Source organism: Drosophila albomicans, chromosome 2R, assembly GCF_009650485.2.
Source record: "Drosophila albomicans strain 15112-1751.03 chromosome 2R, ASM965048v2, whole genome shotgun sequence".
Classification (NCBI taxonomy): Eukaryota; Metazoa; Arthropoda; class Insecta; order Diptera; family Drosophilidae; genus Drosophila; species Drosophila albomicans.
In genome coordinates this window covers 30,381,133-30,453,221 of record NC_047631.2, presented here as the reverse complement: position 1 = coordinate 30,453,221, position 72,089 = coordinate 30,381,133, and the positions used below count along the sequence as shown (strand labels likewise).

Genomic DNA, 72,089 nt, shown 5'->3' with positions numbered 1-72,089 from the left:
TGCAGATTGATGGGACTCTGCTTCTTGCCACTGTCACAGAGACCGCCCCACTTTGGAAATGCTGCAAAAACACAACGAAAAATAAAATTTAGAGTACAACAGAAAAGCAAGTAAGAAATATAGAGGTAAGTGTGCTCGACTGTAAGATACCCGCTAGTTATTTTTAATAAGAGTAAAACAGTGCGGTATTAAATTTAAAATATACCGTTATATACCTCAAAAATACTAAAAATATATCAAATTCGGTATATTTATATAGAATTACATTCAAAATATACTAAATACAGCCATTGGTATATTGACATAGTGCTGATATGCTAATATACCGCAAAATACTAAAATATTCCAACGGCTATATTTGGTATATTGATATGGTACTGCATTTGATATATAGATATAGTATTACATTAAAAATATACCATAGAGTGCAAAATATAGCAGATTGTCAGCCAAAGCAATAAAGACCCATAAAAAGTAGGCGTTTTTCCCCATACAAAAGTATTTCTTATCAATATTTATCTGATCGCAACCAAATTTACAGGAATCATACAAAAATATAAATACATAAATATGTACCAAAAATCATAGCTCTAGCTTTAAAACTACACTTGTTATTTGATTTTTATCTATTTGCGGAGGTGAAAGTGGGCGTGGCAAAAATTTGAACAAACTTGATCTGCCTTCAAACATAACAAGTACTGTCGAAAATAAATTATATTTCTATCTCTTATAGTCTCTGAGATTTAGGTGTTCATACAGATGGACGGACAGACAGACAGACAAACAGACTGACCTGGCTTTATCGCCTCTGCTGTTAACTCTGATCAAGAATATATATACTTTTAAATGTAGCAGATGCCTATTCTGCCTGTTACATACATTTCCGGCACAAAGTTATAATACCCCACTCCCCTACGAGTAGCGGGTATAACTAAAGTGAACAGATGAACAAGAAAGTAAAGGAATGCCTAGCAAAATGCTGGATATTCGTTTGAGTCTAATTTGCATACACCGCAATTTGGCGCAATTGAAATAAACGGGCCGAATGGGAATGGGACGAGTCCGAACTCGTACTCGGAATGAGAATAAGAGCACTACTTGACAATGATCATCGCACTGACCCAGTCACGATCAACAGTGTTATTCCTCTGCTACACTTATTCACATTCGCATTCGCTTTCGGCGTTGATTAACTAATTTTAGCAAATAGACTTTAACGAGTTGTTATAGTAATAGTTTCTTTTTTGATTGGCTCTACTTACGTTCATCCTGATTGTTTTCCAGATCTGGGTAACCCCATTCGTTGGCTGCACTCAGAGCCAATGTGCTACAGGCTGCAAAATAAAAAGAGAATAAAATGTAAACATTAAGTATACGCAGAGCATAACACAAGTTTAATGGCTGCCCATGTGTTGTTTTGTTTTTTTCGTTTTGTGTGTATTTATTAAATTACATGTCGTGTCAAGTTGAGCGACACAACCATGTTAAATGCTGGCGTTGTTCTTGGCCGTGAAAAAAGGCCACAAAAGCAGCGTAAACAGAGCAGAGCAGAGAAAAAGCAGCGCAGAGTACTTTGACTGCAGTCGTAATAATGTTGAAATTATCGTTGAATCGCTTTGGCAGCGTCGTCAACAACAGCACCTTGCACTTGACCAGCTAAAAATAAGCATTAAAATTTATGAAGAGTTGGCCAAGCACCAGCTAGCAACCAACCAAAAAAAAACACAACACACACATGTTTGTCTAGCCAACAAAATCTGCCGAATCTAACTCGATTTGTATTGCAATTTCTAAAACGTACTACATAAAAAACATATTTTGATAGCTTTCAGTTAAACTCTGCTAAAAGCCTTCTGACAGCCAAACATCAAAATATCATCTACAATTTATGTGTGAAAGCAATTCCATTGTTTTTTCTTCATTCTTTTTAAATTTTCACGTCACTTTTTACGAGCGATTTGAATGAAAATGATTTTGTAGTTCCATTAAATAATTGACCCATCAGCATAACTCTCATGCCATGTTTATATAGTCATTAATGGGTTAATAAAAGCCTCGTAAAAGTTTGCCGCAAAATGCAGAATGAAAATCAGAAATTCTATTATTCATTTTTTAGCACTTTCGCTAAGTCTTTGACTTATTTATGTTTTGTCGTTTGACTCTCCCGCGATATGCGAAATGACGACAGCAGCTGCGTGAAATACTTGTATTATACAGATTTATGAGTTCGATATGTGTACTATATCTTTGTACGGAAGGGAACGTGATGATCAGCTGATTTTGAAAAGAATTTTCAAATATAATTTCTATTATTGTACAGTTCTTTAATGAGTTTTCTATGTGCCCCGAAAAATACTTAAATTCATTTTCTTTTTTATACTTAAATACATTTTAATTTTTATACTTAAATACATTTTCTTTTTTATAGTTAAATACATTTTCTTTTTAAGTACAGTCTAATTGAAGAGAAAAAACATTTTAATTGGCAAATGCCATTAAATTGAATGTGCGCTGCCTTTGAAATAAAATAATGTAATCGTAGATAAGCGCAATTATTTTTGTATTGAAATAGATACACAGGAAATTTATGAATTGCAATAAATCAACATTTTATTTTGGACACGAGTATCTCTATGACTAAGCTAAACTACAAATAGAAGTACAATAATTTAAACTTTACCCTTAGCTTAACAGATAATTAAACATAAAATTTCAAGTGTCACTTGAGTTTGGGAATTAATTAGAAATTGTCTGCGGACATTTAGTTATTGAAATGAAAGATCTACTTTCAGCGATTAGATTGACTGAGTCAACTGCCATTTAACTGATGATTAACTGATAAATCGAATGTCTACATGTGTTCAACAGCAATTTAATGACACGAGCTGCATGCAACTTTGGGGCAGGTAATAATTATTATTTGTATAATTAAAATTCGCATGCAACGAAAGGTTATTAAGAGAGTTCGCAAGCTGTTAAAAGTGGGCTGTAGTTACATGAGAAAGGGAGGAGAGAAGGAGGTGATTACGGGGGTGTTCGAACAAAACGATAATTGCATTTTCGATTTTAAAATGCAATGTGAAAAATGGCACAAAACAAACAGTTTAATGCACATGAGAAAGCCGCCAGCATTTGCAACTTTGAAATATATTTTCATTATGCATTTTTTTTCTCGCTTGCTGCTGTTGTTGTTGTGAAGTAGCCATAAAAATGAAAAACATTTGCATGATCTCGAGTGTCAGATCTGAGAGAATGAGACAGAGAGAGCGAGACATGTGCAACACAATGGGGGACAGATGACAACGGAAATATGCGGCATGTTCAAATCCAATTTCAGTCTTCGTCTCGTTGCTTTACGTTGTTTAGTTTATTGCAGCATTTTTTGGCAGAGTCAGCAAAAAAATAATTGAAACACTTTTGCATTCGATGCGATAAAAACGTCGCTGGCAAAAAAGTTTTTCAGACTTTTTTCTCTCTGATTTTTTTTTTTTTGGTTTCTGGTTGGCCTTTTGTGCCAAGTCACTCAGACGCGAATTTTTGGAGGCAATTTTGGTCTCTAGGTTATTCAGTGATTTTCCATATTGTTAATTTATTTACATTTTATTAAGCCAACAATAATCAAAATTGTTCTCTGATAAACGATTTCGGGAGTGCGCTTGCTGGGCTTTATTTGATTATCATTCGACAGTCGTTTTGATAACGTCTAATGACGGTTATACACAGCACACACACACACCGCTGGTCATGTGAATAGTGCCATGGACTTCACACTCTCTGCGGAAGACAATCAAAATTTCCCAAATAACTTTGCAGATATGATCAGTTTATTTAGCTGACTTGAAGTAAAACATTTCATTTGTGTGTGTTGTTTTGATTGGATTTGTGAACTCATTCTGAATGCTGTTTCTATTCAATTGAGTCGTGGGTGTGAGGAAGACGTCAATTCACTTGACTTCGACTTCGACTGCGACTTCGTCTCTCGTAGATCGATGTGAAGTGAACTTTATTTGGGCTTTTATGAATTGTTTGCGGACTTGACTTTCCCCCAACAATGAAGTGTTGAGTGCTCAGATTTTATAGCTGTGATTGTGGATGATCGATTATGATGGCAATTGAAGGAAACTTTCCATCAAAATCGTTTTGGATGTGAATACTCGTAGGAATGTGAATGGTGGCTAATGTCTGATGTCTGGGGTTGGGGTTGGGCTGTTAATATCGTCTCGAGGGCTCGTATCAAAGGCACAAAAGTGCAATAATAATAATAATAAGAAGAAGTTGTAAACAAAGTGTTAGATAAGAGAAAGAGCGAAGCACATGAAGCATAAAGTAGTTCATTCATTCTTTGCTGATTGTGAATATATATGATTGCGACTATCTATCCACTTTGTAAATGACAAACGGAAGCCACAATTCACATGACAACCAGAGAGATATGTGTCAGTGCAGAGTTCATACGGTTCAATGGAATTGCAAATTGCAATTGTAACGAAACAATTTCTGCATTATAAATCCGAGATCCACAAAAAACAAATCCAAATCGAAATCCAACGATAATTGCAAGCAAAAAACACGCTTCAGTGGATTTTAATGGAAGCCTATCAACGACAAGTTATCAGAGGAGAGAAGCCTCTTAACAAAATACATCGAAACTGAAAGGCATTCCAATTATCAAGGGAAACAATCAATTGACGCAGTGACAACCAATACACAAGTGTTGTATAATCAGTAATAATAATACACACAATACGTTTATAATTGTTGTTAAATATCTTTAGCCAAAATCACAGCTAATCTTGAGTTAAAAAAAACAAAAAAAATAAATAAAAAACAGTAGCTTCGTAGCTACCAGTATCTATATTTATTATTATTGCTGCTGCTCGCATTGTTATCGTAATGGGTTTCAGAGTGAGAGACTCTGTTATTAAGTGCTACTATATTTTTCATTCTTTTTGTTTTGTTTTATGGCTGGCAAAATCGTATCGAATCTCGAACTACGAACGATGAATTTATGCTTTTAATTTCAAAATAATTGTTTAATATGCACTTGAGATTGTTTTATGCCTGAGGCTGGCTTATCACAACACAACAAAGCATTTTACAAAAGTGCTGCCTTCTGTTATCAATCGATCTAAGCTAAGCAAATTGCTTTATTAGTCGATAATAGTTACGACTAATAACGCTGATCGCTCATCAGCATTTTTTCTATTTTCTTTACGACACTCTCGAGTTCAACTTGAGCAAATATAGAACTATATAGTGAATGACCTTATCACCACCATTTCATGTGGTCAACTGAGGCGCGGCTCTTTGCCTTGATGAGTCAAAACATTGCCCCCCACAGAGGTTAACAACACAATCTGCACATTTACAATGTTTATCTAAGGCTTAACATTTATTGTAAGCTCATTTTCATTTATTGCAAAAATTGACTAATGATTTCTATGCATTTATTACCGCATGACTCACGTATGCGAAGTGCTCTAGGGGCTCTTCAGCACTCCAGAACTCTATATGAGTCGACACATTTTATCAAAACTCTTCATTGCTTTTCGAGTAGTACATGTTGAGGTTTCTCAATTAGCCATGTTGATAGCGCCGTTTAATTTTGTCTATACTCCAAAAAATCCCCACACTTTATGGCGATTCAAGTGATGGATAAGCACATGTAACTGATCTAATCTAATAGACCTCTCAAGCGAGTCATTGTCACTTTATAGAGCACAATCTTTCCATAATAAGTATTAGCTAACTTTTTTCCATAGCACTTTTATAGATTGTAATCAGTTAAAAAACAAAATTATTTCATTTTCAAAGATTTTGAAATTGAGATTATTTAATAAATTTAACTTTGACTATTACAACATTGACGACATTCATTGATTTTAATCAGTTGAGAATCAAAATAATATATACACTAATATTTTGATTATGAAAGACTTTTAAATTCAGATTATTTTGTAAATTTTTGTAAAAATCGAAAAAGGTTTTTACATTATTGTAAAATTAGAAATAAATAATTTAACTTTTTCTATTACCAAATTGTATTTCAAAAATAAATATAAAAAACGAAAATTTCATTTTAAAACATTCATTAAAAATAATTTAAAAATTGTTAAAAATAACTTTATGACTTTCCCCGATTTTAACTGGTTTGCAAATAATAAATAACACCTATGTGCATTTCCTTTTAGAAAACTTGCGAATATTTTGTCTAAATATTGCAAAAATCGCACAGAATAATTTGAAATAAGAATTTGTGAAAGAAAGAGCACGTTGAGCGGAATCTTTGGAAAATATTCAAGCACAAAACGTGACTAGACGTCTTTTATTGGTAGAAAAGCTTGTATTACAAATCCTAAGAATGTGTCGGTGTCGGTCTAAATATAAGTATAACACTTGTCGCAGCCACTTCACTTCAAAAGTACATGCCAACAAACTTGATAAAGAAAATGTTGCGATATTCACTCACTTCTAGTAGGTAGGCTTAAGTGGGTACAACTAACTAACTTCAGGGCAGGTAAAATACGCATTTCTTAAAAACTATCTGAATCGCAAATAATTACCTAATACTACAAACAGCAAATGCATCTTTGAAAACGTTTTATTGGCGATTGATAAAAAGAATACTTGTTGAATATTGTGAATTGTTGATATTTGATCACCACTATCACTTTTAATTGAAAGCACACACTACTACTAGTTGGTAAGGACTCGGAACCTTCGCGAGCTCAATGACAACTCCATAAATTTGAAATAGAACCCTCGTCTTTTATAACGAAACCAAAGCGAACCGAACCGAACTGAACCCAACAACGATTCGTCGTGTACGACGAAGAACAGAACCCGCAGCCCACAGCACAGAATGATTACTGAACGCCGTACGAGCATCAAGCGAATAAGTGCGCACACACACACAGAAACACACACATACTGTACTGAGTTTGTAGTACTCACACATGCACATGTACTGAGAGACGGTAAGAATTAAGAATTGAATGATGGCAAAAACGGCAAATACACAGGTTTTGTCGCTACTTTTATGCACTCTTCCTCAGTCGCTCTCCCTCTCCCTCTCTCGCTCGCTCTCGCTCTCGCTTGTTGTTGCTCTCAATCTCTCACTCAATCAAGTGACAACAAAATGGAGCTGATTAAGCGACTGCAGCAATAACAACAGCAACAACCAACAGTTGAGCCGAAGCGAAACGAGTGAATTGCAATGTACACGAAGTGTTAGAAGCGACGTCGGGACGTCGCTGCCCACGCGCTGTCGACGCAGCTGATTAATTGATAAGTAAGCGGAAAGCAGCATGTGAGAACAATGAGTGTGTAAAACAAATCGTAGTAGAAAGTAGTAGTAACTGGCAACTACTGCCAGCTGACAGTGAAGAGAGCTCTGCGAAAGCACGCACGAGAGAGCAAGTGCAAAAATGGCGCGTGCCTTGCAAACACAGACACTCTGGCAACGCCGGAAGTGACGTAGCGGCAGTTGTTGAATTAAATATGCTGCACAAATTGTTACACCACTAAACTAAATTTAATTCAATAATATGTGTGTTTGGCAGAGGAAGAGCGTGTGCTATACAAATCCACATAAATCTACCGCATTCAGAGCAACACTTGCCAGCGATTTGTTAATTAAATTTTTGGTATATTATGAGCATTAATTGAGGGGTCAAACCGCAAGCGTCTTCGTCTACGTCTTCTTCTTTCTTCGTGGTCATCGTCATCGTCATTGTCGCGTCATCATTGATGTAGCCCAATTGTTGCACCCACATGCGGAAAGAAGCACTAATTGATGAGGCAAATTTTTAGTCGCAGCCTCTGGGCGTGCCCATTTATGTATGTGTGTGAGTGTGCGTTTGTTTTTATTGCCCTATTCCTCGCCGCAGTCGCCGCTAGTCGTTAAACTGCCGTTAATGCATAACAAAAGTCAATGTCAAACTGTTGTTGGTGTGCAACACTGTCGACAGCCTAATGACTGCGCTTGTATGTGTGTGTGAGCTGCTTCCGTGTGTGTGTGTGTGTGTGTGTGAGTGTAAATCAAAATGCATATCCGCTACAATTAGACGTCAACACTGTCCCACAATTTGCGGCTATCGAAATTCCGATCTTAATACCCTAAGTTACCTGTGTAACTGCTGGAAATACACACATACAAGCGGACCTACCTATACATACATATATACAAGTACATGGAAATTACTTACGCTTTTCTTTATGAATCACAGCTAAATACCTACATATTCAATTATCGCAAACTTAAATATGTGAACAAATTTTACTGAAAACTCTGTTTTTTATTAATGAAAATAGAGAATCAATTGCATGCTTGCCAACTATCATATCGTTAGTGTTCCAGAATTTACAATTTACCCACTGTTCCCTTTATTTTGCGCATTTATCAACTATTTAACATCAACAAGTTTTCATCTGTTTACCGAGCTGCATTTTATGGGTAGCCACAACAAACATTGTTGATTGACAACGCTGTTGATCAGCGCAGCATGTCACGCGACTGCAAGTCGGCTGAGCGGGGAAAAAGTCATGCGACGACCCCAATAACAATTACAATTACATTAAACGGCAAAGGTCTGGTCGTAAATATGTACAACATAGTTGTAAAATAAGGCGCTCAGAAACGTGTGACTTTGTCGCCATATGATTAATTAAGTCAATTAAAATCACATCGAAATCAATTGAATTGTGAACATCAAGTGAATTGAACTGATTGTCTATTTTGAGTTAGAGCTAGCAAATCAATTTCAATTGTCCCTGTGTCACCAGCAAAGTGAGCAGCAGTCCATTTAATCTATGAACTGCAAATTGACGTTACTTAAAATTTAAATTTCAAATTAACGCGATGTGCGCGCGCAAAATGCGACACTGCATTGTGTTGCAGCCCTGGTAAATGTGCAAAGTGAATTGACAATTTCAAACAGTTGGCAACGCCCATTTGGTTGTCAGTTGAGAGAGTTGCCCCACCGTGCAATACATGTCACAGATGTTTTCTGAGTGTGCGTTGAAGCGAACGACGAGCTATTTAACAAAACTTATTTATCAAAATAATATTGTTGAATTTTTCATTCGACAACCATTTCATCAACATAGCGAATAAAATTAAATTAAAAAAGGTTGTTTGCGAACGCGAGTGAATTGCAGCGAGTTGGCAGCATTAGTGGAGCTGCGAAGCAGATCAAAAGCAAAGCGAAGAGAACGCAGCGCAGCCGAAAAAAATTTTTGGAAGCAGTAAAGCAGCGCACTGCACGCGATATATTTTTTATTTTCCAAAGGGTTCAAGGGCTTGTATTAATCAAATCAGCGGATCAACGTGCCGGGCAGCCGTAAGTGCAATAACTTTTACAGTATTCAACGTAATTGTAGACTCGCCAAGTTCGTCTCAAGAATTTTTGCAAGAAGCGAAAAAAAATTTTTTTTTGCACAGCGGCAAAGGCGGCAGCAGAAGCAGCAGCCGCGACTGCGGCGAATTTGTGCAGCAAAAGGAGGTGAAAAGATGAAAAATTCTAGCTATAGCACACGGATTGTGGAATTGTCGAGTATTTAAAGTGTGTTTAAATTATCATGTGCCAGAAATTGATAGAACTTTTCAAGGAATAATCCCGTAAATTTGATACATTTGTGTGTATGTGTATGAAAAATCGGCATGTGCTAGTCACTTTTTAAATGTGTGCGTACGCGTATGTGTGTGTGTGCATGAAATTCTTATTGGAAAAGCATGCTCAGCATTTCGGCGGCTGCTGCTGACAGTTGTATATGTTTGTGTGTATGTGCGCGAGAGTATTGGTGTGCGTCTGTGTGAGAGAGCGGAGAAGTGATGTGAAGACACAAAAGAAAGACGACGGCGCAGCGGCGCTGGCCATAAATTGAAGAAGAAGACGCACTAGCAGCGCTGCCGCCGCCTCAGTCGCTGTCGCTGCCTCTGCTGCTGTCCCGGCAAAAGCGCGTTGACGTTTGTCTCTGCATTTTGTTGTTGTTGTTGCTACTGTTGGTGTTGTGTGTTTGTTGTTTCTTGATATTTTCAACCAGAAAGGAATTTCTTTCCTCTATTGCTGGGACGAAAATAACTTCAAAATTTTGTTGATTGCCATCGTCTCGTTGTCGTTGTTAGCTGTGTCATATTAATTTGATTCATCGCATTCACATTACAAACTAATAATATTGCTCTCAAGTTTTATTTATACTATTTGTTGTTATTGCAAGCGCGCGCTCTTCTTCTTGTTTATATTTTTACAGGAACTGTGAGAGTGGAACGTACCGTTTGTTTGTTTGTGTGTGTGTGTGACGAGTGTTTATATCTGTGTGTCTGCGTGTGTTTTTTTCTGACAAAAGCAGCAGCAGAGCAGAGAGCAGTAAGCATATTACCACCACCACCACAACAACAACAAGCAGCAGCCGCCGCAGCAACAACAACAAACAACAGCAGCAGTAGCAGCGACCACAACAACAGTAACAAAGCAAAAAGACTGATAACGAAGTAAAGCGCAGGGAATCGTAAAGAAATAATCCAGTTGTGTATCGTTGTAGGTGTTTTGTTTCTTAATGAATTTATATTAATATTACTCATTGTATGCGAATGCCATTAAAATTCATCTCTTCTTTTCAATAGGCTATACAAACAGACACACAACGTACATATAAAGGGCGACAAGCAATAAAGTATTCTAATCGAAAGCAAAAAAGGAGTTGGATACCGTCATCGATAACCGATAACAACAAACACAGGGATCTAAACAACAACAAAAATGGGTGATCTGATGGTCGAAGTGCGACTCGATAATGGTGCCTACTACAAGGTAAGCAACGCAAAGAGAGCGAGTGAGAGAGCGCTCACTCCAATTGGGAAGTTCAGCTGTGTAGTGAAGTTGCCGCCGTTGACCGCAGTACGGCGCTCCGTCAGCGATGACACGACGACGGCCGCCTCAGTTTCTAATTTCGTAAATTTTAGCTTTATATCTATAAATAACTGCCAACATTTTGTGTTGAGTGGAGTCTCACATCGAGACACACACGCACACAAACACACGTACGCACTCACGCATACGCATGCAGACTTTCGCATAGGGCGCACTTTGTTGTTGTTGTTGCTGTATGTGCGTGGGGGTGTGCGTGCCGTCTGCGCAAGCAGCGCTGCATATGCCCTAAGCGTACGTGTGTGTGTGTGTGTGTGAGGGAGAAGTCGCTATGCTAACTCCACGGACTTGGTTGCTCTGTGTCTGTGTGTGTGTGTGTGTGTGCGTGTGATTTCCCTTTCTAAAAGCTTATCAGATTTGCATTGCATTATGCTAATCATGTAGAATACCCTGCAAAGTGAGGGAGGGAAATTAATTTTAGTACTGTAATGAGGAAATTCCTAGAATTTGCATTTCTGATAAGCATTTTTTTTAGTTTGCATTTGTTATCAGGCGAATTTCCCCTCACTTCAAATGCAAATGGGTCTTGTGATCTCACTGAGCGGGGCGACAACTGAAAACGATCATAAAAATATAATTAAATATGTGTGCCGTATATATATCATAAAGCACCAGCATTAATGACACATTTTTTTCTCTATTGCTCTCGTCTCTTTTTTGTTTTTTGCTCGCTGCGATGTCGACGTCAAACGCAACAACAACAACACCAACAATAACAACAGGGCCAGGTGACAGCTGTCGGCGATGATGGCATCTTTGTGGATGTGGACGGGTAAGTTGTGGCAAGCAGCATCATCAGCAGCAGCATCGCATTTAAACAAAAACTACAAAACTAATCAAAATAGTGCTTCTCGGTTTAAATTAGTGCGTATATTTTCTAACCAATTTGCAATTGCCTTGGCAGCGGCGGCGTCTCTTGACTTTATGGGTGGCGCATCATTTATGTTGAATTTGGCGCAATTTGTTTGCAACACAGCAGCAGCGACGGCGGCAGCTCCTTTCGACTGACAACAAAGTGTACTCTCGACAGTTGCCGGACAAGTGGCAGCCTCTTTCAAAGGCAATAACTATGTATCCATCCGTCTGTCTGTCTCTCTGTCCGTCTGTGTGTTTGTGCCACACTCCTCGCTGTCAGACATCAACAGCCAAATGCCACTAAACAGCAAAGCAGCAACGGTGGCGTCTCGCTTCGCGCCTCACTTGCGGCTATTTTTACCAATCGCGGAAAGAAACTATTTTTCTTGTCATTTCTTTCACTTTGTCCTCCGACTGTCTGTCTGTCTGTCTTCGACGGCGTCTTCTTCTTCCTTTCTCTTTGGTTTTGCTGCCTTTGCTGCTGCATTTTTCGTGACATTTTTGGAACAAATCTTGTAGTTTCGATTGAAAATCTTCTTCTGGCCTCTATTTTAAATGCGATATTAGTTAGGGGACTCTTTTTATCTTTTTTTATGGCCGCAGCTAAGTCTAATTTTAGTGCCTTCGGACTCTTCGCGCTCTCTTTGCTCTATGTGTCTCCTCAGGCAGACAAAAACAAAAGACAAAACGAAAACGAAGCAAGCAATATATGCAGAAGTGTTTGTATGTATGTCATTTCCGATCTATGTTTCGAGATAGGGACACCCCCGCAAATTGCGCACGTGTGTTAGTGTGTGTGTCTCGCTTGGCGCTTGGCCAACAAATGCAGCAGAGACGTCGCGCAGTCCGCAGTCGACGTCGGCGTCAACGCAACGACTGCGACAACGACGTCAGCAAACACTTGTCTGCTGCTGCTGTCGCTGCTGATAAAAAAAAATTATACATTTGCATGTGTGTGCAACAAACTATTATTCATTGTTTTGATAATTGCGTTAATTGTGTTATTAGCATTGTTAAGGGTATAATTATTCCTTATATGAGTATCATTTAACTTCAATTTCACTATTATTAGTTTCTTTATTATTAGTATTGTTATGGTTATAATGATAGATATTATATTATTATGGATATTGTATGAACTTTAAATTTTTAATTATTATCCTTCATTTCGTTATATTTTGTATTGAATTACTTAAATTTCCCTGTAATAGGTTTCTTTATTATTAGTGTTGATATGATATAATAATAGTATTAATTTTTATTGTTATTGTTAGGACTATTTTTATATTTACTTTTCATTTTTAAAGAATTTCATTCATTTCATTTTATTTTGTTTTGATTAGTGTTTAAATTTGTTTTTTATTTCATTTTAATGTATAGAATTTTTATGGCTATGACTCAAATTGTTTTTTTTTTTTTCAATTTAATGTATAGGGTTATGATTATAATTAAATTTATTGGGTTTTATATTAGTATACATTTATATCATTTCTGTTTTAGATAATCAATTTTTCAAAAATTATCTTTTAATTTTTTAACTAACATTTTTTTTATGTCATCTTAACAAATAGTACTGCTAGGGCTATGATTACAATTAAATTCTGTTTGGTTTTATATTTATAGACATTTATAGCATTATTTTTTCTGTTATGAATAGATTATTAATACATTTTTTAAATTATCTTTTTATTTATCTAATTATCATTATCGGTATAGTTATTAATCACGAATGAGTTTTATTAAAATTGTTATAGCTATTAAGATTATAATCATTTTAATATCAGTGAATGGAATATCATTTCATTATATCGATTTAATGGATATAATTTAGTAGCGTCATTTAAATTTGTACTATTATTATTCACAATTTTTTTTTATTTAATTGCTTTTTAATTTTTATTTTCTTCATTAATTTAGGTATTATTTTTAATATTATATTTATATTTTCTTCATGAATATTACTATAATTAAGTATTAAGTAAAATAATTAGTTTTTAATATTACATTTATTTTATAACAATTATTAAGAATATGATTTTGACTATGTAGCATTCCTTTAATTTTTAATGTTTCTATAAAGAACTATAACTGTTATATATTATATATGGTATTATTATTTATTATTATATATTATTATTATTTTATCAACTCTAATAACTATATACATATTTTTAAAAATATTTAACTTGATCTTAACAATTATTTAAATCATTATTGTATTTGGTATGCTTGCAGTGTGCCTGAGGTGCTGAAATATGCATTCGTCAATGTTCGCCTGCCACCCGATGAGGCGCCGCTGGGAGGCGTGCCAGCTGCACCCGCCTTCGAGGAGGGCATGGAGGTGGAGGTGTTGACGCGCACAAACGAGCGCGAAACCTGCGGCTGGTGGGTGGCAGTGATCAAAATGCTCAAAGCTGAAATCTGTGCGGTGGCATACATTGGCTTCGAGACGCCCTACACCGAGATCTGTGAGCTGGGCAGACTGCGCGCCAAAAATCCAAATCCGCCAATCACGCCCAAATCGTTCTTTCAGTTCACGTTGCCCGTGCCCGAGGAGTTGCGCGAAGAGTAAGTGTTGATGTGTTCCTATCTACATGTTTGATCATTCAATAAAACATTCTCCCACTATTTTAGAGCTCAAAAGGATGGCATACACAAGGAGTTTCAGCGCACCATCGATGCTGGTGTCTGCAATTACAATCGCGAACTGGACGCTCTCATTGTCATCTCCAAATGGGAACACACTCAAAAGCGTGCCAGCATGCTCAAGGATATGCATTTTCGTAATCTCTCACAAAAGGTATGTTAATGGCAATGAATCTACCTCGAAACTAGATTAAAATGTGTGTTTATTCAACAGGTTATGCTCTTGAAAAGGACTGAAGAAGCTGCTCGCCAGCTGGAAACGACTAAGCTGATGAGTCGCGGGTAAGTTTGATCGCGCAATCAGTTCATTATGACAATAAAATACTTATCTCCCTCCCTTTGCAGCAACTTTATTGAGGAATTTCGCGTGCGCGATGATCTCATGGGCCTGGCAATTGGCTCACACGGCTCCAATATACAAGCGGCACGCACGCTGGTCGGCGTTACGAATATTGAGTTGGAGGAGAAGTCGTGCACATTCAAAATCAGTGGCGAGACAGAGGAGTCGGTGCAGCGGGCCCGGGCCATGCTTGAGTATGCCGAGGAGTTCTTTCAGGTGCCCAGAGAGCTGGTGGGCAAGGTGATTGGCAAGAATGGTCGCATCATCCAGGAGATTGTTGACAAAAGTGGCGTGTTTCGAATCAAGGTGAGTGCTGTGAGTATTGTACACTGTGTGTGACATGGCCTAATCTATGCCTATCCAAAAAACAAAACAAAACACAACAACGATCACAGATCGCTGGCGATGATGAACAGGATCTGAATATACCACGTGAAATGGCGCATGTACCCTTTGTGTTCATCGGCACTATGGAGAGCATTGCGAATGCGAAAGTGCTCCTCGAATATCATCTGTCGCATCTAAAGGTGAGCGAGAATCTTAATCTTGATCGAATTTACGACTAACTTGGTTCGTTTTCTACCCTTCTAGGAAGTGGAGCAGCTGCGTCAGGAGAAGCTGGAGATTGATCAACAGTTGCGAGCCATTCAAGAGTCCTCCATGGGTTCGACACAAAGCTTTGCGGTCTCGCGACGCTCGGAACGCGGCTACAGCAGCGACATCGAGTCCGTGCGTTCGATACGCGGCGGCAGCGGTGGCCAGCGTGGTCGTGGACGTGGGCGTGGCGGTGGCGGCGGTGGCAACAATATGAATCAGCGCTATCACAACAATCGACGCGAGGACGACGATTACAATTCCCGCGGCGATCATCAGCGTGAACAGCGTTACAATGATCGCGGCAATGTTGGTCAATCAAATGCTGGCAACAACAGTGGTGGAGGTGGAGGCGGTGGCAACAACAGCAGCGGTGGCGGTGGAGGTGGTGGCAACAACTATCGTGGCAATAATGATAGGCGTGGCACCAATCGCCGGCCGCCACGCAATGAGCAGAACGGTGGCGGCGGCGGAGGAAGCGGCAGGGATTATCAGTACCACAATCACACCGAGGAGATGCGAGAGACGCGCGAAGTGAGCAGCGTGGAGCGTGGTGAGTCATTCAATCGTGCAATGGATTAAGAGATCGATCAAGCAGAGAGACACAGGGACAGGGAAGAAAGGGCAAGAGAGACAGAGAGAGTGGGAGAGATTGAGAGACTACAACGGAAACAGAATTTTGCATTTATTTTTGTTTGTCTTGATGTGTTGATGTTGATGACATGTAATGAATTATTGCTTTATAAACCTTTGTTGTTTCTTGGGGATAAATGAATGAATGATCGATCTGCTTAATAAGTTGTGTGTTCTTGTTCTTGTTTCTTATGTGTTTCGAATGTGTTTGTATTCTTCTCCCACACACAGCGGACAGCAACTCGTCGTATGAGGGCAGCTCCAGAAGACGCAGAAGGCAAAAGAACAACAATGCGCCTAGCAACAGTGAGTATGGTGAGATAAATTGCATTCGAATCTTGTCATGCTCAACATTTCTTTTATATTTCATTTTGCATTAGCCAATGGCGCAGTGGGCAATAATAACAACAACAATAACAACAAAACACAGCAGCAGCAGTCGTCACAGTCAGGACAGCAACAACAACAGCAGCAGCAGCAGGCGTCGTCAGCGCAATCGAACAAAGCGCAAGTGAATGCACAAGAGAATAACAAACAGAGCAGCGGCAATGCGAACAACTCTTCAACTGGCGGCGGAGGCGGAAACGGTGCCAACAACAAATCGAAGGATGCGCCGCGCAACAACAGTGACAAGCAACAGGCTGGCACACAGCAGCAGCAGCCACAACCACCGCAACAACAACAACAGCAGCAGCAGCAGGGACAACAGCAACAACCGCAGGCGGCACAGCAGCAACAGCAGCAGCAATCGAAGCCGCGACGCAACAACAAGAATCGCAACAACCATACAGAGCAGGCGGCTGCAACGGATGCCATTAAGAAGGAGGGTTTGGTCAACGGTACGTCCTAGGTAACAGCAGCAGCAGCAACATTACAACAACAACAGCAACCACCACCACAGCAGCAGCATCAGCAGCAACAAGAATCGCATCCGCAACAACCACAAACAACAACACACACATTGCACATTGTTCGACTAACGAATTGTTGTATGCGCAACAACAAATGAATGCAGGCCGATAAATAAATTAGAATGTTAATGTAAACACAACAAATAACATCAACAACAACAACCACAGCAACATCAACAACAACAACAAAAAACTATAAAAACAACAAACAAGAAGATGAACAACGTGTAGAGTAGGCATAAATAATAAAATGTTTCAGAAACTATTTGAGTAACTAAAACAAAGCATAAAATATACATGAAATATGTAATAACTATACAATCATACTAACACACACATACACACTACACGCACACGTACACACACACACAGACAGCTCGAATTATACACAAAAGATGAAAGCAAGAAGATGAAGGAGGATGAACGAACCTGCCTAGGCTTATAATTTTAATTGAAATTAAATAAAACTTTAATAACAATCAAAATGAAACTAATATATATATATATATGTATATCTATATATATATATGTATGTATATAAATATATGTGTATAAACAACAAAAAACCTAAAACTAATTGGAATATGTTAACTTAAACGTAAATCAAGCAAGCAACTACTTAGCATAGTTTCTCACTCTCTCTCAGTCGAGAATTGCGCTTTAAAAGCGTCTCTTTTTTTTTTGGTCAACAAATTTGCAAATGTTTATAGTTACATAAAACAAATTATAGTTGAAACAAAGAAGAAAAATAACTATATCAAATGTAATTGCTTCGCTTTCGCTCCTACATTTTTTTGTTGTTGATTTTTTTATTGATTAGCATTAATTTAGTTTGTCAAGTTTTGTGTATAATTCGTGCGTGGAACAAACTGAAATGCAACAGTTAACTATTATATTATCTTTATTAGTTTTTTTTTATTATTATTTTTCGCTTCAAACTTTATTATTTTTTTGTATTATTATTGTTTAGTTACGTACCCAAAACTTCAAATGTGTTGCTAACACAAATCTCAGCAGACAAAATTGTATGAATGAATATAGAAAGAAAAAAAAAAAACAATGCAAATTTATTTTGCATGCGAAAAATGTAATAATTTTTTTTGTTTACACTTTTGTTGCATTTTGTGTTTGGTTTTATTTAATTATTTTTTTGTCGCGCTGAATGTTAACAACATGGAAATCCTCTCTTATTCGTATAATGTTGTATTTATTATCTATTATTTAACACTATCACACACACACACTCATACATTACACATAAACACACACACATACACATACGAAGAGATGGCATAAGCTCGCTCACATCAATAACAACGCAATGAAAATGGGGTAAAAAACAAATATACATATAATTCATTACATTTTGTTGATACAATCATAATAATTATATATTAAACTTTGCCAATACACCTACCATGCGTATAACTAATTTATTAGTCCTTTATTCAATACTCTTAAATTATTTAATGCAACAAACACACTTACACAACCACATACACAGCGATTAACATTATCAATTTACAAAAGATAAAACTCAACTGGAAATGCGAAAAACATTTACCGAGCAAAACAAAAATAATAGATCTTTAAAAGCATAATTTAAACAAAACAAATCAACTTGCAGATATTTAAATGTAATACAGAAAAACAACAACTGAACAAGCAACCGTAAGAAATAACATAAATATATAATAATACAAAAACAAACAGGATCTTCTCATTTATTTGAAGAACAATGTCAATAATATGTAAGAAAAACACAAAAAAAAAACAAAAGAAGAAATCTTTTAACAATACGTCTAAAGAAAAACGATAACGATAAATAATAGTAATGTTGTGTAATTCAAATAAAAAACAAAAGAAATTAAAAAAAAAACAAACAAACAAAAAATGGAAAACAAAACAGAAAAAAATGTGCGATTTAAAATTATTATTTATATGAAGATGAACTTATATAGAAATATAGCAAGTAAATTTTATTAATTTAAAATTTATATATATATGAAACAAAAAAAAACCTACAACTAAATGCGAATTTATTTAAATACTTTACCTTTTACGGGAAACATCTTTTAATCACTGTGCGTATACTTAAAGTCTGTGTACTTTTGTAGCGAGAGAACTTTTCTGTCTGCAGTTGCTTGCTGTGAATGCTGATCGCCTGGTACTTTTTCAGGCGTAGTTAGCTTTGTTATAGATCTTCAGTTGACAATAGGAATTTTTAACTTGATATTCTTCGTAGTCTTTTAACAAAGAGCTTTTAAAATTTCCATTCAATACTAAATTCCATACCAAATCAACTTGCTGCAAATTCTGTTCGCCTGTTACCTTTCCCAATTTGTAGAATCCAAAATTTTGAATTTTAATAACAACATTGTTTTAACATTCTGTTAAGCTTTCTGTTATTTATTTTAAAATCAATACTGCTTACATACTTTACTTTACAAACCTTTTCCAATAACAGTTTAACATTCTGTTAATGATTTATTTATTATAAAATTAATACTTTTTCTTTACAATTAATATATATTTTTACTCATTCCTTTCATTGCAGTCTCAGCTTGTCGCGGCGGCAGTGAAGATAGTGGCTGTGAATTGTGCAATGGCCACACAACCAGCTAACCACACTGCCAAAGCGCATAGCCAATTGAATTGTTGAATATTTTAGGAAACGGATGTACATAAAACAAAACGAAAAGTTTCTAAAATATGCGAATATATGCTAAAAAAAAAGAAAATCACTTTCAAAACTGGATGTTTGCTCTTCTTCAGTTGCTGCTGTCGCCATCCTGCGGCTGTTGGTATGCAACCCACGCTGAGCTTTTTCAATACGGCGAACATTTGGAGGCGCCATCTTGCGGGCAGCGCAGCTATGCTGCAGTTTATGCTGAGCACCGCGCGTTGCGTGGTGGTTCTTGTCCACAGTCCCAAAAACAAACAGAAACAGAAATCGAAAAGCTTCGTCTAACGCAGCGCTGTAAAATATGCAATAAATGTTTGAGAGAACATGTTGCTGCGACTCCCAAGCCTTGGCTCATGGGTGTGTGTTAGAGAGGGAGAGAGACGGTTTAGGGGCTAAACTAGTCGCAAATTACTTACAGCATGCGACGCATGAAGGTCGACATTTTAGCGCAACTTTAAGCAATTTGTTATAATTGCGGAAACTTTAACTGATGGTTGAAAGTTTACTATGTTTACCGCTGTTTTGGCGACCCACTTAGTTAAGAGCGCGGTTTACGTTCAAGGTCAACATTAGCCTCAACTTTCCAAAGTTGAAAGAGATTTTGGGTAGAGTAAATAAAACCACATAAATAATACAGTTATTTATTTCATTTATTTTGCAAAGAATATATTTATATACGCTTAAAATAAGTATTAAAAAGTAAACCTAGAATTATATATTTAGATTTTTTCAAAAAATTGTAGCTAAATTTATTGTCACAGTATCACACAAAAATTGCATATTTTCATTATATTCAGCATTTCAGTTTGGAAGATTGTACGTTCTGGAATGTCGTACCAGATAGTGCATTTACAAGCTTCAGAATGTTTCAGTGCAAATGCACTCCTGACACGCAGCCCAAAACTGTTTTAAGGATGCATTTCTCTTTTTACATTTACATTTACATTTTTCTTTAACCATATATATTTTGTATTTGTTTATTCTTTTTCTTTTTTGTTTGTAACTGAAAATCGTCGAGCGTAACAAGAAAGAGACAGGCAGAGAGAGAGAGAGAGAGAGACGGCGGCGTGTCAGTGTCAGGGCGGTAGGCTTGGCGAGTGGGCGTGGCATCGTCGAGAGCGCTTGTTACCTTTGCTTGTTATATTCCTCATCATGTATCAAAATCAAAATCAAAAGCAAACACACACACGAAAAAAATCAAATCAAACACAAAAACAAAACTCAACCATGCAAGAGCGACAGAGAGAGAAAATAAAAAACGTTATCAATTGAAAAAAATTCAATTTGTGATTAGCAAATGTGGCGACAGTTGAGAGGAGGAGTGGAGGAGGAAGTGAGTCTAGTGCCTGGGGGCGACTGCTTAACTGGGTCAATGTGTGTGTGCGAATGTGCGTGTGTGTGTGTGTGCTTTCAATTCGCTTATACAAAGTCATTTATGTGTCACAATTCCCTCCTCCCCCTGCTCATCGTAGTTACTTGTAATACAACCCATCCGTCATGGCAGCTTTAGCCGGAAAATGCAGCGTAAATAAACCGAAAAACCCAAAACGAAGCAGACATCAAACGGCGAGGAGGGGAGGGGGAGGAAATGACAGATAAGATAAGCACGCTTTAAAAGCGATTACAACCGAAAAATCGTATCGTATCGTTTCGTATCGTATCTCTAATGCCAAAGTCAACTCCAAATTCGTCGCCAGTTGCCAGGAAAGAAATTCAAAGCCTCATGACGTCAAATTGATCGCGACAAAGTTTTGCGTACTCAACGAGAACTGAACTCAAGCGTAGCGCAACTTTAACTGGGTGCAGTCAAAAAGGCGTGTCTATCAGCTAACAACAGCGAATGGCAAAAGAACGAGCGAAAACTAAACCCAAAGCTAGACAAAATAAACACTTTTTTTAAACTAATTTCTCCAATAGCGAAAACTAAACCAAAAAGTACATCATAAAAACTTTCAGTTCTATAAAAAACACTTTTTAACTAATTTCCCTAATAATCTTTACTAGCCATAGAAAGAGCGAAAACTAAACCGAAAACTACAGCAAAAAAAAAAAAAAACTTTTCTAGCTTCAATACAGGAAACCACTTCTTTTTAACTTATTTGTTAAATAGTGTTTTCTATGCTGACAGATATTTTCTATTCTAAAACAATTTTTTGAACTAATTTCCCCAATAGTATTTAGCAGTCTGATATTAACTGTCCTTCTAATGAGCAAATTTGAAAATATTTTCTATGTTGAATTAACTTTTCCAACAAAATTTCCCCAATAGTATTTGTAGTCTGATATTGACTTTGTATTTAATGAGAAACTAAGAATTAAAAGCTATTTTCTAGCTTAAAGTTCCTTTTTAAGCTGATTTTCCCAATATCGATTAATATCGACTGAATTTATTTAGAATATTCTAAACTATTTTCTTGCTTAAAATTCCTTTCTAAACTAATTTCCTTAATGTTATTAGATATTGATATTGACTGCATTTATTTAGAATTTTGCCAACTGTTTTCTTTCATAAAATTGACAATTTAAATAATAAAAATATCAGCAAAAGTTTCATAGTTTTAATACTCTTCTTTTCTCTGCTAACTAAAAGATATAATACTCCGGTTTATAATCTTAAAATGAATTTATATATTTTATATAGTTTATAGTATTTTACTTTGTTCCTTGTTCCTCTTAAGTTTAATAAATCTATTAAAAATCAAACTTCTACAATTTGTTTTCCTTTTATTAGAATAATACGTATTTCAAGTTATAAGATATTATTGAAAATCGAAGTTAAAATAACTGAGCATCTAAAAGATTTCAATCTCCGTTTTCTTTCTCAAATTGTCGAAATTTCTTGATGATAGAAACTTTAAATTTTGATACGATTATTTCTAAAGGCAGCTCTAAAATATAGTGCTCCAATTTTGTCTTTTTCTTTATATGTATCACCTCAAAAAATCTAAATAAATGCCTGATAAGTTTCAAACAGTTGCCTCGTCAAATAAGCGACAAACAAATTGCCAAGCAAATCTAAATTGATCATCAGATATGTAATTTCAGTTGTTTCTACTTTGTTGCCACACCCCTTTTAAAGCGTGTTGCATGTTCAACAACAATACAAAGATACCCTCATAAATTAGAGTGTATACAGAGCGAAGCTAAGCTAACAATTAACACTGAGATGATTGTCAATTGTGTTTTAAAAGTTGAGAAGTCACCGTCGAAGTAGAGAATTATTTTCGATGCTGTAAAACTGATGAGAGCAGCAAAAAATGTCACGCAAAGGCCAAAATTAATTGCGTATACGCCGCATGCGCCGCACAATTAATAAGCTCGTCGAGTTTGTGTGTGTGTGTGTGTTTCTAACAGAATTTTTAATCGCGTGCGCGCAAATGTTTTGTGCTCTAATTTCCAGACAGCGAACACAACAAAGGAAAACACAAACTGAAAAAATAATAATAAATGCATAAGCGCAAAAAACAAAAACAACTGGCTGCAATAACAACAAGAACAACATTGCTGTGGCAATTAAATAAATTAAGGCTTATTTATGTCAGTGTGTGTGTGTGTGCTGTGTGTGTGTGTGTGCGCTTAGGTGTATCGACGCTGGCTCAAAAAGCGTTACAGAAAAATATTTAAACCAAAAAAAAAAACAAGAGAGCGAATAAATAAAGTAACAACAAATGCAACAACAACAACAAAATATAATTTATGATGTGTGGTAAATGGGTCGGTGTTTTTTCTTCTTCTTCTTGTGCAACATGCCCCCCCCCCCCCCCCCCCCCCCCTCTTGGCTTTGCCTCCTCCGCCTCCGCTGCCAAAGCACTTAGTATCTCAGTTATAATTTCATTAGGCAAATGCTGAGCGCTTTTCATTAACAGTTCTCACTGTAAACACAGCTGTGCGTGTGTTCAACTGTGTGTGTGTGTGTGTGTGTATTAGTTGTTGTTGGTCAACACGCTTATAGTTTATCTGGGTCATAAAACGCCGACACACAGAAAACTGTTTCTTTGCTGCCCTGCCAAAGTGTCGTAAAATAAAAGTTGCGACTCTCGAAAAGTGTTTTCAACTTCTAACAGCAGCGGAAGTGGCCCAAAAGAGTTGCAACTACACACACACACACATGCACACATGCACACATGCACACTTACAGCCAATTGAGCCTCACACACATAACGCTACTTAAATTAATTTACTGTTTGACTTCTGGCCAAAAAAGCAACAACATTTTCGTTGAATTGCGAACAATTTGTAGCAAATGAAACGACAGCCAAACAAACACAGCGGCAGCCCACTTAGCACGTCTCAAACGCTACAGTAAACACTCGATATGACAAACACTCGTTGAAAAGTAAATACAACAAGCAAATATACAACTTTTGCAGTAGCAACACTTTTAAAATCGCCTCGCTTTATAAAATTCAACTTCATAAAAATTAATTTTCATTTGTTCACTTTACTTAGGCTTCACTGTAGCATTGAGCCAACTTTTATACAAAGAAGTACATTGAAAAAATACTAGAAGAAAGCTTTGCAACTGTTGTGAAAACATCAAAAAAATTGTCTTCGAAAATTCGGTCAAACTTTTTTTTGGGGAGAACTTGTCTTGCAAAACGTTCAAGCTAGCGACTGTCAACTGTAGAAATTTATTATTCTTTAGCACAAAACTATTTTATTGTAAAGGAGAAAGAAAAAGTCGAAGCGACAGCTGTCAAAACACCAAAACAACTGAAGTTTGTTCCAGAAAGAGAGATTTCGAGTTTATAGAAGCTACGATAACTTTAAAGTTAGTTTGAAAAATGTTTAAGAAATATTTATAAAGTGATAAGAAACTTCACGTTAATAAAAAGGGAAAGAGAATCTATTATATTTTTTTAATATTATGCTAGAAATAGAGATCAGTAAAGTAGAATCTATTTTTTATTTAATGTTGTGAAGGAAATATAGATCAGAAGTAGAATATATTATTTCTATTAAATATTATGTTAGAAACAGAGAAACATTAAGTTCAATAAGTTGAAGTAATCTTTACTCTCATATTTCTCTCAGTAGAAATACATTATAAAAAATCTTCAACATGATTGTTAATTTACAATTAGCTATACAAGAAAAATCTTTATCAAGAAAACAAGTATTTCTATAATTTTGAAAGCTGTACAAGAAAATTCTTTATCAAGAAAAAAATTATTTAGCTTTAGCTAAAAAAAAAGATTTAATAGAAAGTGTGGAACTTTCAGCTAGATTTTTAGAAGATATTTATTTCTATCATAGGAGTTTTAAAATAAATAGCTAAATTTTTAGCTAAAAATGAAATGAAAAGAAAATATAAGGAAAGAAATTTCAGAAAACATCCGTTTCTATCAAAAGAATCGATATACAAATAGCTAAATCTTTAGCTGAAAATAATACAAAGAACTTGCAGAAGTTATAGATATATGTTCCAGAAAACAAAAATTTCTATCAAAAGAGGCTAAAGATTTAGCTAGTTTAGTTGAACAATAGAACAATAAACCATATAAAACTTGAAAAAGTTACAGAAAGATGTTCCAGAAAACATAAATTTCTATCTGAGAATAAGCAGCTAAAATTTCAGGCAATTATTAGATTAAATATATCGAAATGCAGGCTAGAAGAATGAAAGAAGATTCACATGTGCTACAGAAATTCACTTTAAAAGTTTGTTGAAAATAAACTAAACTACAAGTTAAGGAAAAAAGATCCATATTTAATATTTCCTACAGAAATACTTTTCAAAAATTGCAAGATACACATTTGCTTCAGAAATACTCTTTAAAAGTTTGTCGAAAATAAATCTCTGTCTGTCATTCATCAGTCTCCACTGTACCGATAGCTACAACAGCTTTGCTCTAAGCACTTAAGTCAACATGTGCGTAAACATTGCTCATTCAAAATTTGTTAATGAATAACTGGCGATTTAACCGGTGACTGTGATTCGAGAGAGTGTGCAAAGAATGCGGTCGACAACGACGCCTTGGCAACCGCAAGTTGGCCAACAAAAGTGGAAACATCGAATCACATGTTAACCAAGAAGAAACATTAAAAAAAAAAACTAAACAAATTGTAGAGATTTGTACAATTCCGGCGGAATTCCAAAACGCCCTCGGGAGAAATATCAATGTGCCGGAATTTTATGTAATTTTCATTGTTGAGACGAATGAATGTGAATGTCGATGTCGATTTGTGTTTCAGGCTGCTTTCGTCAGAGAGACGACGACGACGAGTGTTTTTTATGACTCTTTCAGCTAATTTTAACGAAAAACAAACCACGCAAACAACAAAAAAAAAAATACTCATACTCATACACACATATAATAATATTCTGAAAAACGAAAAATATGCTGGCAACTTAGTCATGCGGCAAATGCGTGATAGGCTCAGCGAAAAAAGCAACAGCAAAGCACACCAAAGACGACGGCGATCAAAAGCGAATCGCGTGTAGCACATGGGTTGCTTGTTAGAGCGAGAAGGCAACATAACGAAGTGAGAAAGAGAGGGGGAGATAAACGTCGAGCGCGTGTAGTTGAAATTGTTGAAAACTCTTTGCGGCAGCTGCAAAGACGAAATGGTGCAGAAAACTCCGAAAAATTAAAACTGTTTTGTTGTGCTACTTTCAGCTGCGGCTAAAGTGATCAAAAGTAGCGAAAAGTTGGTCAAAATATAAAGCCAGAAATTTAAATTATTCAAGCATATTAAATAAAAAAGTCGGTGATGAAGAGAAATTAGTTTAAAACTCATTTCAAACAATTTTAGGCGATATCCTTTTTTGGAACAGCTTAGAAAGTTTTAAGAGCTTATTAAAAGAATCATTAGAAAAATGTAAATAGCTAATTTCTTATGCAAGATTTGTGGCTGCATATTTCAAATGAAATAACAAAACTACTAAATAAAGAAAGAGCGAAAGCGTTTCTTGGAATGACCAAGCAAGGCGAAATGAAATCCCAAATATTAAATAAAATTATCTTATTCAAGTTTTGTTGTTGCATATTTAACACAAAGTAGACAAAATGCTCCACAACAAAGAGCGAAAACGTTACTTGGAATGACCAAGCAAAGCGAAATTAAATCCCGATTAAAAAAGTATTTTATTCAACTTTTGTTGATGATTTCAATTGAGTAGGAAAAAGTTCTCCACAACATTTACCATAAAATCTCAGCGAAAGCGTTATTGGGAATAACCCAACAAAGTGAAATGAAATTCCGATTGAAAGAAATTATCTTATACAAGTTTTTTTAATGCATATTTAAAAGGGAATAGATAAAAGACTGCTAAGCGAAAACGTTATTGGGAATGACCCTGTAAAGCGAGCTAAAAATTCCCAAGTTGGGAATATCTTAAGCTGTATATAATATGCATGATTGTTATAGAGGAATTATCATTCAAGTTCGATTTCAAAATACGTTCAAAATGAATATCAAACGAAGCGTAGCGAAAATCCGAAACAACCTCGAAATAAGTGTGAATCATTTTTTGGTGTTTTGTCAATGGGAGTGTATAATCAATGCATGAAACTAGAAACTGTGTGTTGATCAAAAGACAAACACCGTTATGTGAGCTTATAGATTGACCGACTTTGTGAACATTAGGCTAACATTTGGCCCACATTTTCTTTTTGGAGTTGGAGATTTCAGAACACGGAATAACAACTGCGATTTGCCACCAAATTGAGCTCGTTAAACTTTAAGCACAAGAATGGCAAACAAACTATATAGTATAGATATAGATATATAGATATACTTGTATAGATTCTTGGCAACATTGGTTGCTTGGTAGTTGGCCAGGTTTTTATGTGTGTGTGTGTGTGTGTGTAAGCTCAACTGACCCAAATTGCAGGGCCTCGATTTGTCTTCGTTCTCGTATTCGAATTTATGTGTGTGTCTTTTTTTTTGTGATGTAATAAGTGAAAAGCGAAATGACACAAAAGTGCGCATTGATTTTGCCAATGCTGCTGCTGCAACCCAAAGAGGGGCACGTTCTCAAAGAGAGAGAGAGAGGAGTGAAAGAGAGAGCGAGAGAGCGAGAGAGCTGCTCGCTTTTTCGTTTTCGTTCTCATTGTCAATTTGCATTTTGCAGTTTTTCGGTGTATTTATAGCAACGCTTTGACTTCGTTTTGGGCCAACATTTCGCTTTCTGCATGCCATCTATCTAGTATCTAGTATCTAGTATCTGTCACGCCTCCTTTTCCCTGTGCCCGCCCTTTATTCGTTGTGTGTGTGTGTTGGCTCGAAGCCAGCAATCATTTTTATTTTTGGCTGCAGCAGTTTTTCGCAGATGCAGCTACAAATACAAAATACAATCTTTACAGCTCTGCAGCTGCATCGATATGTTTTCGATACTAGACGCAAAAACGCTAAAATCAATAGTGACTGAGAGAAGAAAGGTGTCAAAAGTGCAGCGTGCACTAAACTGGGTCATAACACTGACCCAAATTTACAGTTTAGTTACAAAGCTGAAGCTGTTTGTGACCTTGTCACCAGCTGTGAAGGTCGCCACACTCCGCCAATTTCCTTTGCTTTCCACTTCCCACTTCCCCTGAGCAACAAAGCGTGAAATATGAAACATTCTATTATATAGAATGATTTTTCCCCCCCTCCTGTGCCAAACACGTGATTCATGATCCAGCCAGACAATCGACTACAGACAACGATTTTTGCTTATCAGTGCAATTTTTAGTATTTCATGTGGCGTCTAGTCGAGGTCCAAAGTATTTTACTCTCTCTGTCTCTCGCACTAAACTGACTAATGATCCAAACGCTGATGATGTCATTCCACGTAACTTTTGTCGAGATACCAGACACAAGACAAACATAAAATACACACACACACACACACACACATAGATAGCGCAGACAAAATACCAGCGAATTTGTCTGTTCAGGTTGTTGACGTCAATATAAAATGCGAGACTTATCTCGCTTAGGTACAAATTTCAAAATGAAATGTTACGCTAATTAGCTGCTAACAAAACAAAAGTTAGACTGCAACTTTACTTGCCAACAATTTCAATTTCATGACTAAAACATGTTAACAAATTTAATTGTAAAGGGGCGAATAAAAATGCCTTAAACCGGTTTTGTTTTACTTGCAAAAAATACGAATAGAAACTTAAATCGACCCGCATATAGCAAAAATTTCCTAATAATATTGTGAATCATGGCAAAGAGAGAGAAAAAGAGAGAGGAAAAAAAAACGCCAACTAACTTTTAGCTGTTTTTCTGTGTCAAATGCATTTTTCAGTCATCTTTACACACACACACGCACACTGTTGAAAGATCGACCTCATAACAAGCCTTGCAACGCCCACACACACAAACACACACACATACACACACACAGCTAGTGAATAGACACCATATGCCGACGTTTCTTATTTTTACACACAACAAAAACAAAGCGAAACGTATTGCAAAATTCTCTCACATATAGCTAAACTATATAAGCCAATAAAGTGTGTGAGTGTGAGTGTGTGTGTGTGTGTAATACAAGCTGCATGTGTGCAAGGTCAAGTGGTTACGTTATGCATTGCAACGCTCTGTGTGTGTGTGTGTTGCTTGAACGCAATCTGTGAAAATTGCGCATACGCCGCGTGTGTGCGCGTCTTGTTTAATTGACAGCGCACGAAAATTTCGCAGCCTTTCAACTTTAAGCGACGCTTTAATTGCAGATTTAACTCAGATATTTTTTTTTGCACTGTGAAATGCAATTAAAAACAAACATACACATTATATAAGGCCAAAGAGAGTGACTGAAACAGAGAGAGAGCGAGAGTGTGTCACACTAACAACAACAGCGCCATCTGCAGGCAAGGCTTATCTAAATTTAAACTCAACCAACCCACAATGAAAGGCCAGAAAGGGACAGCACGTGCGTTGTGTACGTGTGTGTGTGTAAGTGCGAGTGCAATAGAAAATAGTTGTAGTAGTTAAGTCGATGCTGTGCTGTGAATTGTTTTCAACCCACACACGCATGCGACTGAAGCTTTTATAACGGCATTCCCCAAAAAAGAAAACAAAAAAATAACAGAAAAAGATAGTGTGCGAAACAATTGCCATGCACTGAGAATATTCGTTCACAGTGCAATTGTGTGTTGTGTGTTGCATTGTTGCATAACGGCAAATGGCAAAAATAAAAACAACTACAAATTCAAATTAAAAATGATTGCAAGGCAGAGATGCGCTATTCGCTGCCAGCTACGTTGTTACGTGTGCATTCGAAATAGTTTATGCAATGTTCACACACATTCAAACTTAAAACAGCTGTTTGGTTATAACACACACACACACACAAACGTAGTAGCCTCGTGCTCTGTTCGACTAATCCAAATTCCACAAAATCCACAAAGTCCACAATCCACAAAATCCAAATGCCAACTGACAAACGAAGACTTCAACTGCCGCTTATTTTTTTGTCGAGACGCTCGACTCAAGTCGCTGCTCAGCTCTGCTCCTTTTGCTGCTGCTGCTGCCGCCGCTGTCTCGTGTTGTTAACTCGATGTGGAAATTAAAACTGACGACTGACGTTGCTGGCCATGCAGCTGAAAGCAACCAACAGCAGCAGCTGGCAGCGCATTTCGACGTCGACGTCAACTGCAACTGCGCTGCGCTTCGTTTGTTGTTGCTGTCTCCGCTGTTTCTTCTTCTGCTTCTTCTTCTGCTCTTTCTTGTTGTTGTTGTCGTAGAAAAAACTGTTACAATTTTAGGCCAATTTCTTTTATGAACGCGATGCGACGCGACGCGAACCGACAACGACAACGACGACGACGACGACATTTTCGATGGCCACGCGGCGTGAATGAAACTTGCAGCGCTGCTGCTTCTGCTGCTGCGTGTCCAAGTGTTAAAGTGTGTACGTGTGCTTGTGCTTGTGTGTGAGTTGGCGGCACAATGTTGCTGCTGTTGTTGTTGTTGCTGCTGCTGGGCCCCAAAGACGCTCAAAGGTGAAATATACTAAACGCGCCCCACTGGGCTGCCACACAATGTGTGCAGTGGCATTTTATTTCTGTCCGCTCTCTGTCTCTCTCTTTGGCTGCAACTGCAACACACAGACACAAACAGTCACTCACACACTTGGCACACGAGTCAAACACTCAAAACTTTTGATTTCGTTCGGCGCAAAGTAAACTGCAAACTACGCTCCTCTAATGCTGAAGCGCAACTGTCAGCTGCTCAAGCTCGTTCACACAAAAAGCGCCAACACACAACTTGAACACTGAGAGAGCAAACACACACTCAAAAAACAGAGAGAGTGTGAGAGAGCGAGCTTTTGGCATGGCGCCCACTCACTGAAACTCAACCAAAGCAGCGAAGCAGCAGAGCAACAACAACAACAACAACGAGAGCAGGAAGCGTCAAAGCTTTTGGCTTTGCAGTGCTGCAGTTGAAATTGTTTGTTGTTGTTGCTTTAACTATTTTTTAACGACTTGTAGTTGTAGCTTCTATGGTCGCAGACGCAAATGTAGTGCGGACCTCGCTCATGCCACAAAACTATGTATAACAAGCTGTCTCTCACGTTTGACTTGACGCGCTCCCCCCCCCCCCCCCCCCCCCCCTTCACCACCTACTTGTCATAGTCCATGCCCTGCACTCTATTGCTGTCTCGCTTGCACATGAAATTTCTCATGTCAGTTGCATTTTGCATTGGGCGTTAATGTTCAAGGTGATTTACCTCCGTGTGTGTGTGTGTGTGAAGGCGGCTTTGCCATGTGTCGCCCTGTGTTTGTGTTTGTGTGTGTGCGCATTTCGCAATTATGCGAAATTATCGATCAAATTTTGTACTAAGGTCAACTTAAATTGAAAAAATTGAGTTACTTACACACACACACACATCAGTGAGTGGGGTGTGTGTGTGTGTGTATGTGTGAGAGGCCAGCTGCTAACGCTTTTAATCGTCGTCATGCATGACTCCATTTATTTCATGTCAGTTTTATTTCTGTTTTTATTTTTATTTTCGTTAAGTTTTCATTTACGAAACGAGCACAAATTGAGTCTGGTTGAAAAAGCTTTTTCAACACAACTGTAAACTCTGGGGAATTGTTTAGAGACCGTCTACAATCTTTTCTCTATGTATTTATTATCCCACAATCTATGAATTTCAATCATATTTCTTTAGTTATTTACAAGTTATCAATAGTTGCTTATCGTTATTTCCGAGTCGAAAGTGCGACAGAACTCAAGATATGACTAGCATTTTTTTTCTTTTGAGATTAGAGTTAGAATGTTTTAAGAGAATTGAAATCGAAATTGGATTACTGATGAATACATTTACTCAATTTATTTTTTTTTTCATCTAATTATTTTTGATTATATTACCCAATGGATTGCTTTGAATCTATTCTCTTACTACTAAAAGAATAGTTTAGTATTCTCAGAAAAAATATTAAATTAAAATTTTTTAGAAAGAAGTGTTTTCTCATTTTAATAGCAATTTTTTTAATGATTATATTAGTTTTTTTATCGTTTCTAATTATAAAAGCTATTTCCTTTAATGATTTTATTTATTTTTAAACGTTTTCCACTTTAAAATTAATTTTTATTAATGTCTATAGTTTTTCAAAACATAAATCATTCTGATTAAGATTCATTATTTATATTCTCCCATTATTAATGTTTATTTTAGAGTTTCCAATATTCAACATCCATTATTTTTTAAAGTAAATATCTATTTCCGCATTAGCAATGTGAGCTTTAAAGTTTCCAGTATTTAAGATCTATTATTTTTCAAAGTATATACATCTGAATGTATAATTTAAATAATTTTCTTAAAATTCTACAACTTTTTTTATAAATTCTTTGTACCCAAAGCAACACTTACGTAACTTATGTGCATATTTGTTTTTATTTTTTAATTGTTTTATAAGTACTTTAATGCAATTTGCTAGTCAGAGCGCTGATTTCATCATTAAGTCAGTCATATGAGGTCAGCTGGCTTGAACTTACAAACTTTCGTATATATATAATTAACTACAACAATGTACAAAACGAGGTAAATGTTTATATAGAAAAATGACATACGGTTGGGTCTCTTTCATTCTTTCTGTCTTTTCAATTTCGGTCAACGAGAATCAGGTGATAGACTACTGTGGGTATCTGTTAAACTATTGATTGCATAAGCAACTCAAGGCAAGGCAATGCAAAGTGGGAGGAGAAATGGTCAAGAAGAAAATAAATGAGACAATGTGAGGGGGGAAAATCAATTTCGCTTTCCTTGACCCAACGACGACGATGAGCAGCAAGCAAAGCAAAAAGAGAAGTCAGTCAACAAAGGATAATTGAGGGTCATTTGAAATGCAAAAGTGACAAAACGACGCTGCAGCTAAATGCAAATAAATGTCGAAATAATGTCAACGGGTCTTAGAGACTAGAAGACTTTGCTGCACAGCAAGAAAAGCAATGTTCCCTTCACTCTCCCCTCTCCTCTCCTTGACGATCGGCTGTCAGTGAGCCAAAAAGCCAAAAAGCAGGCAAAGCGAAACGAAAATAGAAAATTGCAAACGAATGTTGCACGCGATTTTTCCCCAATTGCGAATTGCAGCATGAAAATAATGTGTGCTTTAATTGTTTTGTTGGCCGAAAAACCGAACGAAATGAAGAAAGATATAAAACCATTTGCCAGCTACTTCAAATCAAGAGTACAAAACGAAAATTTCACTCATATTCAACGCCGTTTTGCTTTTCTCTGCCATAATTAAATTTTCATTAAAAATTTTCAGAGCGTTTCTTGCTTCTGGCGCATTGAAGCGCAATCAAATTTCCAGGCGAAAATGAGTGCGTGAAAATGCAAAAGCAAAGGAAAAAAAACAGAAAAAACAATTCAATTCAAACAATAAATATAATGGATAATAATAATAAGAGTAATAGATAAAATGTGTAATTTAACAAGTAAATGCTGAATATAATTTATATGCAATTTTTGTATTTTTCACTGATTTTTCTTTTTTTGTCATTATTTTTGGTTTTCTTATTTTTTCTTACTTAAAATTATTTTCGCAATTTTTCTGTAACAATTTTGGCTACAATTTTAAGATTTCAATTAACGTTCTTTTTTTTTTATTTTTGGGTAGATAAATGAAAAATTGTTAAACAAAGCTTATGGCTAGAATAATAAATATTTAGTATGGTTCAAATGATATTTGAAAGAAAAGGTTCAAATCATACGAGACAACAAAATTAAATTGAAAATTGGACTTGCAAAATAAATTAAGTCATTTCAATTATAAAATAAACACTACTCACCCTGTGTTCTCTTCGTTGTCGTTGTTGTTGTTTCTTATGCTGCTTAGATGCCAACGGCCACTGGATACCACCAGCTGTGTTCACTTGTTTGCACAAATTTCAAAGCGAGCACAGGGTGTATCCCAGTGTCAATGGCACAGAAAGAGAGAGCTTTCAGCGAAAGCTTAGCGTAGACACGAACCAGCTGGCAATGCTTCTGCTACATAAAAGGTGGTCCAAAAAGTCTTGCGGTATTTCCGCACATTTGACTTAAATCGCATTATTATTATTAACAATTTGATGAACAATTGAAAATTCAATACAAATACCGCAAGACTTTTTTGACAACCTTATACATACAATACAATTTGTGCTGCGTTTTGTTGTTGTTGTTATTATTGTTGTTGTATTGCAGTCGTCACCTTGCACTTGGATTTCGTTTCTCTCTTGCATTGCACTTTTTTTTTCTTTTCATTTCGTTTCACTTGCAATTCGCGTATTTCACAAGCAATTTAAATTCAAGATTAATTTATGCAATATTAAAATATTTGCATCTCTATTATATTTGCCCTTTGCCAGTTGCCCTTTGACTTGGTATTCTATATGTTGTGGGTATGTATTTTATATACACACATATATAAATAACTTGACGCTTGCTTACGCATCGCATCTCTTTGTGCTTTTTGTTGCGTACGTATGTGTGTTTGCATGTGTATGTGTGTGTGTGTTGTCTATCGAAAGGTCACAAGCGTAATAAAAACAAGTCAAAAAATGTGTTGCATATGCTAAGGCGCAGCAATTTGCCTATGTGTGTGTGTGTGCACTATATTCATTATTGAAAGTTTTTGTTAGCCATATGTTGGCAACATACGTCACTCGAAGTTGTCACATGATACCATCCACACACACACACACACACACACACACAATCCACAACTTCCACACATTACAATTTAATCAGCTGTTTTATTTTTTTGTGGTACTTTAGTTAATTTCTGTCACTTAATTAAATCACTCATATGTTAGCTTTACACACACACACACACTGACTGCAAAAGCAATTATGTGGCAATGCTGGTTTATTAAGAGGCCTGACCTCGCCGGGAGTGCGCTCAACACTGAACAACTTGACGCTGTTCAGGCAACAAGGAAACCAACCATCGCAGCTAGGAAGCAGCCTAGCGTAGCAGCAGCATCCTGTGTGTGTGTTGGCTGGCTGCAGCAGCTGTGTGCGTGTGTGTGTGGTGTGCGCACAGGTGCGCGTCATCGTATCCCAGTAAATATGCAACAGCATATACACACACACATATATACGTACATACGCAGCAACAAGAAAAGCACGTGGGGCGGGTGGGCCATGAAAGAGAAAGTTTCGGGGCAGCTGGCATATCAAGTGTACAACAAAAGCAAACAGTTGGCAGACGTCGACAGAGACAGCGACAGCGACGTTGACGCTGACGTCGCCTTAAGTCGCCCACGCAAAAGCTATGTGTGCCAAAAAGCTTTCTCGCGAGCGCGCTCATTTCGTTTTCATTTTTGTTTTCCTTTGCATAATCGCTTATTTACCTCTCCACTCTCTTTAACTCTACATATGTACATACATACATACCATACCTGCTGCTAGCAGCCCAAAGCTTGGACACAGCAGCTCGCTCTTTCCCCAACAACTCTTTCTCTTGAGCTGTCACTCTCTCGCTCTCTCTGTGGTGTTGGTTTGCCGGCTTCGTTGTGCTGCTGCTGCTGTTGCTGCCGCTGCCGACGTCGCTGCTTGCTGTCAAGTTAAATGGAACAGCAGCAGCAGCAGGCGACCGAGACTAGCGCAACAATAAAAATTTTTCAAGTTCAAGTTGTTCGCTCAGTGCGCATGTCATGCGCCATTTTTGTTTGTCCACTCGCTCGCACACACAGATGCAACGGTCGGTGGGAGGGGTGCATTGGGTGCAATTGCATTGTTGTTGTTGTTGTTGCTGCTGTTTAGCATTTTGTCGGCTCTATTCGCTACCTTTTTGCTGTCGTCATGTGAATAAGGCAAAGCCACTGAAAGTGGGCAAATTTTTTTGTTCCTCTTCCTCTTCGACTCGCATGATTTTGTTTTTTTTTTTTTCGCTTTTTTTGCTTTGTGTTTACTTTTATATCACAGGCCTTTTTGGAAGGCGTGTGTGTTTGCTATCGTTCTTATTGTTGTTGTTGTCGTTGCTGGCTCACTCGACTGTCGCTAATTAAATTTCCATGCTGACGCTGCTGTGCTTCGGCCACACTAAAAATAAATATACAAAAAGAGATTTTTGTTTGAAATTCCCCATGTAAATATTATGCTAACAAAAAGAATGCATGTCAAAATATTATCGATCCCTAGAAAACGCCCACATATCGCATATTTTATGTGTCCAATCCAATTTGATGAAAACCAATGGAATCGATACGGACAAGATTACCATTAGATTATCACATTCTTTATTGCACTTATTGAAATATATATACAATATTCTTTATAATAAAACTGAGTTCCTATGAGATTCAAAACTCAAGTAAATCGTTTCTTTTATTTATGTAAACATTTTTATGTGATGAAAATCTGTTCAATATTATTCTGTATTCCATGCATGTGCAAAGAAAAGAAATGACAGTATCAATTTCCCATCCCTAGCAATTCAATTATTTATTTTTACTATGCTCATTCTATATATGCTTCGATTTAAATAGAACATTATTTAGAGGTGAGTCAGGTTGAACATTTTGATTTAAATGTTAAATGAAAACGTTCCAGTTGCATATTCTCATTTCTTATCGGTGCAAAATAAACATTGTTATGAAATTATAAATATATACGTAACTTTAGCACGCGCTATGTAATCTATTTATAAAATCAAGAATTTATGTAACGTTGTTATTTATTAATAGTTGTACTTCAATAAGAGTATAAGTAATATAAATAGAATGCATAATGTGCATATATCTTTATGTGTACGCATTCATTGATATTGTTTAGATATGAGCTCATTCATAATTATGAATTAATATATTATTTATAGTGCATTATTTCCTTAAAACAATGAGCTCATTCATAATTATGAATTAATATATTATTTATAGTGAATTATTTCATTAAAGCACATATTTGTTCATTCTCATTATTTAACAATTAATTATAAAGTTACATTGACTGATCTTAAGTAATTGTTTTTCATTACAAGTTAATAATAAAGTTAATAGTACATTTCTATAGTCTAAGATCGGCAATTAGGGCTTTTTTTAAATTAGTTTAATTTGTACATTGTACACTAAATAAATATGAATTTCTATATTGTCGAAAAATAGCCATAGTTTCAATTCAGTTCTTTGACCACTGTACTTATACGTTCTATAATTTTTCTATGCATGTTTATGGCGTGTTCTAATAATATGCAGTGCAACGAACTTAAAACTATGCGATATGTATTGTATGTAATATTCAGTTTAAGTGTATTTCGCCATAAAACACGTTTCCCAAATTTAATGTACTGTTGTTTATGGCGTTTTACAAAATAGAAAATTTGGCACTGAATACTTGCAGTATTACAAATTTGTAAAATACTAAAAGAAAACTAACCAAATTTCTCAGTTCTTTTGTGTTCTTACAATGTGACCAGGTCACGCTTGGAAAACGATTACAAAGTAAAGCAAAAAGTAATCAACATCAACAACAATTCAATTAAAGCTTTGACAGAAAATAGCAAAAGAAGAGAGCGTATAAAGCCAAAGGCGAAAAACGTGCGAATAATTGTCACAAAGCAAAACCCGACAATATGCCGACGGTAATTTAAAGCTGCTGTAATTTTGTGTACTGTGCTTTTTTAGCGATAGCGGCAGACGAAAGAGAAAGAAAGAGAGAGAGCGAGCGAGCAAGTAGCACCTAAAAAGAGAGCCAACTGACAATTTTAACTATTCACTTTAGTGCATAAAATAAATGAATAAACAAGTAAAAGCAAACACGCACCCATACATACATACATATAGATTGTGTGTATGTGAGTTTGTGCTAAACTTTCGTGTTTGAGGACGCGCACGCCTGCTTCCTCTTCCTCTTTGTTTGACGCTATTCTCTCTGTCTCTGCTGCTGCGACCAACCGACCGACCTGCTGCTGTCTCGCTTGCGCAGCGAAACGTGCCAAACTGGTTTATCATCACATACACAGACAATGCATGTATACATCGACATGGCAACCTAGTGCTTATTCACTCGCACACACTGCTTGGTATGTACAACTAGTATCTTAACCTTGAACTTGAAACACATACAACAACAGAGCGCAGCCCGCCGCCACCTCGACACACTGCTGAATGACAACAACACAACGAAGCAAAACCGACGCTGACGTTGTTGGTTGGCGTCGACGCCAACAGCGCCGCCATAGCGAGAGTATTTGGCGTTTTTATTTTTGCTGTGTTCCTCTTTTCACTCGTGCCATGTGTTGGCTTTAGCTTTATTATGTCTGCGTTTTCAGGCTACTTTTTTTATACCCTGTATTAAAAAGGGTATTTTAATGTTGATTGCTGGAGACAGTAGAAGGCATGTCCGACTATGTGTAAATTGTTTATTAGCATCAACAGCCGAATTGATTTAGCAATCTTCATTTGAATATCGGAAATTTTATAAGACAGTCACTTAATTTAGGTGAAAATCTGAACCTTTTTTACAATAAAAATAAATAAATCAGATAAGTAAAATGTAAAATATTTATTCTGACTCTTTACTTTATATACATATGTAAGGTATCTAATAGTTGAGAGTTCCTAGCAAGAATTTAGTTTTCTTTATACTCTAACTTCTTAAATTAACTGACAGAAAAGTCATCTTATGATTTCAAGAGTTACGTTTATCTATGTATGTAAGTAATCCATAGTACAGTATGTACTGTGTATCGCATTTGTGGAGTGTGGATTGTAAGTAGAACTCGTGATATTAACATCCAATACGTTGGATGACGCCACTTTGCAATTACCGCAAAAGCGTAAAGATGACGCTCTTTCGCTCTCTATCTCTCACTCTCGCGTTCCCCTTCCTGTTGCTCATCAGGAAGGTGGTGGGCGGAGGGGGGAAGGGGCTTGCATGTTCGAATGTTACGTAAAAGTTTTCTAAATCTCACACACACAAATCATCTTGCACAAATAAAAACAACAACAACACACACACACAAACACACGCAAGCTAGCTTGACTCAACTTTAGACGTAAGCTAAAAAAAACACACACGCACACTCACACAACAGCATGCTTTGTGAGTGTGTGCGTTTCTGAGTGTTCGGTGTTGTTATTGTTTTGCAAGCAGGTTGGCAAACGCAAGAGCAAAAGCAAAAGCCTGAGGTGTGGGAGCAGAGAACGGGGCGAGAGCTTAGATCTTGATTGCTAACTTAGTAGATACAAAATAGTACACACACAATTGCACTTATTGTATATGTATGTGTGTGTGAGTATGAATTTTGTTGTGGGCAGTTGGAGAATGCATCACGCTGTATTTCCACATACAAATTTAATTATTCCATATATGGACAAGTGTAATTTGCAATTTCATAAAACTACTCAACATTCGTCACAGTTTATAAGATTAACAAGATTTCACAAGGGTTGAAGAAAGCTTCAGAGGTTAATATCTTTATAATACAATTCTTTAATGAATGAGTATATTTTCAACATTTTTTTTTTTTTGTTTAATGATACAAAAATAAATAAACTATTTGCTGAAGTAGAAAAAGTATAAGACTACTCTTTTATTATGATAATAATGCAGTGCTCTAGTGAAATATTTATGTATTAATTTAAAGTTTTCTATATAAATTATATTCTGCAATTTTTAATCCCTAATTTAGTTAGATAATTGATATTTTGATCAAGAATATGTATTGTCTATATTGTAATATCAAAAATGTCTATTCTACATTCTATCACATCGTATCTTTTTTCTACATATATTGTATTTAAAATAATAATCAACTAATTTGCTCAAGAAAATTCAGATAATCTCGATGAACGCATTCAAATCCCTAGGAAATTCCCCAGGGGAACTTTAACAACAGTCACGTATGCTGCGAGACTGTAAAAGAATCCTCTTTGTTTGAATATCTTTGGGTATTTCCCCATCGAACAAAACAATGTCTTTTCGATAAGAGGCAGTAATCATAGCTACTTCTCAGTCTCAACTGGGTAAAGTTCAAAATACATTATATCTAGAAACAATTTTATTTGTTGAAAACAAGAATGATCTATTATAATACATCCAACAGCAAAAAAAAACTGAGATTTTTCTATCTTAGATGATCAGAAACTGAAGAAATACGCAAAGATAGCTATTTTTAAAGAAGTTATAAAATCGATAAATATTTCTGAGTAATAATTGATTACGTTTTTATGGATAATATTCACATTTTTAAAATTTCAATCTCTCCTTAACTTATATTAACAAGTGAAAAAAGGCATTTTAGAAATTAATTTCTCTATTTTGAACTTGGATTTGTATTAATTTTGGTAGTTAACTATTAATTTTACCACGAATATAATTTGAAATATATAACAAAGACAAATTAAGATTTATTTGCAATTTGTAAACAATTAATTGACAAATAGTATAACCCAAGAAGTGTATACAGATGATGTCTCTTGAAGATTTGCTTCTTGGTAAAGATAAATCGAAATTCTGTTGAAAAAAATTGACAACTTTGACAAATGCGGAACCGATTTCGACTCGTAATGTAAATCATAACCGAAAGAGGAAGCTACAAATACGAATGGATCCCTCAACAGCTGCCAAAGTGTGTCTGTGTGTGTTTGTGTTATACAAATATTTTGAATTATCGCATATTTGGCTGTTTGGCTATAAAACAAGAAATTCTGCGGAACAATTGCAAGGCACACACACACACACACACACACACATTAACACTTTTAAGTTTTCGCGTAACTTCCAAAGAAATGAATTTTGTTTTTCTCTTTTGCGTTCGCTTCGTTCCCTTTACGCTCTTGTATCAGTGTTTAAGTGTGCGTGCGTTTTGCGCGTGTGTGTGTAAGCTTTCAATTGTTGTTGCGAATTTTGTTTTCGGTGCTTTTTTTGTTTTGTCTAAATTTGCCGCACATTTTGTTTATGTTATAAATACAAATTTATATTCCAGGCAAATGCCGCGGGAAAAAAGTTGCTCACACACACACACTCATGTACATATGTGTGTGTTATTGTTAAGCGTAACATTCGGCAAACTTTTTTTCTTTCCGTGTTTTTTATTTTGCAATTGTTGACGTTGACTATCTGTGGCAAGAAGAAGCGCAGCTATCACTAGAAAGTAACGCGAAAAAAAAGAAAAATCGAAAACAAAAGCTAACTACGACGCAATTTAGTTTACTCACTCTCAGCTTCCCTTCTCACTCACACTCTCGTGCTTTCTCACTCTTCGACAGATTTGCGTTATTTTCATTTTGGGCTTAAACGGGGGTTGCTTTCGGTATTTTGCGTGGCAGCAGTAGCAACCAGGACAGCAAAAAAACAACAACGCAGTAGACACTAATACATATGTATGTACATTATATATAGCATATGTATACATATGTATATTTATTTACCAATTTTAACTGGCGTTCTTTTTTTTTACACAAATCTCAAATACAATGGGAAAAGAAAAAGCACACACACACACACGCGGAACAAGAAACTGCGCTGCGATCGGTTAAAGGTGCCGCTGCCCAATGCCGTCGCTGTCAGTGGCAGGCCGCGTTGAAAGTTCGTCGTGTGTTTGTCGATGCCGCTGCGACGCCGACGCCAACTGCGGCAGAACACTGGCCTGTCTTCTAGCTGTTTTTTTTTCTTTTTTGCGCTGGCTTTCGCGCTCTCTCTCGTTCGCTCTCTTTGTTGAGTTTCGTCAAGTTTTTGGTTTCTTCCTGTTCCTGTTATTCTTCTACACTTCCACACCACCTCGTTTGTCCTACTGCCCCACACACCGATACATAAACACACACACATACACACAGAACAGGCACAACACGTTGTGGTTTGGCCTTCAGTGGCAGTTTTCTCTGTTTCATTCATACATTATCCATACGTATGCGCTTCTTGCCCACTGCCAGAGTTGGCCTGCTTCTTCTTCTTCTTCTTCGCTGCCCATTCTTATGCTCATTATTTCCTTCTATCCGTGTGCGTGTGCGCGCTGCCGTTGTGTTGGTGTTGAGACACTGTGTCTGTGCTTTTTTTGCTGTCGCAGTCGCTGCTGCTCAGCGTAACTACACAAAAATCTCTTTCACCGCGCTCTTTTTATCTACGCACATGGATGTGTGTGTGTGTGTGTGAGCTTTACTTTTGCTTTTTGTGGCCGTCACACAGTTTTCTGTTTTTCTCAATTCTTGCGCGCCACGTTTTGTGTTTGCTATTCTACTTTGGCATGAGGATAACAGCACTGACCCATGTTAACAGGATCTTGAGCTCTTCTGTTCTGTAATGTTAACTAACCTATGTAAAGCTCTGTTAGCTTTTGCTGTAGTTTGGTACAAGAAGTTCAACCCTGTAAAACTATTGTTGTGGGGTGCGTGACGTGTTTTTCAAGCTATCATGACACGCAAGAAAACCGTATCAAGATTAAAATTATTAATTTAAATCGTTGATTAGATAAAAAAATAAATCGTTTTCTTGTCTACACCTTGATTTTCGTTCGATTATCTTCGATCGATGAGAGAGCTTTTGTTACCGTTATACTATGTATAAGCAGAGCTTCGTTGCACTCAAAACCGCAAGTAAAAAAAAAAACACCATTTTTTTTCTATATAGTATTTTACGTATAGAAATATCTGACTATTAAATTACCTTATTTATCGTGTCATCCTTAAGCTGTTTTCCGATTCCGCTGATGATGATGATGCAATTTGCAATAATTTTCCTTCATTTTTGCATTTTCACTTATGTACTTGATTTTTTTCTCTCTCTGGGTTTTCGTATAAAAGCAGAACGGGAATCACATGTTTGACACGTAATATTCTCTATAAAATACATATGTAGGTAAATGTGCAATAATATTTACCTAATTATTTTGTTGAGATTTTTCACAAATTGCATTTTGCATTTTCTTTTGAATTTTTTGTTGTAAATTTTCATAGCTTGTTTGTTACTTCCGTAAATTGGGGAATACACAAAAGAATTGCACTTTTTCGATGTGTGTGTGTGTGTTTTAGGTACAATTGGAATTCATTATTGTTGTTGGCACAATCTTTTTGTTGTTGTTGTTGTATTTCGATTGTTTGTGCTGCGCACTTCTGACGAACACTTCTCAAATTATATTATTGTTGTTGTTGCACAATTAATTTGTAATTATTTTTGCATTGTTATTGTTTGCTTTTAAGTTTTATAGTCGCTTTTCGGGTTTTGTCAATTTTAATTTCAATTTCAATTTGATTGCGTTGTTCTTATTGTTGATGTCATTTTTTATTTTGATTACTATAATATAAAATTGCAATTGGCTTTTTTTTATGCTCCTGCGAACACACTGATTTCTCTGTTGTATATTTTGGCTATTTTATTTGGCTGAATTTGTTTTTTGTTTTTGGCTATTTTACTGCTGGGGATGTTGCGTTGTTGACTGCTCGCTTGTCGCGCTTTCAATGCCAAGCACAGCAGCAACCGATAGAGACACAGGCCAACGTCGTCGGCTTCGCTGCTGATGTCGACGTCAACGGCGCCGTCGTTGTCGTCGTCGTTGTGGCTGAGCCGAATGGCGTGGTGAATTTTTTTTTGTTTTTTTTTGAGTGGACTGCAGCACTTGCTAGTGGTGGAGCGAAGGAGGAGGAGCAGCTGCATGTGTATATGTATATACAGCTCACGTGTATGCGTGTGTTTGTGTGTCGCTGAGTCAGCCGAAGCAAAAGACGAAAGGCAGAGGCGAGCAGCCAAGCGACCCAAAGCTCAGCTCAGCTCAGCCTCAGCCTCGGTTCAAGTTCAAGGATGTTATGCAATAAAGCGAAATGCAAGAGCGAGCGCATCAGCCAAAGAGTAAGTAACTAAGCACACACACTCACACACACGCTAGTATATAAATGCATTGCATGTATTCGAAGAGATAGAGTGCGAGGGAGAGGGAGAGAGTGTGTTTGCATGTACTGTGGGTAAAGGAAGCTGCTGCTTCTCGTTGTGTGTTGTGCTTTTACACCAATACCAATGCCAAGGCATTGCTGATCTATCGCCCACTGTGTGACACTCGCTGCCTTTTAATGCCTGCTAGTGATGCCAAAGCCTTGCGATATATCGTTCTGCTCTTAAATTTAAAGAGAATCTTAGGGATGAAGAAACTGTAAAAGGTTATTGCAGTATTAACTTGACAAAGTTGAATGAAGAAGTAAAAGGAAATATTTGTGTTTAAAATAAAAATTTTATTATTGCTTTTAAAGTATTCATTTTAAAAGTTGGAAAGTAAAAGAAGCTGATCTTAAAAAAAAATTTGTATCAATTCAAGCACGAAATAAATATTTTCAGCTGATCTTAAAATAATGCAAACTCTATTACTTGGCACAGTAAAGGAAGACTTTCGGGATCTATAATTTTATGAGGTTTTCAAATTTTATCACAAAATAATAATTATTTTTAATGTTTAATGATTTTCGGGGTCTATAATTTTATTAGGTTTTCAAATATTATCACAAAATTATAATTATTTTTAATTTTTTAATAATTTTTTCACAAGAAACGTTAGTTATTATTAAAAACGGTTGCACTGAACTATTTTTGAATTAAGAGAGCTTTTCAATAATTGTAAACCACATTATTGAAAGAATTGATAATCGAAAAAGCATCGATAGTAAAAACCTCAAAAAATATCTGAATATTTTCTCATCTCTGTTAGGTTGTGCAGTCAACCCTGACTGCGCCTTATTACTGCACACACACACACACACAAAGGGAATACACCTATGTACATGTGTATATAGCAAGCTAGAGAGTGTAGAGTTCGTGTTCTGGGACTGGAACTGAGACTGAGACTGGGACTGGGCTAACCAGGTTGCTGGCTTTGCAAATTGTATATAATTAGCGCACTTACTGCAACACACAATGACAATATAATTACATTTCTACACTACAATGTCTATGTGCTTAGTTGTAGGCGATTTCCGCTGATAAATGTGCGTGTGTTGCAATTTTGCGAGCTCTTCGGTTACCCTTTGGCCCCCTGTTTGAATTTCTTAATTGAATTTGTTTGGCGTCGTAAACACACATACACTGGCAACTTATGTGTGTGTGTGTGTGTGTATGCCACGCTTGTTGGCATGTTTGTTTAATTGTTTAATTTAATTAAATGCTACAACTGCAACGTTTGCAGCTACATTGCATCTGTATCTGTAAATGTATCTGCGTCTATATTTGTATCTGTATCGGCACCTGCACATCTAAGTATCTGTGTGTGTGTGTGTCTATGTAATTGTGTGTGTGGGCTGCTCGCCTTTTGCCTTCTTTTCTCTATATGCAACAGATGATATTGCATGCCTTCGCTTTCGTGCGCCGTTTTCTTATGTCATGCGCAACGCTGTCTTATAAAAGGTACTCACCAATACACACACACACACACACACACACACATTGACTCACACGTACATATATTTATACTTCCATATATAGGCACTATTGCTATGCAGATGTGCACTTGAACATCCCAGTGGGATAGAGAAATACCGCAGAAAAGTTTTAATAAAAACTAAGAAATTATTAAGCCAAAAATTCAGTATTAAAGATTTAACAAAAGTATTTATAATAAAACTGCACTTGAATTACCAATGCACATTTTTAATAAACACCACCAAATTATTAAGCAAAAAAATCAGTATTTATCTACAAAGATCTAACAATAGTAATAATAACAAAACTACACTTGAATATTCCATATTCAGATAGTCAAAAAATTCAAGAAATTTTAGGGAAAGCAAGAATATTTTTTAGTAATAATAATAATGTAAATATACTTTTAAACAGTTCAGTTGAATAGAAAAATAATAATAGGAAATTGCAATAAAAACAAGCAAAATATTTATCACAACATTAGAAAATACCCGAAAATTCGAAAAATAATTTAAATAAAAAATAAATATTTGCCTTAAATTATATAAAAATACAAAATATGGAAAAATAAATACACAATATGATTAATAAAATATTTTTTTTTTTCAAAATCTGTACTATTCCTGCTGGGTAACAACCACATTACGTATACGTGTGTGATTTATATACTAAACACAAGCTATGTAACTAACTGGAAGCGGCATGTGTGTGTGTTAGTTGCTTGCTTTGAGTCACTGTGGCAAACAAAAGGGAACCGTTTTTCTTACAACTTTGACAGTTTGAGCTTTAAACAGGAAACTCTTTCTGCTGTTTATCATAAAGTAAAGCGAAATGTCACGTTAGAGTAAGCATACGCCCCGTGAAAAGTATATGCAGTGGGTAAACACAATTGGGTCGCAATAGCGTGCAAAAATTAGCCAAAAATATTTGTTTACTGTACAAAATTGGCATAAATATTACGGTGCATACATATGTACATACATATATACAAGCTAAAGGTGGGAAAAGGGCAGATGAAATCGAAAAACTTGGCTCAGCGCAGCAAACAGCAGAAAATACATGTAGAGAGTACAGTGAGAATTATATGTGTGTGTTCCTCTCTACGTTGTATATAAAGAGGAGACGCGTATCTATTATAAATTCTGTATGCGTTGAGCAAAAGTGGCGGAACAATAACAAAACTATGTGGAGAAGGGTGCACATATATATTTTGCAAGCACTGTAGGGCACGTATACCGAGTACTTAGTACACAGCAGGCTTGCCTCTTGGTTGCCTTGCCACACTGGTTGACGAAGCTGCTGCCGTTGTCGTTGCTGTTGCCGTTGCGTTGCTGCTGCAAATCAGCCCTTGCAGCGCATGTCAAGAGTAGGTGACCTTGACAGTGAACTTGAAACTTGCCTCTGTCTGTTTCTCTGCTGTACACTGTACATTCGTGTGCTTGTGTGAAAGCGAACTAAACTGAATTGAACGAAAGAGAGCAAGAGAGAACGCACTCGAGAGAGCGAGCAGCGACCAACCGGCCACATGCATTCGGTTTGAAAGCTTTTGCTGCAGCTGCTACTGTTGGGCAATGGGGGCGGTGTGAATATGTGTGCGCTTGTATTTGTGCCTTATATGACTATGAAATGGCACAATCACAAACACAGCCAGTTAGCGTGCGTTCTCTCTTCTATTGCTCTCTTTGAGGGACGCTCACTCACTCACCACTCTCTTTTTGCACTGTACAGTGTGATGAATCATCCATCGGCGGTGCGACGAGTGCGAGTGCGACTTGTTGTCTGCAGTCGACATTTGAAATATGTGCCAGAAATTTCGCTTTCATGTTTCGCTTTCGCAAGTGCTAAAAAGCCCACACACGATGCTTTGAATGCGGGCAGGGGGGCGTGTATTTTATGCAATGCTGTCCATTTGTATGTATGCATGTTTATGTGCATTTTTATGATTGTTGTGTGCTTGCTGGATAATCAAATGATATTCATTTCGTTTTCATTTGTCACATTTCGCCTGCAGCTTGCAATTGGTTTCTTCATTTCCTTTTGCTGCTCGCTCAACTTTGACATTTTCTGCACTGCATGCGCTTGGGTGAGAGAAAGAGAGGGGGAGAGCTTATTCGTTTGCACCCCCACCCACTAAATGAGCCATTGACTGCAGCTCAACTGACTTCTTAGCTCTACGGTAATATTGACATTAATTGCACAGTAGATTCTTTGCGATTTAAGTAAAAAGAAATAGGTCATCAAAGTCAACAAACACAATGAAAGTAGTATATGCAAATATTAAGTATGTATATAGCTTGTATTTAAAAAGTCACTAAGAACGTTTTACTATTACAAATCAATAAAGATCCACTCTCGCTCTTTCCACTCACCCACAGTAATGGTGTTCCACAAAAACTACACATGCATACTCACACACACACACAGTTACGCCTTACACCCACACGGAAGATAGAAACGTAGGCAAGCAAAAACAACAAAATTTGCTACGTTATTTTTGGCAACGAAGCAGGAGAAATAAACTATGTGTCATGTGTAGTGTGTATGTATAAATGCATGTTTGTGTAGGTAAAAATCGTGCTAGTAATATGATGGCCTCCCAGATCTTTGGGAAATGCAGTTGGAAAGTTTTGAGCTTTTTTCGGTAACCAAAAAGAAAAAAATAACAAGAAGAAACTGGCAAAGGAAAGCACAAGCACAAGCACATTGCTAGTGCAAGAGAGAACGTGCCTATGTACATAACTATGTGCATACTATGTACAGTGTATGTACAAACACATCTGTTTGTGGTGTAGTATGTGTGTGTGCGATAACCTTGAGACTGCTTTGAATATTTAGTTGGGCAATGCGATGCATGCTTGTGCATGTGCTAGTGCAGTATGGCGATATAGTGCGAGAGCGAGACAGCGTGAGTGAGTGCAAGCGAACAACATTGCAGCCCGTTTTCAGCTGAGGACTGTAAGTGTGTGTGTGCGTATGTACTTCTCTTCGCTCTTTCTACACACTCTCTCTCTCTTGTTCGCTATCTGTCCCACTTGCTCGTGTGTTTGCGTGCTCGCTTGCTCATGCCACACTCTCTCATCAGATTTTTTGCGCAAATGCAATTCACGTTCAAGGCCAGTATCAAAATGCATTAGTACGAGACACACACACACACATTGAAATCCAACACAGGGTTGTGTTAGTGTATTAGTGCGCTGCTGTCGTCAGTTGTCAACTGTATTTGCTTTTCTATAACGCCGCACAGATGAAGTAGATACATATGTACACACTATACATGCATGTATATATATGTATGTATGTACATACATATACTCGAGTACATTCTCGCACTATGTAAATCACCCAGTCGGACTTGGATGCTGCCAAAAGCCGCTGCCCGCTAGTTGCCTTCCTCGGTGAAATTTGCCAGGCAATTTCATTAAGCGAAACTAGATTTATTTTTCATAAATGTTGTTTTTTTTGTTGTTTTTGTTTTGCTGCTGCAAATGAAATTCTATAAATTCCTGTTGGGTGCATCAGCAAAAGTTTGTATGTTTGTGTATTCTGTTTGCTCTGCGAGGTACTCATAATCAATAACTCACAGTTTCTTGGCACTATTTTTGAGAGCTGTGCACTTTTAATATAATTTTATGATAGCGAAATGTGTTAGCCAAGACACAGATAATGAACAGCTGATCTCAACTGCTGACAGTAAAAGCTTAAGTATGTAACATACATACATTTAGAAAAGCTAGTTTAAATATGTTTAGGGAAGTTTTTAATGAGCTTATATTTATTATAAACACATTTTAATTATATGTATTATTCTTATTTGTAAGTTTAAAATAAATATAAATATAATATAATATAAGAATTAACTATATACTTAACATTTGTTTTATTAAAATATAAAACAGCAAATAAATCTATTTAATTCCACCCATTTTAAATTTATTTCTTGTTGTTTTTTTCTTATTCAATTCCAACCATTTCAACTATAATTCTTATTTTAAAAATCAAAATAAATAGTGAATAGAATTTGAATTTTTTAATTTGTTGATTAATATTGATCAAAAATTCAGTGTTTATTTTATAATAACAATTTTTAACGTTACAGTCCCTGGTTTTAGCCAAATATGTTCAAGTCATCGAATTCTATTCAAATGCAGGCATATCTAATCGCTTTAAAATGTTAAATACTATCTAATCTAATCGGTTAACAGCAATAATGAAAACAAGTTTTCCATGCACTCAGAACTACCCCAATTTAAATATTATACATATATATCGCATATAAGTGCTTGTATGTATGTATGTGGTTCATAATTTTGCCAAGTCTTATATAAAAGCGATCTCAAAACTATCAAATGTGTATGAAATGCAATCGGGCGTAAAAATTACAGTGCCTGTCATTCAAATACATACAGATGTCATGTATTGAGTATATAATATTTACAACCGTAACAAATTAAGTACTCATTATAATTGCCTTTATTTTTGTTATACTTACGTACATATACATATGTATATTCGTTTGTTTTTATTATTTTTTCCTTTTATGGCGCCAATGGCGTAATCGCTCAGCGATAAAAACAAATGCAACAGTGACGAACTGTTTAGATAGAGTGAAGAGTGGGGGGAAGGAAAGCTTTCAAAAAATCATTTCACAGTTGCGCTTAACGTGCAAATTTGTTTGCCGCCTCTATTCGCCATTTGTTTATAAGCACACTCACACACTGACATTTGAATGTTTGATAGAATGAGATTACACACACACACATTTACTCACTTCATGCCCCCGCACTAAAATCAAATTGCGTTGCATTTTATTTGCATTACACATAGAAAAAATTTATTTTCATCATTTTTCGCAATTAATGAAATGTATTTGAAATTATTATGATATTTATTCTACAACAACAACTTGTCAATTCCACAGTTTCGCCATATGCCAAATGGAGAAACTAACGGACACATAAATGTTTAGCCAGCGCCACGCAATGCACAAGGTCACAAGACGAAGAGAAACTATTCAACAAAAAAAACAACAACACTAGGGAACCGCCCAATTGCACTCACCACACACACACATACACAAGCATACACCATACCACACTCTCTCACACATAGAAGTTGCCTTGCATACGCACGTGCAAAGCTTCATTCTATGCTCGCTCTCTCCCACTCTCGCTCTCGTTCTCGCTCTCTTTAACATTTGTAGTTGCATTGTGCCATCTTGCCCACACACTCCACAATCGCTTCGCCCACGCTTTGGCATTTCCCATCCTTTGACGTGCGTGGGCGTCACCAGCTGTTGCCAGCGGTAGCAGTGACCACATGCGTTGCGTTGCTGCTCCACAAACCCCCTGACACCAGACACCCGATATCCCTGCACAGCTCAGTTTTGTAGTACAACTTGATGACCACTCGACACTAATTGCATCCTCTCGTTGGGCATCCTCTTACACGCTACTTCTTCCTTGTAGCTCTCAAACCAAATGCCTAACTAATAAGTAAATATGTTCTAATATGAAAGTTGCCAGACTGTTAAAAAAATGCAGAGCAAGCTTGATCATTGAATGACTGCCATTTGCAAATTGCCGGCGTTGCCGGATAGCTACAAAACAGCAAACAGAGGACAAATTTGGCATTTGCACTGCATTAAATATAATAGCAATCATCCATTGCTGCTGCCCCCTTAACATAATTTTGTAAGCTTGTCACATTAATAAATAATTGCGCGCTCATTGACATATTGCAATTGAAATCGCTGCTCAGCATTTTGCGCTTGACCTTGCCCCAACTAAAAGAGCTGCGGTCACAGCTGCTGTGTGTGTGACATATATACATACATACATATCTATTCTTCTCCTTCTATCCACATACATACGCATATATGTAGGCAAGTGTTGTGTGAGCATTTTGAATCCAAGCTTTTGCCTGTTGAATGTGCGAGTTGTACATTGTTTGCAATAGATGGCGCTGAACAAGCTTTGCAAAAGCTTAGCCAAGCAACGAACCAATCAAATGGGTCATCAAAGGAAGCGATGCTTCTTTCTCTTTCCTACGCACAGTGCGTAAAGTCATGCGTCAGACAGTTTGATGAATAAATTGCTATTTAAAACAATTTAGATAGAAAGGCGTCTGTTTACGCACAACTGTCAGATGGAAATACAGAAATTGATAATCAAAGTGACGTCTGCAAGTTGTCTTTGGCAGTCACTGTGTGACAAGTTGTGACAACAAGCTTTGCACAGAGGGAAAACTGACCACATGTCAATGGGACGCAACTTCAAAGCGTCGCAATGATAGCTGCTGCTTTGTGGTGCGGGGGCAGAGGCGGGGGCGGTAGTGGACAATGGGGCGTAACAGGAGGTTAACAACTGGTAATTGCGACAAACAGTTTTCCCATTTGGCATAACGGCAAATGATTGAAAACCTTGCTCGATGCGTTTCAATTGCAAATTCATAAGCGAATAGTTGTCTCTGTGGCTTGCAATTATTAACTGTTTGTGTGTGTGTGTGTGTGTGAATGCTTGTGGTTGCACGTATGTGTGTTTGTGCCACACGCCCAAACAGTTGTGGCCTCCCACAGTATGTGTGTGTGCTGTTGTTAATTACCAAAACAGTGACGTCGTTGACCCCTCAAAGGCAAAAGGCTAAAATTGCAATCGGAATTTCAATTGTGCTATTAAAGCACTCGCAGAAAAATAGTTGGCTCAATTTGTCACAAGATAATTGACAGATGAAGCCGTTTGGAAGAATGCAATTAAATAATAATTGTACGAATTGTTACAAATGTGTAATGTATTTAATGTAGCATGGAATAAAATATAAATTCTAATTTTCAAAGGTGCAATTTATTATTACTTTAGTTTTATTTGAAATAATGAATTTATATTTTGTGTAATTGAAGTTCTTTTTGGTATTTTCAGATTTGAGTTTCAATTAATTTAAACTTATTTATAATATGATTCTCATATTTAATGTACTAATAGAAATTTAGCTTCATTAACTTTGTTAAGAAAAGAACAGACGCAGCTCGACTATGACATACCCGCTACCCATTTTGAATACATTTTAAAATATACCAAATAAATATACCTCAAAAATACTGAAAATATACTGGTTATTTTTGGTATACTGATATTGATTTTTAGTATATTGATATATCATCATATGCAAAATATACCATTGAGCGCAAAATATACCGAATACTGAAAATACTGAAAATATACTGGTTATTTTTGGTATACTGATATTGATTTTTGGTATATTGATATAGCATTGTATGCGAAATATACCATCGAGTGCAAAATATACCAAATATACCCTTTAGTGCAAAATATACCAATTTTGTAGCCTGTCGTAAGAAATCTTTTTCAAATTACAAATACAATAAATAATAATTAATTTACATAAAATATATATGTATATAAAAATTGCTTTTAGTTAATGAATTTTTACCTTATTTATTTAACTCCATTTATAATTTAAAGTTCCTTTTATTTAATGAATTTTTATATCATTTAAGTTTATTTCATTTATAATTTTAATATATAAATAAAATCAATACCTTAACTTAAGTTAAACACACAATCAAAAAAATACCTTTAGTTAATGAATTTTCATATTATTTTTTTATTTTTATTACTTGACTCTGTTTAAATTAGACCTCAATTAAATTGGACAACTCTCTTGCGATTTCTCGCAGTGCATTTGCAATTGTTTATGAGGGCAATTTACGCTTGAATAATTCATAGAATTTTGTATCTAATTACAAAACTGTGGCGCGAACAACAATGCAAATTGTGGCAGTAAAAGCTTCAAATAATTGTAGCTGCTTATCAGCTGGGAAGGAAGATACTCAGATAGATAGATAGATATCTTGGTATCTATCAGATACAGAGATACTTTAATAGATAGCGTGAGAAAGCAACTTAGATTGATTGCAAAAACTTCTCGCAGTTGAAAAACTGCGACGGATTAGTTAAGAATAAAAATCATGGCAGCTTCGCGTTTGAAACAATTTTGTTTAAAGCTGCGCTTCAAGTCAACGCAACTCTTCATTGTGGCTGGTGCTGTGTTGCTTTCACTGCTAGTGACGCTGTTGTGCATCGGTTTAACCATACGCTACGAAGTGGAGCACGAGGTGGCCAACGTGGCGGATGTGGATTATTGGAAAGATCAAGTATCCGCTGCGCAAAAAGTGTGGTACGACAAAGGCATCGAAGAGTTGAAGCAAGCGTTGCGAATTTATTCGCCACAAACGCAGCCACGTCAAGTGTTGCTGCTGCTTATCAGCGGCATCTCAGCGGCAACTTTAGCGGCAGCAAGATTCGAGGAAGAGTTGCAACATTCTCCCTTTGTGTGGGATCAATTTCCGCATGTGGCGAGGATCAAAAACAGTTGCAGCTCGCATTCGCCTTGCGATGCAAACTTGGTTTATCGCTCGCTCTTTTCGGGAGTGCCGCTGAATGAAGTTGTAAATCATCCGTGCAACCACACGTTGCACAGTGTTTTGAGGCAAGCTCAACTTGCGGGTTTGCGCACCGGGTTTGTGACCAATCAACGCATCACAGGCGCCGCAGCTGCGAGTTTAGTTGCCTCTACCAACTGGGAATGCGATGGCTTAATGCCAGCTGGACTAATCGACTCTGGCTGCCAAGATGTGGCACAGCAGCTCATCTTTAGCGAAGCGGGGCAAGCACTTAATGTGCTGCTTGGAGGTGGACGACAGCTGCTGAGTGCCAAAGTTCCAGTTTACAACTGGGATCCTCTGGATGAGCAGCTGTGCCGCGCCAGAAGTGGACGAAATTTGCTTCGCGATTGGAGCAATCAAAAACTCAAACTTCAACCTAAACAGCGCTTTGAGTTGCTGCAGCTTGCCACAGAGCTAAACACGTTGAATGCCACAAACTTAGATTATTTGTGGGGCGTCTTTGCAAATGCAAATCTCCATCAAAATTCTCAAGCTCCGTCCTTAGATTTGATGCTCAATAAAACGCTTGAAGTGCTTCGTCGTCCAGGTGTTGGACATCTTTTAATCGTTGAGCACGTGCTGCAGCAATCTGTGGATGCCACACAGCAGCTGAGGCAACTTAATGAAACTTTGACTAATTTTATGCAACAACAAAAGAATACTTTAACCCTTGTGCTGCTCACCAATGGCAATTATTTAAGCACGAGTCGCGATGTCAGCGAAGAAACGGAGAATATTAATTTGCTTGAGGACTTTTTTGAGTTGACTGAAGTTGAACTACAACTTCAAATGCAGAAGCTGCCTTCTGAGAGTTTGCTTTTTGCTAAGGGTAAGCTGCAACTTCTTTAAATTGTATTTTATTTACTTAACTTAATCTTGTCATAGGTCCCAAATCTTTGCTCTTTTATGGCGTGCACGAAGAAACTTATTTGGCCCATGCTTTGGCTTATGCTCTAGGATTAAATGATTTCGATAATCAACTGTAAACGAAGTGATTCTTAAACTTATCCATCGATAGCCTAGTTTGTAAGATACTGTTATAAATTTAGCATAAAATATAAATTTATTTCATGTTTTCCTTCTTTTCCACACATTGTATTTTTCACAAACTGAAAATGGATAATAACCTATTTTGATGTGGAACGTTTCTTTAGCATAATTATATTATTTAGTCAATGTCAATATTTACCTATCTATTATATGTATGTACAACAGCTTATTTTCTTTCTTTGTATAACTTTTATATTTAAATCTTGAACTCTATATCTTCGAACTATACTTAATATATAATATATATAAGTTACCTTGCTTTCATTTAAAATTTGTTTAAACATTTGTTATTCAATTTTTAATATTTAAATCCATTTAATATAACTCAAAACATTGTTGGAACTTTTTCAAAATGAATCATAAATTTTCATCGATAATTACTTGCATCTGTATTTAAACCTCTTTCTCTAATACTATAATTACGTATACTTCATATGCCCTATGTCTGATTGCTGTATTGTTATTCAAGCCAAAACTTATTTAAGCTGCAACTTTCTTTTTATTTATTATTAAATTCACTTAAAATACAGCTTGAGCAAACGAACTTATAAATTGCATTTATATTCCAAATTGTTTCGCATAATGATATTTGAAATGTATGTTAATGAAATTTAAACATTTCATAATTTATTCCAAATAATTTTCCCTTTGTCCTGTCTATTCTAGAAGTACTTGCTTTTATATTATAACTTTGTTGCTTCACACTGCGAATACTTAATACGCATTCGCCCCGTTTGACTGCAAAGAATTTAGATTTATTTGATTTAAATTTTATTTAAACTCCAACTAAATATAAAATGTTGATTTCAGATAAATTTCCAAGTGTAAATGAAATTCAAATATTTCGTTTTCTTTTAAAACATTTACTCCACTTTTCAAACAAAATTTGTATTTAGCAATTAAATCATTTGTCTTCCCTTCTGTCATTTTCTATATCTATTTATATTTGAAATTATGTCGCTTCACACGTCGTATACTTAACAAACTCAAGCCTTAAACTTGAACTAGCATAGTTTTATGATTGACTTCAGTTATACTTGAAAATGTAAATGAAATCCAAACTTTGTTCTAACTATCTAAAATAATTCTCTCGCTTTCTGTCTTTTCTATGTATTTATATTTAACTATTTCGCTTCACTCTTCGTATACTTGATATGTATACACCCCTCTAAACCAAAGAATTTGCTTTTATTTGATATAAATTTTATTTAAAATTGAACTAGCATAGTTTTATGATTGAATTCTATTAAATTTCAAAATGTAAATGCAATACACATATGTATTTTCAAATCATTCTATTAAATCATATATGTTAATTTCTGCATCTTTCTATGATAATATCCATTTACATTTGAACCTCTGTCGCTTCACACTGCGTATACTTAATACTCATACGCCCCTTCAAACCAAAGAATTTGCTTTTGTTTGATTGAAATGTTATTTAAAATTGAAATAACATAGTTTTATGATTGAATGCTGTTAAATTTCGAAATGTAAATGAAATATAAACTTTTCATTAACTATTTCAGGTATTTATACGTTCTATTGTATTTTCTACAACTACTTGAATTTATATTAAAAACCTTATCGCATCACCCTGCGTATACTTAATACTCATGCGCCCCTTCAAACCAAAGAATTAGCTTTTATTTGATTTAAATTTTATTTAAACTTGAACTAGCATAGTTTTATGATTGAATTCTATTAAACTTTGCATGTGATTAAACACCAACAACTCCGCTTGCCACAGGCTCTGGAGGCGCCACCGCACTGACAGCTGCCACCGCTGCCACCGATGCCGTCGGCATGGGCAGCATCCAGTTAACAGGAGGCAACTCGACTTGATTGGCAGCTGCGCTTGAAGAGGTCTGCGATGTGACTGTGGATGTGGCAGCAATGCGTGGCACAGGACGCAGAACATTGGAGCTGGGTCATTTGACGGGCAGCGGTGGCAACATTGTGTGTGCCACATTCGAGAGCTGTCGCAAGTGATTCGCATGCACGTATTGAAAAGCCGAAGAGCGTTCCAGTTGCTGTGAGAGATAAAGTTCGCCCAGCGAGTAGAAACGTCGCTGATCGAAGGGCTGAAAGGGAAAGCCAGCGAAACGTTGAGGCGTCGCATAATTCTTGGGCGTGACTTGTGGATAGAGTGCAGCATGCGGTGGGCGTGGCAGCATGTAGGTGGCAGCATTTTGAGAGCTTGCAGGTTGCGTCTGTGGCAACGTTTGTTGCAGCTGCTGTTGTTGCTGCTGCTGTTGATGTTGCTGCTGCTGATGATGATGTTGTTGATGTTGATGTTGCTGAGCAGTGAAGAAATCCATGCTTTTCAGATTCTCCAGCATCTGATGCGATGCCTGATGCTTCTTGAGGTACGCATAGCTGAGAATGAGAAGTCACAATTTAAGTTGAAGAATTGCTTAGAAGAATTCTCTTTTTTTCTCTTTCTTCGTTTGCTCACCGTCTGAAGGATTTACCGCATTGCTGACAGGGATAAATTCCATCGCTGGCATCGTCTCCGATTGCTTTGTTGCCATCTGTGTTGTTGTTGCCACCGCTGTTGTTGCTGCTGCCGCCGGCTTCGTTGCTGCTGCTTTGGCGCTTCTTGCCTGCTTGCATCTCAGATTTGGGTTTGTGCCAGCGACGATGTGAGGCCAAGTTCGCTGGACAGTTGAAGACCTGCAGAGCACAAAATTTAATTAGCTGTTGCTGATGGTAGAAAGTATTACCAATGAGACTAGCTGAAGTTGTGAATGACACGAGCTGAAAGGCAGCTGCGTTATCTACATATGTTTATAATGCTACTTCATAAATGTTCGGCAGCGGCTGAATGCAGGCCAAATTTTGTATAATGCCTAAGCTAAATGTAAATTTTGTTGTGATAATATATAAATAACTATATATCTAATATTTGATAACAAAATTTGGATGTTCATCTTCAGAATTTTTTTGGTTGGCTGCTAATAAACATCATGAAAGTTTATTGCAAATCTCACTATTAAATAAATGTAAGCACTTTCTCATTGATTTAAATAAAATGTAATTAAAAATTTTGTTTACTTGAATTAGGAATATGTTTTGTGAACAAACTTATTGAAATGTAATCCTTCAGTAATCCTTCTTATGATTAGACTTAAGAAGAAAGTAAAGAAAAGAAAGCAGTATAAAGTATTTATTCTTTGCAAAATCTGTTTAATAATAATAAGCTAATGAAAAGACTTCTTTTCAAATTCGAACTAGATTTTTTTAAAAATTAAATTCTTAATCATTTTTCTTGATGTAAAATACTCTATGAAAACTATTTTTTGGTTTTAACTCTATCGCTGATTTATATACTTCATTATTTCTAAAGTATGAAAAACACCGGCTTCATCCATAAACCAAATATTTTTAGAAGATTAAAAGTGATTGGAATGCATAATTCACAGAAACATGAGCAAACTATAAATGTTCTAAAGTGTTGAATATTTCTTGGGAAATCAAATTTGTAAAACTATATAAATGATAATTGAAATTCAGATTCAGATGCTGTAAAACTGTTTTGCAATCATTATCAATTCCCTTTTTCGTAAAATTTGTAATATCGCATACAAAATATTCAACTTGAATATACTTATTTCGGAAAATAAATCCTTTTAATTAAGTTTCCCTTTGTTCACTCCACATATTATTCAATTTTAGGAAGTTTATACTATCAGCTAGTGAATGTCATTATCATAGTTATGTTTAATTAAGTTTCCCTTCATTCGCTCTACTTATTATAAAAGTTTAGTCAATTCACACTTCCAACTTTATTATCATCCTTTTATCCTGATTATCTTTAGTTATGTTTAAGTAAGTTTTCTTTCGTTCGCTTCACATATTAATAAATTGCAGAAAATTCACACTTTCAGCTAGTGTCATTATTTATAGTTACGGTTATTTAGTTGTCACCTTTTCGCACTCTGAACACTTGTACTCGATGTGGACAATGCGGGGACAGCGATGCTGGGCGAGCATGAAGGCGTCGTCGTAGACGGTGCGACAAAGCTGGCACAAATAGTCGCCAATCTTATTATCGATGCTGGCCAAGATGGCTTTGGCCTCCTCGGTGATTTCGACCACATTGAAAGCCGGATCAATGTCACCTTTGTGCACCACGAGCTCCTCATCATCGCGCAGCTTGCGAATGATTGTGCCAGACACTGGACTGATTGTCTCCTCATCGATGGCTGCGTGTTTGCGCAGTTTGGTGCGCTTACGTTCGATTTTTTGCTTGCGAAGGGGTGGAGAAGGGGGAGGTAAGAGAGGAGCAGGAGCAGGAGGAGGCGCCTCTTGACGTGGCGACTCCAAAGCGCTGCCACTCAAATCCAAGTAGACTTTTTCCGCTGGCAAAACTTCCTCTGGAGAAGCAGCTTCCATCAAAGTTTCCTTATTCGGCTGCCCAAAATCGCGTTCGAAGAGCTTCGCCAATCCATCCACCGCCTGATGATGCAGTTCCTCATCTTCGTAGAGCAACTCGTTGCGTTTCAGCGCCTTGGTTTCTAGTAACACACTTCTGGGTGCATCTTCATCATCATCGTTGCTTAGAATGTCCACAAATACTTCTTCTTCCTCCTCTTCTTCATCCTCTTCCACTGGCAACAGTTGCTCCACCTCAGCCTCATCATTCACCTGTATTGTGTCCTCATCGGGTTCATTGTCATCGCCCTCAGTGTCCGTCGCATAGTCGTTGTAGTCATGGGAACTAACAACTGTTTCATCCTCGTCCTCGGTCAACACAATTGTCTCATCTTCCTCCAGCACGCTCGATTGACTTGCGGGAATTTGCTCAAAGCTATTTTTCGCCACAGCCTGAAAATTGCCTTTGTCATAGTGCGTTGTTGCTGCCCCCTCAAAGCTGCCACGCATTGCTGCCCCATAAGCTGCTGCTGGTTGATGAAAATAACTTGTGGTCGAAGAAGTTGTTGTTGCTGTTGCTACTGGTGGTTGCATGGTCAGTGCAGCATGTGGCATGACTGGTGGCATATGCGGCCGCCACAAATAATTCTGCGTCTCTTCGGACATCAATCTTTGACGCTTCCTTGGCGGCGAGGGCGTCGATGGTGGTGTTATTGGCACAATGTTCGACGTAGTGCGAAGCGATAAATCCAGCGGAGAGAGCAACGAGATGCTTGAACGCTGATGTTGACTAAATTGCGCAAATGTCTCGTTGATTGCCGGTAATGGTCGACACTCGGCGTAATGTACTTGCTGCTGTTGGTGATGCTGTGGCTGCTGCTGGTGATGTTGTTGATGCTGTTGATGTGACAGCAACTGCGATGATGACGCTGATGGTGGCTGCAACTGTTGCTGCTGCTGCTGTGGCGGCGGTGGCGGCAGTTGATTCATGTTCAACATTCTTGAAGGGTCCGCTTAGACTAAAGTCAACTTTAATTCTTCCTTTTCGTTATTAGTTCTTTGCTATTTTATGGTATAATTTTGGCTGAAAATCCAATATGAAATTGAATTACACATTTGAATCGAGAAATTAGTTTTCTTAATTCTTAAATTCATTTGTTCAAAGACAGAAAATTAATAAAAAGTGTATTTATAATTCTACAACCTACAACTTAAAAATATTTCACATTACTGAAAGACATTCTTCTTCTGTATTCTTCTTGTTTTATAGAAGTCAGCAAACTTTTATTTTCAAAAAGAGAAAATATATTTACCATAATGAATTTTTAAAAGAAATATTTTTAAGTTGTATGTTATTTGCTTTGAATTCTATTCTATTTTTCTATTTAAAATAAAACTTAAAATAACTTGCCAAACTAAAATACATTTTATTTGCCATAAAAGTTTAAGAAACATTGTTTTACTTGGATAAATAAGATCTTCTTTTAATAAGTTAATTACTCTAAATATATTCGTGCTATTTTTGGAATGAGGGGACTGCTAAAATTCTATATTCGAATCGAATCAAAATTCAATATTTATTGATGTATTATAAAATATGTTTTGTTTGATATAAGGGATTAGGAAACATTGTTTACTTGGATAACGGAGATCTTCCTTTAAATTAAATTAATTACTCTAAATATTCTTAAAAGTTTTGAAATGAGGTGATTGATTGACTGATCGAAATTCAATACATAAAAAGTCTAAGTTACTGATTTATATTCTTTTTATTTGATAATATTTACGTGTAAAACTAAAATCTCTTTTTAATAAATTTATTAAGACCAATAAACAGTTTATTTCCTCTATTCATTATTTAAATATTTAAATATACAATATTCCTCGTGTTCTATATTACCTGTTCAATCCTGAATTTAAAGAGCAATAATAATTTGAAGCAGTATTGGAAATTCTAGAAATCCTCAACTATGAATTAATGTGTCTAAATTCATGTTTTACTTTGCGATAATTATGTGCAAACTAATATTTTATTTTCGATTCTTCGTAAAATATTTATATTATATATTTAGATAAGCGTGTATTATTCCAAGTTTTTTTTATGTTCATCTTTGCTTAATTAGTATTTCATTTTTTGTTCTTTTATTGTTAGAATAAATTAATCAAACAGTTTTGAATGTAATTTTATGATCACTTAAAAGTTGAATTTTCAGTTTGAAATGTTATTAATCTCACATTTTTTTTATTTTTATGAGTATATTCTTACATTTCAATTATCTTTCAAAGCACATATTATTCTGCTTTTATTTATAACATTTGTGCTTAGTTTAAGTTGCAAGTGTTTTAAATAATTTTCAATTTCTTTAAGTACACACACTTTGTTTAATTTTTACAAGTTTCTTTCACTAGAATGTCAATTATTTACACATTTTTCAGTTTTCTTTTTAAGTCGTCTTAAAAATTTGTCGCTAAATTAGTAACAGCTTGTAAATAATTAATGCACTTTGCCATTACTTTGCTCGAGTCGAATGCGAAATTGTTTGCGCCTGAAAGTATGCAGCAGAAATTTTCAAAAACCCGCACACGGATTTCAACGCGACTTTCCTGTTGCGCCCGTCGAACTAAACTGAACTGAACTGAATTGAATGGCAAACGGAGCTGAGCTGAGCTGGCAGAGAGCAGCAGCGACGTCGTTGTTGGGTCACCTGTCGCAATGCCAACGAAATTGGGTTTGAATGCGAAGCCAATGAAAGCCAGCACAAGGCACAAGACACACAAGACACCCCTCGACCACCCTCATTGAACTACCCCCAGAAGAAGATGATTTGGAATGGGATGAGTTATTGGCATCTGGTTGACAGTGTGTTTGAGGATCTCGCTCGCACATTGCTGTGGAATCCTCGCAGTTCTCTGTCAGCATTGGATTCGCTCTCAGCGTTCCGTAACGCGTGACTCTCCCAACACCCTCTTTGACCCGCTCTCTCTTGCTCTCTCTCTGTCCATTGACATATCGACACCCACAAGAAGCTGATGCGCATGCGTTGCCACGCCCACAGCTAGAGCAATGCGTTGCTATCATCAAACTGTTGCGTCGCAACGCTCATTGGACAGCATTGCGTTGGGGGACTTTGGTGGCCACGCCCACACAGAGCGCTAAAGGATTTGTCACAGCATGAACGGAATGTCATTGAATTGCAAATGAAGAATTTCAACGCAATGTATTGGAGTTTCTTCCGCTTCGACTCGAAATAGGCAGAAGCAGCAGCAAAAGAGAGAGAGAGATGTGGAGATTTGTTGTTGTCGCTGCTGCTGCAGCTTTTCATATTTTTCCAGCTTTTGTGTAGACATTTTAAGAACCGAAGGATTCCTTTTTTTGTGGTTCTCCTCTTCCCTTCCCCCTGCGGCAAACTCTTTTTGAGCATTTTTAATGTCACATTTTCAAAATGGCGTCACTTCCACTTGCATGGAAAATTAAATATGAAATATTCCTTTTTTTTCAAAGCTTAAATTGCGCTGCTTAAACTTTAAAGTATGCACAAAAATTCGCAACAAAATTTCATTTCAAATTTGAACACAAGCAACTCTAATAAACAGGAATGCAATTATGAACTTTTTTGTGCTTAACCAAGTTAACAGCAAGCGGCAGGAAAAAAAATGTACTACAAAAGTTGACCATTAACTTTTTAGCTGCTTTTTTTTTCTGCTTCAAAAACATTTTTGCACGACAACTTTTGATGCTCCCCTTATCAGTTTTGTTCTATCCTGATCTTTATACCCGGTAGGAAGTAGCTTTAAGGGTATAATAACTGAGGCAAGTAATTAAATTCATAAATAAAAGTTGTTTACTATTATTTAAACATAGATTACAAATAAATTTATAACGTAGAGTACATTTATTAGTGTTGGCTGCTTTGGCCTTTGGCTGTCAGTATTAAAGCCTCTAGCCTTGCCTGTCTGTCTGTCCGTCCGCTGATATGAAGTTCAATAACTTAGATTTCTTAAGAGGTAGAGCTTACAAATTTGGTTAGATTACTTTTAAGGTTTATACGCAGATTAGAAAATTAAGTTGCTGCTCTTAGTCTATCTAAAAACAAATAAAAAATTTAATTTCCAAAGCTGTAGCTACAATTATTGCTACTCTTTGTGAAAAGCTTCCTTATAGTTTCAGTATAACTACATTTATTTATTTATTTATTATTATAAACAACTTCAAAATGAATTCAGAACTACATAAAGTTTGGACTGAGAAGCTGAGGCAATTCTACGAAAAAAGGCTCTAAAGTCTTCTACAGAGATTCATCGTAAGTATTAGTTGGAATCCAAATGAATATGGGTTATACCATATATTTATATGTAGATTTATAACAAAATCTATATTTTCATTTTGAGATTTCACATCAAGATCATAAAACTGGAAATAAAAACAAAATAAAATAACTATAATAAAATGTTGAAATAATGTAAGTTTGAATGAATCTATGTGGCAACATTAATTAATTAACAGAGCTCTGTAAACAATCTCATGTATATTAAGCTGTTATGTTAACATCCGCAATAGGTTTTGTAAACTTGAATAAAGAACAACCAATTTTGATTTAACTTTGCGCTGCTCTATAAATAATCACTTGCAATATAAAACATAAAGAATCTGACATCTTCTGACCAACAAATAAATCAAAGGCTTCATCAATTAAAAATGTAATTGAACAGCTATGAAATTAAATAAAAATTTCCTGGTATTTAAAAGTTGATGCTATTTATTTTCAGCCTCTTTCTTTTGCTCTCTTTTACTCTTACTCTCTTTCTCCCCCTCTCCCTTTCTCTCTCTTTCTTTCTCTTGCCCCCTTCGCAGGTGAATAAAAAGTTTCAGTTTGTGGTCTCCTTTAGCACCAGCTAATTGTCGGTTCGTCAGCAAAGACGCTGGATGCCGTGCATCTCATTAACATAGCTGCGGCTTTTGTAAGACGTTATTGATACTTGCTGCCTAGCTTCCGTTGCTTCTGTTGCCTGTTGCTGACACTTGGCTCGGCACTGTAATTAGCCCCGTTAAGCAGTCTGCACTCATTTGCATAGCAGCGAGTTTGTTTGGCCTAATTGCCACACAGGTTGCCGCTGCATGTTCAAGTGTCAAATTACACGCGTGGCAATCAAAACCGCAAACTCACCCTCCCTCTCTCTCTCTCTCTATCTCTTTCGCTGCTAAATCTTTGCACCCTTACCCAAAAATCGGGGTTGCTCTGCTTGACTTGTGGTTTTACAATTTTTGGGGGGTATCTGCTTACTCAGAGGGTGAGTAATGGCCTCTTAATTAGGATCATATGATATTATGATATTTGGAAAATGTATTTACGATATGTTTATGTTATTTTGCAAGCATTCACCAGATTCGCTTCGATTTGAGGATTAGCTGAAGATGCGTGTAATAAAAGTGCAATGAGGCGAGTTCTGAGCACATTATCTTTAATGTGATATCATCTAAAAGTTGAGCTTTGTTGCATTGTGAATATATTGCGAATCTTGTGAACTATTTGCTATTAATAGCATTGATATTACAGCTGACTTGGTTTTTTCTGAAAAACGACAAGTGTTCAACGTACAAATTTGTATTTTAAAACATGTATGAAAGCTACAGACGAGTATGCTCGACTTGATATACCCCATACTCATTTTAAATACTCTATGGTATATTTTAATCTATATACCAAATATAGTCTTTGATATATTTTAGTATTTTGGTATATAAATCTGGTATACTTTAATAATTAGTGCTGTATTATTCTTTAAATATACCAAATTTATATACCAAAATACTAAAATATAGGAAATGTTATATTTGGTATATAGATTGAAATATTTTAGTATTTTGGTATATAAAATATACTAAAATATATGAAAGGCTATTAGTGATGTATTATTCTTAAATTATACCAAATTAATATACCGAAAAATACTAAAAATATCAAAGGATGTATTTGGTATATAGATTAAAATATACCATAGAATACACTTAGCTGCCTAATTTAAACTTTATAACACTACTTTCTTTATTTTACTTTTATTCTCAATTAAAATTGCATAGTTATCTTAAAAATAAAATTAACCTAAAATAACTTTATTTCCTTACATTAAATAAAATGAAACCAATTAAACACATTATACATTATAACATATGAATATTTTTATGATTTATTATATTTAAAACAGTTTTAAGATCAACTTGGATCAAATAAGGCAGGGAATATTCTTTTATGCTGTACTTTTCATACTTTTTTCGATATATTGTCTATTATAATTTGTATTTCTTATGGTAAAACTTTTTCATATATATTTAATTTGAAAAATATTGCTTAAAAATTCAATAATAAGTTTAATTTTAGAGCAAATTATTGAAAATAAATTTAATAGCAATATTGTTTTTATAATATTAACATTCATACATCAGTTTTTTTTTTCTTAAATTATAATTTTCAAATCACAACATTCTTCATATTTCCGCAACTCCTTCATTTGTTAGCCTTCAATTCAACATCTAACATAAACTGTCGCCATGCTTCCGCACATTACAAAAGAAAACTTCCTGTGGGCAACACAGAAAACAAAACGATATTGCCATAAAGACGTCAAGTCGCTGGCATTTGCCATTCGGTCACGTTGATGACCTTTAATGGAGACCCTACCAAGGCGGTAGTAGCTGGAAGGCTCCTTTGCCTGAGGTTACACACTTAATTGTTGCACTTTTCTTTCTTCTCTTTTTTTTTAACCAAAGGCTAGTTTTAATTAGAGTCGCATGGAAGTATGCCTGAGGCTCCTTTTTTCTTTTTTGTGCCTATCGTCGTATGCAAATGCGTTTAATTACAAAACTGTGAAGCTGAATTACGCAACATTGCGTTATTTTAGTGTATTACTTGAAAGTTCGTGTGTTTAATTGCTCAACTCAACGCCTTTTTAATTACCGAAAGCTTCATTGAGGCCTCAAGTAGAACCCAGGCTAAAATTGCCAACTGACGCCAGTCGGGGCAAAGTTCTCTTCGATGAGTTCTCTTAGTGCTCTCAGCTTGAAAAACAATTTCAAATTATATTTTCTATGTGCAGCAAATTGAGTTTTTGTCTAGCACGACTTTTTTTTTGTCGCTAGCTAAATCAATTTTGATTGATTCGATTTGGTTGTGTTTGATAGCATGTCTTTGATTTGAAAGTGTCTTTAAGGACTAGGGAATACCCTTTACTTTGTTGAGGTGCTAGACAGAAAGTTAACTTATTAAATCGTACTCTAAATTCATTCTTTTTTAAAGAAAAATATGACAAATTCGACTCATTTTGCTTATACTTCAAATAATCAATATTGTTAATTTTAAATTTCATATTTATATTATTTCTAAGTTCAAGTAAATTTATTTTCGATATATTCAAAATATTCTTGTTTTATAAAAGCAAATAAATGAATTGTTTAATTAAAATGGGCAATAGATTTTCTCATAAATTATTCTATTCAGTCTCTCTAAATCGAAACCAAAGCTTTAATATACATTTCCTAAAACTAAATAAAGTTAGATAGAGAGTAGATCATTTAATATAACTTTTTTTAAAACAAAATAAATGTATTTTGAATCTTACAATTTTTAATATATACATTCAACAATGAATATAAATTGACTATAACTATTTCTATACTACAAAAAACTCGAATATTTTATAAGATTTAATTAAATTGAAATATGAATATGAAATGTAACCATTACCTTACTACAAAAAACTTCAATATTTTAATATACATTTTATAAGACTAAATTGATATATAAAATGTACCCATATTATATATTTAATTTATATATATGTATGTGAATTGTACCCATCAAATACCAATTTTAAACTATATATTAAATTGATATTATATATTATATTATATGTATATGTATATAAAATGTACCCATCAAATACCACTTTCATATTATATATTTTTATCCTTACAATCTTCAATATTCCTCGCCTCATTTCTTTACTCTCTGTCATCCTAAACTTTCCACCTTAATCTAATATAACTACTTGCATGTTATTCACACGCCAAAAGAATTTTGACCATCCCTCAATCAAAATCGATTGCAAAATTGTCAAGTTGTTTCGGCCTTTGAAATGTATCTCCCCGTGTTGCACTCAGCTATTCCACAGATAAATTGAGAAAAATGCCGCCCTTTCTTGTGAGACTAATAGAAAATGCTTATAGATAAAGAGGCGACAAATTGAATTTGCAAAGGTCACACATAAGTGTGACACTTGATGCAAGGCATTCGCACTTGACACGGCCAAAAAAAAAGAGAGTGGAGGAGAGGAAAGAAAACGAAATGAAATCCTTGGACTCCTTGAACTTGCAGGAATGTAATGCTCGACGTTGGGGATTTTCATTTTTTCCATTTGAATTTCCATTTGCTTCTTAGAGTCACTCGCATTATGTATTTTCTTTTTTCTTTTTGGCAAATTGAGTTTGCCAAAATGATTTTATTGTGTGTTAAAAAGCAGCATTGAAATCAGGGTGCGACCCTTGACCCTTTGGAAGTGAAAAAAAGGCGAAGGTAAACCGCATTAGGGATTTTAATTAACTGTGTGTAGCATTGGTTAGATATCCATTAAAGTATCAGGTAACACAGCGCAGCAACTAAATGGGTTGGAAAGGTTTTAGTGGCTTATAAAAAAAGACAGCAACAAGATTGTTTTGTGCTTTGAATTATGATGGAGAAATATTTTGACTGGGGAACGAATCAATGAAATATTTAATAATGGAATTTAAGAATATTTATTTGAATTGAATTTTTTATTATTTATAAAAATTTTAGCAGCACATTAAATGTTTGAGTGACTTATAAAAAGATGATGATTATGATGGAGAAATATTTTGACTGCTGCAATGAATCAATATTATATTTATTACTGGAATTTAAGAATATTTATTTATTATATTTGTTTATTTTTTTTTAAATATTTAAGTTTGAATTTTTTATTATTTATAAAAGTTTCAGCAGCACATAAAAAAAAAAGCCACTAAGGCTTATAAAAAGATGATGATTATGATGGAGAAATGTTTTGACTGCTGCAATGAATTAATATATTATTTAATACTGGAATTTAAGAATATTATATTTGTTTATATTTTAAAAATATTTTAGTTTGAATTTTATATTATTTATAAAAAGTTCGGCAGCACTTGAAAGAAAAGAGGCTTATAAAAAAGAAGCAACAGTATGTGACTGTGCTATGAATAAAATGAAGAAATATTTTGACTGGCTCAAGGAATCAATATAATATTTAATAATAATAATAATATAATAATAATAATATTGATATTACATACATTTATAAATTTTGTTTGTTTTGGAAATATATTTTAGTGTGTATTTTTATTATCTATTAAAGTTTCTGCTACTCTTGTTTTGAATAAGTTTTTGCGGCTTATGATAGATAGATTAGGCTTACAATTATGTTAGGGAAATATTTGAATTAGTTTAATATTTAATAATGGAATTTTGGATTATGCATTAAATAAATTCCTTTATTTCAATTTATAAGTTTTTTATGCGAAACTTCAACTGTTCGTGATACGGAAAAGATTTTGTGGCTCATGAAAATCATTATGATAGAGAAATATTTGAAAAGGAGCCATAAATCAACATCGAATTTAATTCTAGAATTTAAAAATATTAAACATGTTTGATAAACTATTTTGAGAATGGAATTCAGGTATATATTTTGATTAAATTTGTTTATTTTTAAAATATTTATTGTTGTGTTAAAGATTTAAAGAAAAGGTTTACACATTTTAAATAATGACTGAGAAATTGCTTAGCTGCAGCAAATAATTCATATACAATTTATTTATAAAATGGTGGATTTTATTATTAAAAATTTTGAAATTATTCAAGCAAAGTTTCAGATTATTGAAATTTTAACTATTTGAATATTACTTTTAAACTTTTCTCTTTAAATTTCTAATATAATTCTAGTTTTTGTTGTATTTTATTTCTTCCTGCAAGCAAATTCCCTTGTCTATAACTTATTCAAGTCTTACGTATTGTACTTCGCTTATTGATTACCCATTGAGCATATTGTTTTTCTATTAATTATAGGGAAAATTGCGGCAACAATGCGCACATATGGCTTCTAATGCCCATCGAATACCGCAAATGTCCCGCGGGAAAATGCGAGAAGCGAACAAACACGCGATAGTCAGAGATAATCACAATAATCGGACGCTGCACTCGATGTGCGCTTTAAACGATTTTCAATACGTCAAGGGAAATGCGAAGAGGAAAAGCGACGTATGACGCACAATGGAAAAAAATAGAGAAAATCGAAGGCAACAATCCGCTTACCAACGGGGGGTTGACCTCAGGATGCAGCCCCTCGTAGTCGATGTCGATGTCGTTGTCCTTGCCGTAATTACGTATCCTTTGTGCAGTTACATATGTGTGTGTAAAAGAAAAACTCACACATTTTCCGTATCTATTCTTTTTTAATATATATTCTTGTGGTCACCTGCAGAGCGAATACTTTGGGCAAATCCCCCGTGACCTCGACAATCTCGAGGAAATACTTGTAGGTGCCCGGAACCATATTCTGCGGATAAACATTATCCGCCATGTTCACATTATGCAGCGATATATTCCCAACTCGAACTGGACATTCAATAACCTCACTCAGAGTCATGCTCTTCTTGAAGAAGGCACGCAGAAAGAAATTCTCATTGTACTCCGTCAGCCAGACACAGAAATCCAATCGCCGCAGTTCGAAGATCTTCTTGAATTCGTTTTCATTCTCGAATTTCGCTCGCATATTCACATTCATAATCAGATTGTTACTGCCCAATTCGCGTATAACATTCGCATGGATGTCAAACGTTCTGCGATCCTCGTGTATGCGAGCTTGAGCTAAAATATACTTTCGTTCTCCATAGATTTTGATTTGGTCCACGCTTACAGTGGGCTAGAATTTATAAAGTTATTTCATGATTTTACACTAATATTTTATTCTATACTTACTATTGGTCTATCGTCAATAACTTCCTCATCGGAATCCTCCAGACAGCTGACAGAAGCTGCGAGCAACAATATCAGAAGCAGTTTCATTGTGAAATGATATCAAACTTAGTAAATTGTTTGGAGAATAAATTGTGAAAACTAATTTTATGCATTACTGCTTCGCTTAAAAGCAGACTGAATTTAATGAAGTTCATTTATTTAATTAGGAAATTAATAGTTGGGAATTACAATTAAAATTGACATTTTTTACTATAGTATTCTATTGTTCATATTTTGTTTTTGGTAAACATTCTAAAAGTAGTTTACATAGATTAGTAAATATGTATACCAGCATCTGAGCATTACACAATATGACTTGCTATTTTAATATGAAATAGTGAAAAATTAAAAAAAAATTGTGTTCATTAATAAAAGAAAATAGCATTCTGAACCTAAATAATGATTGATAGAGAAAATACAGAAGAAAATTGTATAAAGCTAATATTATAATAAATAATTCCAAGTGAACGTGTCTTGAATTATATCAAGACAAGTGAGAACGCTACAGTAGAGTGTGCTCGACTGTGAAATATTCGCCACCCACTTTGAACAAAAGCAAAACAGTGCGATATTATTCCTAAAATATATGAAATTAATATAACCAAAATATCATTTGGTATAATTTAGTATAATATAGTATACCAAAAATACTAAATTATAACAAATGGTATTTTTGGTATGTGGTTATACAACTACACTTTAAATATACCATAGGACTACAAAATATACCAGATTGTCATCCAAAGCAACGTCTACTTTTTAAGGATCTTAGTAGCTTTGACGGAGAATCTGGCATGTTTTGTACTCTATGGTATATTTAAAGTATCTATGAATGTAGTACTAAAGAATGTAGTATTGAATATATACACATATATCAATTATAGCCCTTTGTTTATTTTAGTATTTTGCGGTACATAAATTTGGTATATTTTAAGAATAATAAAGACCTAACATATTTTAAGCACACTCGACTCTTATTTGTTTGCCATAGAAATGGATTTCATGAATAACTTCGACAACTTTTATTCGATCGAAACTAATTCAGGAATCATAAATACTGTAGTTATAATTGTAAAATCGCTATAGAATCTATTAATGTGTATGTTATTTAACTTAGAGACTCTGTGGTATATTAATGAATTTTAAAGCGTAAAAATTTGTATGACATATTTTGGAATTTGAATACATTTGTTTTTCTTTGAATAATATTGCTTACTTTAAACCCCTTTTTACACTTAACTAAAAGCTCTTGCTCCTTGGCGATATAATATTTTATATGGCTGTTACATATTTTGTAGGTAGTTTGTCAGCAGCTTGTAGTGCATAATGTCACCAAGCTAGTCGACGACTCAATTAGCTAACCGACGGATATGTGCTCAATCAGGGCTCATTCATTAGCGTACAATATATGCGAGTAGCAAACGATATACTACTATATATAGTATATATTCATAATAAAGAAAAAGTGCAAGTCTGACAGGAAGGTCCAAAGTGTTGAAAAGCCAATTAGCGTTGCTTTGCCAAATGACAGGAAGGAAGCCATAACCACAGCAGCTGCTGACGAGGCTGAGGCGGAGGCGGAGGCAGAGAAAAAGAGGCGCAACCACAGCAGCAACAACAGCAAACAGCAACAGCAAAGCGTGGGTGAAAATGGCAAATGGTTGACGATGAAAAGTTGCAAATTTATGAAAAACCGCACGCAGAAAGAGCGAGAGATAGAATGAGGCATTCAATCAGTCCATCAGTCTGTCAGTCAGTCAGTCAGTCATTCAATCAA

General features: G+C 35.8%; 5 protein-coding genes and 1 long non-coding RNA gene across 10 annotated transcripts in view; 2 read left to right on the top strand and 4 right to left on the bottom strand.

The window, feature by feature from the left end:
• The window catches only part of LOC117575472 (carbonic anhydrase), an 8,068-nt gene extending 1,209 nt beyond the window's left edge, over positions 1 to 6,859 (bottom strand). The window contains exons 1-3 of the mRNA XM_034259689.2: positions 6,564 to 6,859; positions 1,263 to 1,334; positions 1 to 61 (exon numbers count right to left, since the gene is read on the bottom strand). The exon at positions 1 to 61 is cut by the window's left edge and continues 98 nt beyond it. Coding sequence (XP_034115580.1) covers positions 1 to 61; positions 1,263 to 1,334; positions 6,564 to 6,588 — 158 coding nt within the window. The 5' untranslated portion in view covers positions 6,589 to 6,859. The remainder of the gene's footprint in view (positions 62 to 1,262; positions 1,335 to 6,563) is intronic.
• Positions 6,860 to 9,058: 2,199 nt separating this feature from the next.
• LOC117574190 (fragile X messenger ribonucleoprotein 1 homolog) lies at positions 9,059 to 18,786 on the top strand. 5 transcript variants are annotated; one of them, XM_052007369.1, is made up of 12 exons: positions 9,059 to 9,341; positions 10,252 to 10,538; positions 10,625 to 10,811; positions 11,651 to 11,700; positions 14,019 to 14,351; positions 14,418 to 14,583; positions 14,644 to 14,711; positions 14,775 to 15,084; positions 15,165 to 15,296; positions 15,361 to 15,916; positions 16,228 to 16,311; positions 16,377 to 18,786. In XM_052007369.1, the coding sequence occupies exons 3-12, from the start codon at positions 10,761 to 10,763 to the stop codon at positions 16,844 to 16,846; spliced, it is 2,220 nt and encodes a 739-aa protein (XP_051863329.1). In that variant the 5' UTR covers positions 9,059 to 9,341; positions 10,252 to 10,538; positions 10,625 to 10,760; the 3' UTR covers positions 16,847 to 18,786. The 5 variants fall into 5 exon arrangements, with proteins under 5 accessions (XP_051863329.1, XP_034113775.1, XP_034113776.1 ...); XM_034257885.2 differs by having other exon boundaries at positions 9,060 to 9,341; positions 14,775 to 15,075; XM_034257886.2 differs by having other exon boundaries at positions 9,060 to 9,341; positions 16,228 to 16,302.
• A 14,824-nt stretch (positions 18,787 to 33,610) lies between these two features.
• On the bottom strand, positions 33,611 to 44,007 carry LOC117573719 (uncharacterized). Its single transcript, XR_004572714.2, has 2 exons — positions 42,626 to 44,007; positions 33,611 to 36,064 (listed from the first exon to the last, which is right to left on the bottom strand). It is a non-coding gene; the product is annotated as an uncharacterized LOC117573719 (long non-coding RNA).
• Positions 44,008 to 53,324: 9,317 nt separating this feature from the next.
• Positions 53,325 to 54,863, top strand: LOC117574691 (alkaline phosphatase). The gene is made up of 2 exons (XM_034258600.2): positions 53,325 to 54,648; positions 54,705 to 54,863. The coding sequence occupies exons 1-2, from the start codon at positions 53,343 to 53,345 to the stop codon at positions 54,803 to 54,805; spliced, it is 1,407 nt and encodes a 468-aa protein (XP_034114491.1). The 5' UTR covers positions 53,325 to 53,342; the 3' UTR covers positions 54,806 to 54,863.
• Positions 54,864 to 56,800: 1,937 nt separating this feature from the next.
• Positions 56,801 to 60,292, bottom strand: LOC117574903 (integrator complex subunit 3 homolog). The gene is made up of 4 exons (XM_052007371.1): positions 58,800 to 60,292; positions 57,419 to 57,545; positions 57,328 to 57,382; positions 56,801 to 57,248 (listed from the first exon to the last, which is right to left on the bottom strand). Exons 1-4 carry the CDS (start codon positions 60,243 to 60,245, stop codon positions 56,801 to 56,803), a joined length of 2,076 nt encoding a protein of 691 aa, XP_051863331.1. The 5' UTR covers positions 60,246 to 60,292.
• A 9,445-nt stretch (positions 60,293 to 69,737) lies between these two features.
• LOC117574437 (uncharacterized) lies at positions 69,738 to 70,360 on the bottom strand. The gene is made up of 2 exons (XM_034258275.1): positions 70,274 to 70,360; positions 69,738 to 70,217 (listed from the first exon to the last, which is right to left on the bottom strand). The coding sequence occupies exons 1-2, from the start codon at positions 70,358 to 70,360 to the stop codon at positions 69,738 to 69,740; spliced, it is 567 nt and encodes a 188-aa protein (XP_034114166.1).
• Positions 70,361 to 72,089: the final 1,729 nt, after the last annotated feature.

Bases quoted from the DNA above. Each gene is read 5' to 3' on its own strand.
- LOC117574691 (XM_034258600.2), top strand. From the start codon at position 53,343: ATGGCAGCTTCGCGTTTGAAACAATTTTGTTTAAAGCTGCGCTTCAAG. The intron at 54,649-54,704 runs GTAAGCTGCAAC...ATCTTGTCATAG, and splicing joins GAGTTTGCTTTTTGCTAAGG to GTCCCAAATCTTTGCTCTTT.
- LOC117574437 (XM_034258275.1), bottom strand. From the start codon at position 70,360: ATGAAACTGCTTCTGATATTGTTGCTCGCAGCTTCTGTCAGCTGTCTG. The intron at 70,218-70,273 runs GTAAGTATAGAA...TATAAATTCTAG, and splicing joins TTATTGACGATAGACCAATA to CCCACTGTAAGCGTGGACCA.
- LOC117574903 (XM_052007371.1), bottom strand. From the start codon at position 60,245: ATGTTGAACATGAATCAACTGCCGCCACCGCCGCCACAGCAGCAGCAG. The intron at 57,546-58,799 runs GTGACAACTAAA...TGTGCTCTGCAG, and splicing joins AGTGTTCAGAGTGCGAAAAG to GTCTTCAACTGTCCAGCGAA. The intron at 57,249-57,327 runs GTGAGCAAACGA...TCTCATTCTCAG, and splicing joins TGCGGTAAATCCTTCAGACG to CTATGCGTACCTCAAGAAGC.
- LOC117574190 (XM_034257884.2), top strand. From the start codon at position 10,761: ATGGGTGATCTGATGGTCGAAGTGCGACTCGATAATGGTGCCTACTAC. The intron at 15,085-15,164 runs GTGAGTATTGTA...CAACGATCACAG, and splicing joins TTCGAATCAAGGTGAGTGCT to ATCGCTGGCGATGATGAACA. The intron at 16,312-16,376 runs GTGAGATAAATT...ATTTTGCATTAG, and splicing joins GCCTAGCAACAGTGAGTATG to CCAATGGCGCAGTGGGCAAT.